This window comes from Pangasianodon hypophthalmus, chromosome 24, assembly GCF_027358585.1.
Source record: "Pangasianodon hypophthalmus isolate fPanHyp1 chromosome 24, fPanHyp1.pri, whole genome shotgun sequence".
Classification (NCBI taxonomy): Eukaryota; Metazoa; Chordata; class Actinopteri; order Siluriformes; family Pangasiidae; genus Pangasianodon; species Pangasianodon hypophthalmus.
Window position 1 is genome coordinate 11,656,710 of NC_069733.1, and position 60,948 is coordinate 11,717,657.

Here is a 60,948-nt window from a genome sequence, read left to right on the forward strand (position 1 = left end):
GAGCGACAGTTCAAAAAGGTGTGCTTAGCGGGCTTCTCATGTCTCAGTGGAAGTATTTGTTAGTCTTTACCCTCTCCAGTTGGTAGCTATTGTGGAGAAAATAGGGGACAAAAAGTGTATCAATTGCAATCACATTCCAGCCAAAACAGTCCATTAAATAGCCTTGTCTGTCAGCTAGACCACTGTCTATAATTCATTCATCCATATTCAGTAACTGCTTTGTCCTGGTCAGTGTCATGAAGCCTAAGCCAGGAACACCAGGCATGAGGCAGGAATACACCCTGGACTGGAGACCAGTCTATTGCAAGGCACCATGCACACACATATGCACACACTCATTTACATACTCATTTCCACATAGAGCAATTTTATAAACCCACATGTTTTAGGAGGTGAAAATAAACTGGAGAAAACCCACACCGACACAGCTTCCCATGTGTTAGCCAATTTTTTTTTTAATATGTTCCAGTTCCAGTGATTTTAAAATCAAAAAAGCCAAACCACAATGTACTCTAATAAATAGTATATTAGTCATTGCATTGGTGCCACTCCTATTTAGACATACTATTTGGTGTTTAAATTGTGATTCAGTCACAGCCTTGAATTTTCATTGAATGTATATTACTTGGCATTTGCAGTCATGGATAGTTGTTGCATTACAGCCCAATGCTTGCTGCAAAATATTACTTCTCAAGTACTACAAGCACTACATGTTTCATTTACTGGTTTCTGAAGCCCTGACAGGTGCCCTAACTTGGACCTAGTTCATCATGCATCAAATTTAAATGTTGACAGTCTTTACAATGACTGAGTAAAAAAAAAAAAAAAAAAACAATAAACAAGCTTGGTGCTAAAACTACAGGGCTTTTCTAACTCACAAGACAGGTTATGAACTGATTTTACATTGACATATGCTTGTGCCTGCCTAATGAACTAAGATAGTGTTCCAGCATTTTCTAGTATTTTTAAAGGTTGCCCTATAAAAACAACACACTGCATTAATCTTTTTAATACATTTTGTTGTGTTTTGGTTCCACAAGCGACACAATTATAGTTATCTTTTAAAATCTGACAAACAAAATGAATAAAGCCTTTTTCTTTTTTTATATATATGGACATTATTTTGTTCCAGCAAGGAAACAGGTCTGGAAGATATAGCAGTCTGTATTAAATTCACTAGCGTTATCATTCCTTATGGTCTCATTTTCATACAAGAAAAAAAGATCCTCACAGATCACTTCCTGTTCAGTGTCTTCTGTCACTCAGTGAACATACTGTGCTGAATGGTGGCTGGTTTCTCATTAGTTGTGGCTATTTCTTGCTCAAGTGGTGAGTGGTGCTGATGCTAACTCGCTGTAAAGACAGTATATGAGCACATTAGAGATTAGCCTCATCTAAAACTGTTTGCTCTCACTCAAATTTGCCATTTCTTTCTGACTGGGTTTAATTATCTGGCCCGACAGTAGTGAATTTCCTTTCTCATTTCCTTGCCAATTACCAATAGCAAAGTCATCACATTCTGACTGTGACCCCACATGGATAGCCTATAAAATGTACCTGCTATGTCACACTCATCTGCTTTCCTGTTCTTGTTTTGTGGTTCTGTGAACATCAGGTGTCACTTGAAAACCAGCGCTGACTGGGTGGGAATGGCCTGTATAATCCCATATTATATCCCATTGTCATTATACAATTTTGTTGAAAGTCTTGACATGCACACAAAGGTATTTTCACCACCACTGTTTTTCATGGTTTTCCAACATTAATAGAACCACAGTTGCATATGTAGCTAGTACTCTCTGACAACCACCCCACCTCCACACTGAGCTGTTTATTAGGTAGGACAAACCCATGTAGCAAAAATGACTAGAAAGGGAGAGAGAGTTTGTGTGTGTGCATTTGGAGGATGGCATTTGTGCTTGATAGTTTGGTAATTCCAGCAGCAGATGCAAGGAGAATGCATGTTGGAAATATTCAGTATTTATAATGGTTTATGGCTGGGGATCTCTGGTGGTCTAGTGGCTAAGGATCCTGTGCTCTCGTCACCGCAGCCTGCTTTTGATTCCTGGGCAGGGAACCAACCCAGGCACTGGAAGTGTACTCTCAGTGCCGGTCCCAAGCCTGGATAAAAATGGGAGGTTTACATCAGGAAGGGCATCCGGTGTAAAACCTGTGCCAAATTAAACATGAAGACCAATGATCCACTGTGGCGACCCCCTAACGGGAGCAGCCAAAAGAACAACAACAACGTAATGGTTTATGGATATTATCGTTGATCATCATAATTATAATCATAGGATGCATCAATACCATTCAATACAATTCATTGTCATGCTAGAACAGGTTTGGACCCCTTAGTTCCAGTGAAGGGAAATCTTAATGCTACAGCATATAAAGGCATCCTATACAATTGTGTGCTTCCAACTCTGTGGCAACAGTTTGGGGAAGAACCACATATGGGTATGATGGTCAGCTGTCCACATACTTGGAAGGCTTAAATTGTTTATTTAGAATTTTCCAAATTTTCACTGAAATATCCTTTTAAAAACATAGGTAGAGGTAAAATTACAAATTATTGCACCGATTGTCTATTGTGTTCTTATGTAATGAACATAAAATAAAAAGGGTTTATTCATATGACCAAGTAATAACAATGGTGATTTTTGTAATATTTCCTAAGTTGACTTTAGGCAGTGAATCACTGACAGTTCACACATTAAGGAAAGAGCTTTAAGGAGAGTGCTTGATGGCTTAATGGAGCAGTTGATGGAGCAGGCTTAGCTTCTCACCATGTACCATTAGTGACTCATTCGGGTCTTGACTGTCCAGTTTGTAAGATTTCAGCACCACTGAAAATCTCCACTGAAAAAAATGTCTTATTGAATTTTATATATTTTTTAATGTCAAGTGGTTGCATGACTTTAATTTGTCCACCCGCAGATGTATATTTGTAGTAACAAGTACTCATTGTTTTTTTAGTTATATTAGCTTAATTAAATCAAGTATAGTGTACTTCAAGTGAGTAATTCCAACATCTGATCATGTTCCATCTACTTGGATAAATGAATAAACTTGAATAAATTACACTGAAAAATAAAATTAACCTTAAAAAATAAAAATAAAAATAAAGGTATATAAGGTACTTATATAATTAATTTAGCAATATTTTTCATTTTATTTTTTTAAGTAAAATTAATGTAATGTCATTTTAAATCTTTTAAAAACTTTTGCTCCCTTAAAATAAAATGAATTTTATTTATTTCATGCAAAAGAGCTTAAGTAAATCACATAAATCTGAGCACTTAAAAAGTACATTATCTAAACTTCACGTCTTGTTCTTATTTGAAAACATGTTTTTGCAAGTCATTTATCATTACTACTGCTAATGCTAATAGCATCTTAAACTGTTCTGATTGAGAACCTAGGCCTTAAAAACCAACACAAAACAAGAAATGTTGAAAACAACCCTTCCATAACACTCAAAATTAAATCAGTTTGAAGTTCCTCAGATCCATATGCAAATCAAGTTTTTAAGCCACAGCCCACCACAGGATCAATATGCCGAGGTGGAGAAAATGGGCCAGTTTAGGGCAAACGACATTGGGCACGCGCAGTCGGAACCTCAAGCACGGTAGGCTTAATTATTTATCATTTGCTTTAATTAATTAATTGATTATTTAGTTAATTAATTGATTGTTTAGTTAATTAATATATTTTTAATTATTGATTAATAATTGTTTAATAATTGATTGATTGCATTTTAAAATTGCTTATTATTTTTTTAGTGGAACCAAAAATATTTAAATTGAATAGACAAGCAACATTTTATCACGTACAATTTACTAAAAGTCAAATTTGTTTTTTACAGTGTGGACTTATGGATGTCCAGCTCACATTGAGGACTTGCAGCTGCCTGATAAATGCTGGAAAGGAGATCTTGAGGGAAATTCAGGAAGAGTAGAATATTGAACAAGACAGCAGGAGCAGTGTTTGGTAATATGGAGAGATGTTACTAACAGATAGGCCCTATGGTGTGAGAGCAGAGACTGAAGATAATTTATCATGGGGCAAAGACAGGGTGATTAGGGCAGGGTTAGAGAGTTTTCTTTTTTAATGTGACTGCAGATAAGTTATTCTCACTCATTACAAAGAATAAAGGTGCATTTTGTGGGGAAATAGGTTTGATAGGCTCCTGTTCAGAGCAATCCACTGTATAGTCTCAAATTTTCATGGTTTCCCATCATGGAGAAACTGGAAAAAATCCCTTCTCAAAATTATCATGATTTTATTAAGTTTCATTTATTCATCATTATTAACTGCTTTATCCTGATCAGGGTTTCAGTGGATCCAGAGCCTATGTAGACATATTCAAACACTCATTTACACATAGGGGAAATTTAGCACAGCAAATCCACTTACTGATATATTTGGGGTTGGAAGAAACTGGGGAACACATGAAAATGCAAAATTCTGCACAGATATTGAACTCCTGATTAAGCTGGGGTCCCTTGAGCCGTGAGGTGGTGATGCTAGCCGCTGCACCGCCACGCTGCTCATAGGATATAATTAATGAAATTGTAAGAAAACCTTGTAAGATTAGTAAGACTAGTAATCTAGTCTTAAACCAAATTATTTAGCTTAATTTGTCACTCAATATTGACAAATTATTCTGTTGTATTCCAATGTCATGTTTGGAGTATTCTGCTCATAAAAAGGTGACATAAAAATATTTCTCACACATTTGTTAAGATCATCATTTAATGTGGGCTTTTAATTATGTATTTCACCAAACATAAAAGTATGATAAATATAACTCAATGCGTAATTAGTGTATCTAATTAATACAAAGTATAACTGTCTAATTAATGGATTTTATGCTTTTCTTTTTTCATTAGAATTTCTTATATTTGGAAACAACCAGGGATCAGTGCAGGCCATTTTTAATGATATGCAAACAGGGGATTTTGTGCTAACACCTTTTTGTGTTGACAGGTTTGTGCTCTCATTTACTTGCCAGCAATCAGCCATCACCAAATGAACTAACCTCTGTCTGCTATTCAGTCAAAATGCTCAGATCTTTAGCTAATGATGAGTCTGAATAGATGTGCATGCATGCACAGTGGAATAACTAGGTCATCGAAAGATCCGTGTGTATTTTTCATTGTTCATTGCTCAGTCTGGGAAACAGGATAGAATTCAACAGCCCTTGAATATGTAGCTATTTTTGGTTCACAGCACTGTATGTTTCATTTAAATTACAAGAACACCTTTTCTGAGGAATGGCAGAATACAATAAAAAAAATTCACTTTAAAAAAAAATATGTGAGGTGATATTAATGTGACAAGTATTTTATTCATGGCAAATTGGATTTGGGCATTGCTAATGGTGTGACAATTTAAACCTGCTTCCTATTTGGCTGGAATGAAAGCCTGCAGCCACACTGGCCCTTTGCAGATAAGTTTGAAGACCCCTGATATACAGTATATAGGTGTATGCTGGGGTTACAACTAATATTCAAAAAACTTGACAAATTCAATAAATAAATTCATTAGAATACTGAAAAATAATTTCACTCATTGACACTACTAATGTTAAACCGCTTCCATTGCATCAGATAGTGTGTTCTGTAGCCAACATTTTGGGAAATGATAATGTTTTGTGATAACACCTGACCATCGTATCCATATGTGGGTCTTCCCCAAACTGCTGTCACAAAGTTGGAGGCACAAAATTGTCTAGAATGTTTTTGTATATGATATTACGATTTCCCCTCCATGAAGGGAAACCATGAAGACATGGTTTTCCAAGGATGGAGTGGAAGAACTCGAGTGGCCGGCACACAGCCCTGACCTCAACCCCGCTGAACACCTTTGAGAAATGTCTTCTATGCCTTCTGTTCCTCCTTATACCTGTCCTGCATCTACTTTCACTTTTTAATTCATGTTCTGGTTCTCTGCTTGCTCAGGCTCCCTGCTCATTCTATGACTGCTCTGTTCATTCGGTCAGAAAAATGTAATTATTTCATTTAGTTATTTCATTTTAATAATCACACGCACATCCATGTGAACAATTAATTTGAGAAAGAAATCCTAGCTAGGGAACACAAGCTTATAAAATGTGTAGTATGACAATGCATCATATTTGAAAATGAAATATAGTATTTGAAAAAGGAGTACAATATTCTTTGTGAATTTAATTCAGTTAAACTACATAATAATAATTGCTTTTACATATGCTTTAGCATTACCTTGTCTGCTCTGTGGTTGGCTTGCTGTTATTTATTTTTTTATTTATTTATATGTATATATGGTGTACAGCCTAAAAGCATTAACTGATCACATTTTTAAAGGAAAGATGCTGGGGCACTATGCAAAAAGTGTGTGAAGTAAATTCATCTGGTGCTAATGTTTGTGTTGTGTAGTTTAGCCCAACCATCAGGGTTAAAATGAACAAATTTTACTGGCACGTGACTCAGTAAACTGGGTCTAGGACACATCTTTTTGTTTAAAGCTATAGTGTATGTTTTTTTTTAAAGACATTATTAAGTCAGCAGGAAAAAAAAAAACCTTATAACATGATGTTCTATCACGTTCTAACTTCAGGCACAAAGAGGTCACGCTACATGGTGATTGCATGTATGATTTTCCAGTGTCTGCTTTGAATTTGATGAGCTCTGATTAAGAGGGAAACTGTGAGATGCTCTGCCTCAACCATTAAATTTAACAAGTGACATGTAGAAACGTAAATTATTCCTTTTCACAATCATTTTGGACTTCACGTGATCATTAGTATGATGTGTAATCACTGAAGTTTAACAGGAAGACCAACAAAATCAAGGCTTAGTCCTTCATATTAAAATATGGAAGCTCTTGTTGTTGTATGCATGTAGATAATATATATGAAAAGCTTACTCTGGTGACGCACCATGCATTTATTTCAGCTAACTCACGATGTTCTTAATCTTTAATGGCTGAGTTGAATTTTAAACATGATTTGTCCAAGGACAAACAAATGTTTGATAACTTCATCATGTCTAACCCTAACTCAATGACTTACATTTGGGAATTTGGGAATGACTCACATTTAGGATTTTTTTGTGGCATTTTTTAAAAAAATACTGTGTTTTCTGTCAAAATAAACAAAATCATCATGGATCTACCTGGGAACAACTATAATGTGTCTGGTTTGACCATATTGTCTTTTACTTTGGAACAATTATTTTGCAGTAAAACTAAAAACATCAGATTCATTTGATTTTCCAGTGCATCTCTCATTTGAAATTGATAATACAAGATCTTATATATATATATATATATATAAACTCCAAGTTTCAGATGTTTTTGTAAGCCTCAGGAACACAGGTTTTGGCACCAGGTCCAGTCTCGTCACACTGGAAACTGTTCAGTTTGTTTTTGTTTTTGATAGCTGAGGGGTCAAAGGTTCAGGGCTAATGCAAGGTGACCTGCAAGGTGAACTGCAAAAGGCAGTTATTCTGTGAAATGGCTTGATGTACACTGGGACAGTCAGTAATGGCAACATTATGGGCTCATGCAGAATACATTTTCCATAAAATAAGCTGCAACACTGGCCACTGGCCAGCATGGCTAACAGACAGCCTCAAAAAGTGATTTGATGGGAGTGATTTGCCAGGTGAAAACATATTATCCTTTCATTGTAAAAAATTCTTTGGTTTGTGGGGGGAATAAATGATTCCATTCAATTCATGAACAAAACATATCTGAAGGCTTCTCTTTTTAAAAGCTAATGCACTAGAAAATGACCAAATGTTGATTATTTTTGGACATTTAGCCTATACCATGTCGAGATCTCAAATCTCTATCATTTTACAGAAATAAACTTCCATGACCAAGCAGCACGGATAAATTTAAGAGTGATTTAGATGAAATTGAAGAGACTGTAGAAAAAGATCATTCCGTTTTGTGGAGAAAAGTGTAGATATTTATCAGACAGGAATCATCTCTTTTATAACAGGGCTTATTACTGATTGACAGCAAATGTTGGATATGATGAAAAAGTATAAAGCAATTCCAGTTACCATAGCCACAAATACCAAAATTACTGCATTATTTAAATCGTAGCTACTAGTATTCACTGGATTGCCTAACTACTTGGACAGTTGGAGGCAGGAGACAAACCAGTCATTATTTTCACTGTTTTCCAAATGCTATTATTATCTGTTATGTCCGAGGCAAAATGACAGAACATACATATGTTCTGATTTTGTTGTCCATCAGAAAATATTTCATATCATTTGGTAACATAGTGAAAATCAGCATTGTAAATAAACATTTGTTTTCAAAAAATATTTTCAGTGACATGCTCAATTTCCTACAGGTAAGATTAGATGTCGAATATCCATGAGCATTTCTGACTTTTACACTGTCTTTATATAATCTGATGATGCTCCTAGTGAAGTGCTCTTCAGTCTTTAAGAGCTCTGATTCCCCAGTCAGTTGTGTAGCCATCATGTTTGATTAGTGCACATTTGACACTAGTTTCTGAAAATGTTCGTTTTTCTCAGTCTTCACAAAACCTAAAACTTGTGCATTAGAAAACAAAGTTATATACTGTACAGTATGTACATATATAGTATATATAGTACAGGTACACTTTCTATAGAGTCTGATGGGTGACAGATAAAATCATACTGAGCCACAGTGTCCTTCATTAGAAAAGAATGGCATATCTCAGAGGAGAAAACTGGAAATGTTTAGTCAAAAATCATGGTCATATAAAAGTATGACCATGTATAAAAACTTCTCAGACAGCTCATATAGCAGCTTTCTTGACAGAATATGCATGTTTTATTTCTGCTGTCTAGGGTACTTCTGGAGAGTGGACACTAATTATTTGTACTCCTATTTTCACAGACTCAAATAAAGGGCACCAAACAAAAACACCTATTTTTAACAAGAAGACCAAGAGACCCAGAGCAAGTACTAAAGGGCACTCATTTCCTCCAAAAAGTTTTTGCTTACTTTGGATTGGAACACAAGTTGTACATGATAGCCTTCCTTTCACGCTTCATATAACTCACCACATAGCTCATTCCCACCTTTATTTTGCACTGCGCAGGCTATTGAATCTGCTGTTCTACAAAGAAGCAGATATAAAATATAGTCTTGGCTGAAAAATAGGTACCATTAGTTTAAAATTACCTCAGCATGTGACAGGCAGCTTGTCCAAATTTGTGTCACATTGACTAGGTCAGTATAATGAACCTAACCTTATATTGCATGTAGATATAAATCTACATGTTTCTGCAAATGACATGTCATGTGTGTGGATATTATTTGCTACTGACTGGTAAGGGCAGGATATTTTCCAAGTAAAATTCTCCACCATGTTTGATAGTTTCAGTTTGTAAGGCATATTCAAAAGTAATTTGGTAAGTTATTCAAGTAAATCAGTATAGCATCCACACCATGAAGATTGTTGTGGAAAATTCTATGACTATGAGTTATAAATGCTGTTATATACTCTTATAGAAGCCATAAGTTAGTGTCATTTTTTTCTATTTGAGGGTAACTGTATAAATCCTTAGTCTGAGATTGGTCTCTTGTACTATATGACATACAATGATTACCTTAGTATAGGCCTATTGTCACATTAACCATTTTGAATACATCAGGGATATTATTATTGCCTCACAGCTTCAGGGTCCTCATTTCATTCCTAAGATCGGATTACTGTCTTGTGAAGCTTCCATGTGGGTTTTCAAAAAAAAAAAAAAGGTTTCATCCCAAGAACATTCAAGTAATTGGATTGGCTATGCTAAATTACCCCAGGTATGAATGTGTGTAAATGTCACATGCCCTGTGATGAACTGGCATCCATGGTGTATCCATGGTGTATTCCTGCCTCATTCCTAGTCCTACCAGGATCCACTCCGTATCCACCATGACCCTGACCAGGATAAATAAATGAACAAATGAGTGACCAGATGACCATACTTGGTTAAACAGTAGACTAAGAGTAAGATACAAATGGCTTTACTGGTATAATAAGACAACATTGTTACATACAGTATAAGAAGTCATTTTCTGTTTCAACAAAAAAATCAATGCCTAAATGAAATAGCTTTATTACATTTATACAAGCACAAACCATCTGGGCATATAAAAACTACTTTCAGCAACAACATTTCAAACTCAGCATAGGTGCATGTTCAATTTCAGATATACCTGTAGCTTAGCTTGGTAGTTTTATCCAAAAATAATTATTCTAGGCACAGTAGTGTACTCTGCAAAATAAAACTGTTGCACAAGGAGTTGATGTGGAATTATTGCACCATTTCTGATGTTTTTGATTAAGAATGCAGGGAAAATTCCATTTGTTTAGTAACGCTAGATCTGCAGATATTTGCCTGTCCCAGAGTTCTGTTTGCATTGAAACATTTGTTGAACTCTAAGCTTTGGCTTGAGTTAATTCTTAACAATGCATGTGTACTTTCTGTGCCTGGTAGTAAACAAGCAGTTCAATGACTGACTTACTCAAAATTTCATTATACTCTGCCTGAGCAAAAATAATAATGAGGACTAAAGCACTAATTTTCAGTTTTATTTCTGCCATAATTGTTCAAAGTGTGACAGCAGACAAAGGTATGGAAACTAACTTTCTCTTTTAGTTAACTTTCACTGACATATATAAAATCAATTTACACCACAGTGCTGGTGAATTCTCAAATCAGAAGGTGCGCTAATTTTCTATAACACCGCGGCTCTGACAGTAGTTTTGGCAATAACATAAATGATAAATGAGGTTTATATTAATGCACTCATATTAATATGTAAGAATTCCTGTACTTACAGCTTATTCTCAGGGACTTGTATGGTAGATGCACCACGTAAATCATGGCTAATAAAAATGGATTAAAGAACATGCAGTTATTTAACAAAGAAAAACCTATAATCATTGACATGGTGAAGTTTTCTCTAAGGAAATGTTTATTTAACATTTATTGAAAGAGTGTTTGGTGTCCGCACTTTATAACATTCAGTAAGGTTCCATGGGAGTGTCTTCAGGACAGGGGAATTTACACATTCTGGTTTCTCAGTAGCATGACAAGCTGTGTTTTTTTGTCTAATTAACTTCAAGAGAACAAAAGGAATTCCAAAAAAAGACACCAGTAAGGGAGCGACTGTTTATAGCTGCTATAACGTGAAATGGCTTCAGAAATTATTCAGACCCCTTCACTTTTGGCACACTTTGTATTAGAGTTGTCATTTAAAATGGATTAAATTTACTTTTTTTGTCTATTAATCTACACACAATAATCCAAAATTACAAAGCAAAAACATTTTTTTAAAGAAATTTTTACAAATATAATAAAAATCCAGCCATCCTCTATACCACTTATCATACACAAGGTTGTGGGGAAGCCAGGAGCCTATCCCAGGGGTCTCAAAGCACAAGGCGAGGGACACCCTGTACAGGGTGCTATCCCATCGCAGGGCACAATCGCACACACCCATTCACACAATATAGACAATCTGGAAATACCAATCAGCCTTCAAGGCATGTCTTTGGACTGTGGGAGGAAACCAGATTACCCAGAGGAAACCCCCGAAGCATGGGAAGAACATGCAAACTCCATGCACACAGGGTGGAGGTGGGATTCAAACCCCCAACCCCAGATATGCGAGGCAACAGCGCTAACCCCTAAGCTACCATGCCCCCCTTAATGAAAAATCAATAGCTGTAATATTTCATTTAGCTAAGTTCTCAGGCCCTTAGCTAAAAGCAATCTAAATTGTGCTCAGATGCATCTGGTTTGCTTTGATTATCTTGAGCTGTCCCTTGAACTTGACAGGAATTCACTTGCGGCAAATTCAACTGATTGGACAAGATATAGAAGGACATACAGCTGTGTCTATAAGGTCCCACAATTCACAGTGCATGTCGAACCAAAACCCATGAAGTCCATTGAATTCTCCGTAGATCTCCATGATTAAATCGTGTCAAGACATAGAGCTGAGCAAAAATAACAATTTTTAAAGCTTTGAATGTTCCCAGGAGCACAGTGGGCTCCATCATTGTGGAATGGAAGAAGTTTGGAAGTACCAGTACTTTTACTACAGTTGTCCATCCAGGCCAAACTCAGTAACTGGGGTGGCCAAGACCCCAATGGCTAATCTTCAGAAGTCCTCTGCATAGATGGGAGAACCTACTAGAAGGACAACCATCTCACAAATATGCCAGCAATCAGGCCTTTATGGTAGGGTGGCTAGACAGAAACCTCACCTAAGTAAAAGCATATGGCAGGCATTTAAAGGACTAAGAGCATGTGGAAAAATATTCTCTGCACATGACAGGCACTTAATGGACTCTGACAGCATGAGGGAAAAGATTCTCTGATAAGACAAAAATTAAACTTTTTGGACTAAACTCCAAGTGCTACATCTGGCAAAATCCAGGTTCTGCTCATAAACTGGCTAATACCATCACTACAGTGAAGCATGGTGGTGGCAGCGTCATGCTGTGGGGGTGTTTCTCAGCAGCAGGGAGTGGGAGACTGGTCAGAATTTTGCAAAAAAAAAAAAAAAAAAATCGAAAATCTTGTCACTTTCTCATTATGGGGTGTGTAGATTGATGTCTAAAAAGGTCAGTTAAATCCATTTGAAATTAAATCTATAACAGTAAATTGGGCATAAAATAAAGGGATCTGAATACTTTCTGAAACCACTGTAAGTGATAACGGGAACTAACTTGTTTCATGGACAATGCATAATATTAAAATATAACTATAAACAATTACAAAGCATATGTCATTCAATAATAAATTCAAAATTGCATTCATTGGCAAATCGCTGGGGTATAAGAGGAGTAGTACACTTCAGGACATGCTGTTATAAGAAAATAATCAACTTTGCTGTTGTATCACACCATACAGGTGTGGATTATTTTCCTATAACAGTAAAGCCCATCATATCTTATTCCTTATGTAATGTATATTAATTATATTGTATACACAATGAAAAGAATGAGTGCTTAAAGAATTTCTAAGTACTATCAATTTTACAGCTGAGATTATACTCCAGGATATAGTATGCTTTAACTTACTTGACAAAGAAATGAATCTTAAATGATAAAAGGACACTTACAAAAGTGACACTCTCCAGAAATTGGGTTCTCAAGCAAAATGTCCCTTCTTTCATATCTTGTCTTCACAGGAAAGCATTATGCAAAAGAAAACGTGTGCGAAGAGCTCCGGGTCATTGGATCAAAAAACTTCAGAATAATGTATGTAAATATATTATGTAAGCAAATCTCATATGCTACCTTGTAATTAATTTTTATCTCTACATATATTTTATAAATTAAGTTCAGTGTCGCTGTTATTAACATTTAAATTGAAGGTTTTCATGTGTAGTATTTCTCTTTGTATAAACTTTACGTAAAACCTTGGATAGATCTTATCATGCATGGTGCATTCTAGCACTTAAGAAATTTAGTCTAAGCTCAGCAGGCTTACATCCTGGAAGGACCCAGTACAGCAGCAGAGGCCAGGAGCTGCTGGAAATAAGTGCAAGTTAGGTTTATTTGATTTACTTACCCACTCTCACACAACATTTAGAGGAATTCTGTAATCTGTTGGGGGTCAAATGAAACCATACAATTGTTAAGCACATTCTATCCCTAACCTTAGACATTCTTAAATTAAAAAAAAGTCTTTTAAAAAATTTTTATACAAATTCTTTAAAATGTGCAATTGTGAATACACATGGTACCTTGGCCACTGAGACACAGTATTAGCCCTCAAAAATAGTAGTGATTATTAAGTGCAACATTTTTACATGGTGAACATCTTGTAAGAAAATAACTATATACCTGTACACCTGAACATTCATGCAGTCCCAATGCAAAAAATCACGCAGATACAGATCAAGAGCTTCAGTTAATGTTCACATCAAACATCAGAATGAGGAAAAAGTGTGATCTCTGTGACTTTAACTGTGGCATCATTTTGGTACCAGAAGGGTTGGTTTGAGTATTTCATAAACTGCTGATCTCCTGGGAATTTCACACACAACAGTCTCTAGAGTTTACACAGAATGGTGTGAAAACAAAAAAAGAAATTGAGTGAGCAACAGTTCTGTGGGTGGAAATGCCTTGTGGATAAGAGAGGTCAGAGGAAAATGGCCAGATTGGTTCGAGCTGCCAGAAAGGATGGGGTAACACAACTAATCACCCTTTACAACTGTGGTGAGCAGAAAAGCATCTCAGCATGCAAAAAACATTGAACCTTGAGGTGGGGGGCTACAACAGCAGAAGACCACATTGGGTTCCACCCCTGTCAGCTAAGAACAAGAATCTGAGGCTATCATGGGCAGAAACGCACCCAAACTAGACAGACTGTTTTTCTAATCTTCAACTGTCCAATTTGCATGAGGCTCAGATTCCTCAGAACTGTGGCTCACTCAGTATTTTTATTTTTCACACCATTCTGTGTAAACTCTAGAAACTGTTTCACAGGAAATCCCAGGAGATCAGTAGTTTCTGAACTCCTCAAACCAGCCCATCTGGCACCAACAACCATGCCACAGTTAAAGTCACAAAGATCACATTTTTTCCCAATTCTGATGTTTGATGTGAACATTAACTGAAGCTCTTGACCTGTGTCTGCATGATTTTATGTATTGCGCTGCTGCCACATGCATATCTTCACTGCAGATAAAGGAGCACTGCAGGAAGCTTCCTAATATGGCTTGGCACAGAGTAACAGAATTGTTTTTGTTGTGCCAGAGTCGTTGCTGATTTTTGACAATTGGTCCATAATAAGACTAAAAGGAAAAGGAACTTCTTAGAAAATGGCATGGAAATAATAGGGCAATTTATATGTTGTTTCCTGTGTTTGCTGAAGGAAAAATCAGAAATGATTGCATGATTTTATGCATTGCATGAGTTTGTGGATACATACATACATACATACTGTATTTATTTTGTTTTATTTTGAATGTGCAATTCAGTAGTTTTGATAAAATGCCAAAATGCCAATCAATTCATCTTTGAATAGAACCTTTCTGTTAGATTAAATTAGATTTGCGTGGAATTTTTCTGTTACAACAATTTGTTCATCCAAACTGTATCAAAAGCAAACTTTCATCAAAACAGTAATTTAATATCCTGGAGGAGAGTAAGATTAGGCCTAATGTCTAAACCACACAGAGGAAAATTGATATTGATTGCTCGCTTCTACCTGATAGAAACAATCTGATCATTTTTTCTTCACTTCAGATAAAGGAGCACTGCAGGAAGCTTCCTAATATGACTTGGCTCAGAGTGACAGAATTGTTTTTGTTGTGCTAACGAGTCGTTGCTGATGTAGGTTTTAAATATGTTTTCGACAATTGGTCAATAATATGACTGAAAGGAAAAGGAACTTCTTAGAAAATGACATGGAAAAATATGACAATTTATATGTTGTTTCCTGTGTTTGCTGAAGGAAAAATCAGAAATCTTAGGTAAAAGCCAGAGAACTACTAAATCTACTGGAAAAAGAGAACGAACAGAAATAAAGTGGAACTAAGAAGCAAGCAAAACATAGAAAAACAATAAAAAATGGAATTGAAAAACACCTATGCTACATTTATTTACATATTTACAGTCTCAGTAATTATTTACATCATGATAGGCAGAATAGGAAACAATGAAGGGTCTTAGCACAAGTGAATTGAGGTGAGCAGGAGGAATGAACACTGAAAGACATATGGCAGGCTACAGAAAAAAGGCCCAGGAACAGTAAGGAGAAAACACAGAAACATGAAGTAGAAATAGAAAAACAACATAAACAGAAGGCCTGCTGTGTAAATACCAGTCAGACTAATTAAGTATAAAGTACATTTCCATTTCGCTTTACTGAAAAAAGTCTGTTTAATAGTTTATAGTTTATGGTTAATAGTTTATAACAGTGGAATTACACAATGATACTGGACCCATGGTTCCATGAGCAATATCGTTACTTAAATAAAATTAATTAATTAACAACAACAACAACAACAACAATAATAATAATAATACTTGTCAAACCAAACTTCCTGGCAACGCGTGTCCCTTTTCTTATTTAAAATGTCCATGGTTCATTTGTAATACTGTTAAACAAATTATTAAATAAAAATGTACAATTAGTTATACATTTTGAGTTATACAATGCAATTTTCAGCTGTACCAAAAGTATTTGTCATGTTTCAGAGTGACAGCTCTATACAGCCAGAAGTTCCCAAATGGAACCTTTGAGGAAGTGAATTGTGTGGCTGATGAAATGGCTAAACTAGCAGAACAGTGCTGCCAAGATGATGCAAGTCTTGACTGTTATGACAAAGGGGTAAGCCGACAGTTACGTTGATGTGTAGTGACTGTCTGGGTCTCTTCTTTAAAACTCAATCATTCCAGTGAAGTCAATGATTTGCATTTGAAAGCTTGGAGGAGAAAAGGCGAGACATAATGACATGAATGCATCCTCAAACTGCTTTCAACAGCTGTATGTTTATGTTTATATTCATTTCATGGCATACAATTCATAAATGACTGGTGCCACAGCGACTTTGAGATAAACAAGATAAACTGTTGATATGGTTTCATTGCAAAATCAGAAATCATGCATAGGCCAAATAAATGGCACCAGTGTAATCCAACCATAATCTAATCTGAAATGTCAGAGTGAATTGTGAAACTCTCATACTCTCTCCTCTCTACATGAGATGTCAGATGTAGAGGCCTAATTTTGAATGTACCCATTTCACACCTAATTACACCAATTAATAAGCTACCGTGGAATGTAATTGTTCATTGTTAGCAGGACAATCACTCCTAGGATGCAGCATTCTTCATTGCTCTGTGTGTGTCTGTGTTTTGAAGTGACCTGTGTATAAACACTATGATAAATACTACCATTGAATGTTTCAACATAGTCATCTCTGACAAATATGGCATATGTCCTTTGGTTTTATATTTCCCAGGGGACATCCTGTTAATTGAAATTGTTTCAGATCAGAGTGACATTAAAATGAGCTAATGCCATCTTAAAGTGATGAAAATATGACATGGTTATGGATGAACCTACCTTATCACCAATTCCTGGAATAGAGAATTTATGTGCGTGAAAACGGGGGTGGTGGGGCAGGTTTGTCATTGGTTTGTTCCCTGTGTGCACCTGTTCTGTGTTTAATCCATACTTGGTTTGTTTACTGTATGTCTAGCCTGCTGATTCTTTGTTCTATTATCAAATCTATTTATTGTGCATGATGTTATGTCTAAGACTTAACTTTCTGTGTTCGTTGTTCCTGTTTTACACCATTGCCTGTTTTCAACTTTGTATAGGGATTACCCTAATAAAACTCACACAGAGTTTATACACTTGTATCCAGCTTCCTCTCACCATGCATTACAGTTCAGTAAAAGTTTACATACAGTTTCATGCTTCATTATTTTTTACCACCCCTCTATCTAACACTGCTCTCATTCAAACTTTTTTTTTTTTGCTGTCACTGGGGGATCCTGCTCTGCCTTGGAAGATGTGAGATGCACAGTTCAACACTTTCATGTTAGCTACAGGGTTAAGCAAAGCCCTGAAGAATGGAAGAACAGTATTTTTTTAAAGTCGCCAGAGGGAAAACAAGTTACAGACACTGCTAGAGCACTAGAGTGGCTTGTCACACATACATTTTACCAAAGACTAATCTTGTTATGGAGCATGCGAAGTTTTGTCAGAGGATGTAGCAACAATGTGAGACTGTAGTTGCATATGTGATAGGACTGATGTCAATCTTCTACTTCAAAGAGGAGAACATACTAAGCAGTTAATTTGTGATCAATTGATTGAGAGAAAGATTGTTAATGGAGGGAGATGTTACACTAAATAGTTACTATCAAAAGTGAAAACTGCAATGGCTGTCGTGAAATTTTGTCGCAATACCTTTAGTAATAACTGTAATAAAATTGTTCATTTCAGTAGAGTTTCCCATTTGGCAAAAATGTGCCACATTGAATTTCTGTTAGCAGTGAGGAGCTATGCAAGTGTATATAGTGTCTAGCCTCTGCCCAAAACAGAGAAATGTTTTCACTTGGAAATGTGGAAACAATGATGACTTTAGATACTGGTGCCAAAGTATATTTGTTTATTGTGCAAAGTTTGTGAATCAATTCCCACTACAGTTGCAGAATGCCCAAATAAGCCTGTATGATAGCTCTAAGGTAAAAACTAATGGATTTTTTTATTATCAGTAATAAGCATTAAATAATGATAACCCTAGGTTTAACTCTGGTGATGAGGGGATCATTTGCCTCGCTGTGGCTTTGGAGGCAGAAAATCAAGAGAACAGGAGCTGTTTTGTGTGCAACCACAATTAAAACTGGTACTATATTAAACAATTTCTGATGTCATAAATCTCCTTATATTTTCTAAATTTAACTTTTTTTTTACTGGCATTCTGTCCTCCATGCTGTCGTCAAGCAACAAGAGTTAAATAGTTTTTGCGACTTTGGGAAGCACTTTGCTGCGCAGCTGCTACTCATAGGATTACATATCAGTTGTGCTCTGGAGGTTGAGAAAAAAAAAATCATCTAGCTGGAAAGCAGCCTTAGAATTTTTAATACATTAAGAACTCACAAAATGAAGTAGCAAATGAGTGTGAGTCATGATGGCTTTTTATTAAGCAATCAAACATATTAAAGTGTGGGCAAATGGACAGATAAGAATAACTTAGCCATAATGCATAATTTATCACCTCAATAGTTACTGCTCGCAGTTGCTCACTTTCCTGTAACATACATGAGATAACATACATTTTTGTCTTCTGTAAACTAGAAATTTAGTCATTTTTGCTTTGCATTTTTGTTTTATATTTTTGTGGTTGACATTTAACAAGCACAGATATTTGCATGTTATAATGCTCATAATCCAAAGTTAGAGGACACTAATGTTAAATATGTCCATCTCTTTAAGGCCACAGAGATCACAGACAAGTCTTGTAGGAAGGACTCACCATTCCCCAAGCACCCAGGCATTGAGCAGTGCTGTACTGCCCAAGGTGATGGAAGGAAACTGTGTTTAGCCATGCTGCGTTATTCAGCAGATGAACTCCCCTCCCTGCTGGAACCCACACCTGAGGAGATCTGCACTCAGTATACTAAGGACCGCAGCAGCTATGCTCTGAGGTAGGATGTGGGAAGCTCATGCATTTTAGCATAAGAGTTTACTTCCAGCATAAATGTCTGAGTTACAAAATTAGTAGGCCATTTATTTTCTCTAAAGATAGACCAAACTTAATAGAAACTCTTCTCCCTTCAGAGAGAATTTCTCACGATCAGATCCTTTCTGATTGCTAACAACAGGCTAACTACAAATTGGCATAATAGTGAGTAAACTTAAATAAGTGACAAGGCTAATATAATTGAGCAAGTTATAATATCTGCTGATGCAGTTTATTTGTGCACTGCTGCTACAAACTCCAGAAGCTTGCATAAATATTCACCCCCTTAAACTTTTCCATGTTTTTTTGTGTTGCAACCTGGGATTGAAATGGATTTTAGGACATTAGTCAGAAAAGCAACCAAGAGGCCAAGGGTAACCTTCAGCATGATGCTACCACCACCATGCAGTCATGGAAAAAAGAAAGTACAGCCTCCTTCAATTCTATGTTTTTATTTACCAGGGCCTCAGTAACAATTGTGTAGTCCTTCTATAAACTTCTATAAACAAACAAATAACTTCAGGTGACAACACACAACACAACAGATTTCAATATGTAGTCATTTTTTTTTCCCAAAAAGCAAACATTCAGAAACCAAGTGGGAAAAAATAAGTACATCCTATAATTCAGTAACATGTAGAACCACATTTAGCCACAATAACTTGCAGTAAATATTTTCTGTAGGAGTTTTGGAGGAATTTTGGCCCACCCATTTTTATAACATTGCTTCAGTTCATTGATGTTTGAGGGCATTTGTTGATGCACAGCTCTCTTAAGATACCACCACAGCAAAGGGGTTGAGGTCTGGACTTGGACTTGGCCATTCCAACACCCTGGGATCATTGTCCTGTTACATGACCCAATTTTAGCCAGCTTAAGCTGCTGGACAGATAGCCACACATTTGTCTCAAGAATATTCTGGTATATTCTGGACTTCATTGTTGTCTCAATGACTACAAGTTTCCCAGGCCCTGTGGCTGAAAACCAAGCCAAAATCATCACCCCTCCACCCCCATGCATGACAGGTGGTATGGGGTGTTTGTGGCAATACTCTTTGTTTGTTTTTTCCCAAACATGGTGCTGTGGATGATGACCAAACATCTCCACCTTGGTTTCATCAGTCCAAAGGATATTCTTCTTGGTTTGTTCAGATGCAGTTTTACAAGTCTTGTTGTCATATTCTTTCTAGAAAGAAGGCTTTTTTCATAGCCACCCATCCATGAAATCCATACTTGTTCATTCTAAATCTGCTTGTTCTATCATGAACATAAACATTTAATGTGCTTACTGAGGCCTGTAGGTCACATCTTATAGCTTTTGGGTTTTTTCTTTATATCTCTGAGCATTAAACAATCTGACCTTGGACTGAATTTGCTGGCAACCAACTGTCTTGAAGGCTCTCCATTTGTAAACAATCTTTCTCACTGTAGGATGGTGAATTTCAAATTGTTTGGAGATGGCCTTATAATTCTTTATTCCTTATAATTCTTCTTTCCTTATAATTCTAAAGTTTTGCTTTTATAGAGGTAATCACACTTCTTGATCATTAATTAATCTTGTGCATTTCATTAGTAAAACCTGGCTGCTAATTACTCTCTTAGTGATTGTGGAAGTAGGAAGGGTGCTTATTTTTTCCCATGTTTGGATTTCCACCAAACATAGTGCTTTATGGCAAAGTCAAAGTGGTCAGTTTTGGTCTCATCAGAAAAGAAAAAATTATTCTGCTTTTATTCCGAGTTTCCAACAAGTCTTTTGGTAAAGACCAAATGGGATTTCATATGCCTCATGACTCTTCCATAAAACCCAGCTTTGTAATGTATAGACTATGAGCTGTGAATCTCTCCAGCTCCTTTCCCAGATTTCTTTGATGGCTCCTTGGTCTTCATGATGCTGTTTGTTTAGGTTTATTCTCTAACAAAATCTGGGGACTTCCAGGAATAGGCGTATTTAAATTGAGAGCATGTAACATATTAAATGCACTCCATTCACTGATCTAATTGCAATTAAGTCCATTTCAGTTCCAGGTTGTAATGCTACAAAATGAGGAAAAGTTAGTTACAGTGTTACAGTGTACAGTGTTACAGTGTTACCAGGTCTACTATTCCTACTAACTGGGTTGTTCCCCTGCTTGCAGTCCAATTTTTTTCATAATCCTTTGTAGCTCAGTATATAGTAATATTATAATATAATATAGGGGTTCAATATTTGGAGGCAGAGACAACTGGGTATTGCACACACTTTGCCTCCACAGAAAAATACCTAGTGTAGAGCTGAAGTTGTTGCCTGAGACTAAAATAAATATACAGTATACAGTATATGGGTCCACTTATCCACTAGTAATATAACACCATCTGTTACTGGACAGAATCTATCACATCATGGTAACACATCATCACATCACGTTAATGTTTGTACCAAGACACAGACATCAAGGCCCAAGTCCTTTAATACCATCAGTGGTGGCTGCATAGCATCTTAGACACAGCAGTAATTTAAACTTAACTGTAAGGCATTAACCAAAGTAGTAACTTCAAAATAGAAAAATACAAACATAAATTAGGTTAAAACAATGTGTAAAAATTGGTTAAAACAGTGGTGTTGGCTTGTGTCAATAAGTTAACATGCAGGACATAAGCGATTGTATTATCCATGAATCAGTTTGTGCGACAAGCACACTGTGTGGCTCATACTTTGGTAGGGATGAGGAGAACGTCCTTGACTAGCCCTTGAAATCACTTCATAGTTGTTGACAAGAGTGCTTTTAGAAAATAGCTATTCACATAGCACGTGGAGAGTGATGCATATGCACTTATTCGTTGTGCTGTTTGCTCCTTAACTGTAACCATAACTGTTCTTTATCAGTTACACATGTGCCTGATGATGCCCTGTTGGAAATGAAATCCTATGTCAGCAGTTTCCAAAAGTCATAGGACACCTTCTTGTTGTCAGTAGCACCAGCATGTGGCTCCAGGGACCCCAGTTTGATCCTTGGCTCAGGTTACTGTCTATGTGGAATTTTGCATTTTTCCTTGTGTCCATGTGGGTTTCTTCCAGAAAGACCTTTGGAAGAACCCCAGTAGTTTACCACAAAGCCAACATGACTGAGAATGTGAAAAATTGTAGGCATCTTTGGACCAGCATTTGGACTGGTCATGTTTTGAATCCTGAAATCTTTCAGGATTTTATTTGTTCATTTATTTTTTATTCATTTGTCATCTCACAGCTGCTATCTAGTGTGCTTTCTCTGTCTGTGTATTATTGAATTTGTAACAGACAGGAAATGGTGACTGAGGCTACATGGGAAAGTGCATTCAAGGCTCATGAGCTTCATGCTGCTGTATGCTTTCTATCTCCAATAACTGAACATCCAAGGTCCCCAAAAACTTATAGATGATAGCTTTCAGAGTGATATAAACAGCTCTGCCTGATACCATTTTAACAGTCTGGAGCAAAACTGCATAGGTAGATTATGGACATCAGAAAAGCACCCCTAATAACTATTATTATTAAGCTTATGTGCCATCACAGGATTATTTTGCAAATTCATTATGACCATAATTGTAACTCCAACATCAGAAATGTATTTCTAGATCAAGGGCCTTGCATATTTCAATCATGAATTAGACTGCAGGAAATATTTGCTGTGACCTGCCCTCCCTTAATGTCTATTAAATCAGCAGCTCTAAAAAGAGAACAGTCAAGACCAAACACTCATATCCACTCATTTAAATACTACTGACAACTAGGTTTCTACTTATGTGTTACATTGTACTTTTTTTAAAATTTAATTTAACCATATGAGGTGTCTGTCCATGGAAGTATATCTAACCTGACCAGTAAAGCTCATTCTGATTTTAAGAGGGTGTCATGTCAATGCCAGAATCAGCAGCAAACTCCAATTTCCACAATGCACCTCCATCAAACATGGACGTCTCTGCACTTGGCAGGAGGAAATGGGCTCCGAGAAGAAGAAATGGCTTATTTCATTGTAGTGTTTTCGAAGTTCAGTGTTTGATTATTTACATTAAAGGATTGTCTATGTAACTCAAAGGAGGGTTATGCTGAAGCACTAGCTAAAATTGCAAGGTAATCAGAAATAGACTGTGATCTATATGGGGAGCATTCATTTTCCATTTCAAATCATAAAATAGAAAGACAAAAAAACAACCCGTTATCATATTTTGCATGTTAGACACATTAGATTAACCAAATCAACTGCTTTTTACCAAAAGTAATAAAATGTGTGCAAATACAAAAATAAAGTAACATGTTTTTACAGTAATACAGATTGCAGTAACAGCTATCACAAAAAGACATCACACCAAATGGAAAAAAATAAAATACAAAATCCTTCAGAATCAATACAATCCCTTTCTGTGTCCTTACTGTAGCTGACTTGGCCTTATTAATCACAGCAGTGGTTCATTCTAATGAAACTATGTCATGATAAAATAAAAGCCATTGCCTAAGCATATTTATACCTGAATTGTACCATTTGTGTAAAATAGTCTTTTTTGCACCCGTTATGCCAGTGAAAACTATCCACCTCTGAGGTCAGGTCTTGTGAAGAGTGCTGCTTACTACTTGACCTGCCATTAAACCCAGGAGTTCAGGAATGTTGGTGACTGAGGATGGTAACTAACTGAAGTTAATGACTATGTTTACAACCGAATTCTAAATAGCCATTTTCGCAGTGGTTATTTGTTAAGTAGCTAGCTATTTGTTTTTTTAATTGACCTGCTGCAGTGGTAATTGCTAGAGAAGCATTGAGCATTATTTATTTATTTATTTAAAACAAAAGCATTATTGTGGCTATACTACATGGCTCTATAATACATTCATTTAGTCATTTGATGCCAGCTGGCTAGCCAGCTCACTTGGCCACCCAACACAGCTTCCAGTCTTGCCAATAGACTTGCCTCTCAACCTAGCTTCCATTCCTGCCAATTGGTCTGCCTCTCCATCTAGCTTCCTGGCACAGCTACCACACAGCACAACTTCTAGTCCTGGCAATTGACCTTCCACCTTACCTGGGCACCTAGCACAGCTTCTACTTCTACCAACTGCCCTGCTACCTCATTCAGTCACCGGCACATCTTCTAATCCTGCCAATTGACCTGCCACTCCATATAGCCACCCGGCACAGCTTCCTTTCCTGCCAGTTGACCTGCCACTTCACTTATTTATATTTCAAGTGCTCACATTAAATAGGTTAAACATGGTAGACCTTTACATTTTAAATCCACCTGGGTCCATAATAAGTATCTCTGACTTTGGGAGTTCTTACAGCTAAAATGGCAGATCATATCAGTCCTGCTGACCAAGGAACTGGCTGTGAAGATTAGATGGAGTTGTTAGAAAGAAAAAAAGATGGAGAAGGTTATTAAAACATTGACAAAGCTTTGAACTTTCTTAAGAGCAATGTGAAATTCATTATAACAAAGTGGAAAAAAATGGAACAACCCAAATACTACCAAGATCAGGCCAAACTGTGTGCTTGGGCAAGAAGGGCAATTGTTAGAGAAGTGTCCATGAGTCCAGCTACAACACTGAAAGGATTACAGAGCTCACTCGACTAAAATAGGAGAACTTGTGCTGACCTCAACAATATCATCAGCTCTTTACAGATCCTACCTCTATCTGAGAGTGACCAGAAGGAAGCTACTTCAGAGAATGGCCATGTTAGTAAATCTTAAAAAGATTAGAAAATCTTTTGGAAAAAGGTTTTGTGGTCATATGAGACTAAAGTTGAGCCATTTGGGCTAAAGCCAAAGCATAATGTTTGGCAATCAAATACAGCCCAACACCCAGATAAACACACTGGTGGTAGTATCATCCTCTAGGGTTGTTTTTCATCAGGAGGAACTGTAAAGCTTGTTGCCATTGGCAACATGGATGGAGCCAGTTTGTTGAGGAGAACCGGTTCCAGTCAGCCAGACATTTGCATTTAGGGGAAAATATATGTTCTAACAGCACAATGAGCCAAAGCACATTGCACAAACTACAAAGGAATTTCTTGGAATTACATGGGAAAAAAAGAAGGTTTGTGTTTTGCAATGGCGTAGTCAAAGCCCAGACTTAAATCTAACTGAAAATCTGTGTCATAACCTGAAAATTGCTGTCCACCAACATTCTCCAGCTAATTTTCATTGAAGAATGGAAGCCGAAAATCAAAATGTGCAAAGCTCATAGAGATACATCTGAGACATCTCAATTTTGTAATTGCTGCAAAAGGACAATTCAAACTGAGTTTTTTTCAATTATTCTGAGTTTCATCAAATATTTATCTAAATACTTTATTTAATTTTATTTCTCTAGAGAGTTACTTCATATAAAAATCTTGGGACCACACACGGGACTTCCAAGCAGTTAATTTGTACCTGAAATTTTATTTGTGCCTGAAAGTTCCTTGTGCCTCCAAGACTTGCACAAGACCGAAGTTAACATGTGTACTCCAAGACCAGCATAAAAAACCCAGCTGAAGTTTGTAGGTGATCATCAGGATGAAGACCTAGCCTTTTTGGCAACAAAAAATGAACTGTTGAGACGTAATGATCACACACTATGTATGGAGCGAAATGGGTGAGGATTTAATTCAAAGAACACCATCTGAACTACGAAGCATGGAGGTGGCAGCATCGTGTTGTGGGGGTGTTTTGCTGGAAAAGGGACTTGTGCACTTCAAAAAATAGATGACATTATGAAGAAGGAGGATTATCTAGAAATACAGAAGCTAGATGTCTAGAGCCATCTTAAGACATCAACCGGAAAGTTAACACTTGGTTCGCAACTGGGTCTTCCAGGAGAATAATGATCCTTGACATACTTCCAAAGGAATAAAATGACTTAAACACAACAAAGTGAAAGTATTGGAGTCGCCATCACATAGCCCTGACCTGAATCTCCTAGAAAATTTGTGGAACTAAAAAAGCATGTCCTAGCCCACAAACCTGAGATACACCAGTTCTGTCAGGAGGAGTCAGGAAAAGTTCCACCAAAGTATTGTGAGAAACTTGTTCAAGGCTTGTTCAAGTTAAGCAATGCCACAAAAAATATGAAAATATGATATAATAATAAAGCTGAAATAAATCTGTCTCTTAGCTATTACTTTTTATGGAAATAAAGTAGATACTCTAATTGACCTAACACAGAAAATGTATAGTAACATGAAATGTATGTTAGCTGCAGGACTGGTTATGCCTGGTGATTCGACAGGTCAGCCGGGGCTATTTGGTAAGGGATGTTGAGCCGACTGCTTCAGGAAAGAAAGTCTGGCAGTAGTGGTCCAGATGCACCAGACAGAGAGCTAGGACTGGGAGATGACATGGTGGGTTTGCTGATGCGGTGTTCATGGCAAGTGTTCTTAGTAGATGGGATAGAAAGCCCTCCACTAAGATGATTATGCTCATGGCTATTTTCACAATACAGTATGCTGCAATTTTGTTTTAGTGATAGGGTTTATATTTAATTAAATAAAACCTTAGGGTTAAGGCACACTCCCTTTATATCTGAATACAGATACAGATAGTGGCAATGTGTCACACCTCTAGTGCACACCTGTGTGCCATTAATGCTTATTGGGGATCTTTTATTTTGTCCATTTTAAGAGGCAGATTGTTGCTTCTACACCAGTCCCCATGATGCTTCACCTCTTCTCAGTATGCTGACTCATCATAATCATGATGAGTGGTGATAATGCCAACCACTCTTGTGTCATTTGTAAACTTGTTTAATATGATTCATCAGAAGTGTGAAAACTTTATTTTATAGGAGACAAAGACACAGCACACTCAGCCCTCTTGTCTCTCTCTGTTGGACTGAAGACAAACTTTCTTACACAATTGCCCCTTTTGTCCTCCTAACAGATTCAGATAACTTGGACCTAGCTTAATGAAAGAGAATGATGGCTTGCTAAGATTGAACATGTAAATAAGTGTCTGTGCAGAAAAAAACACTTCATGGCTCGGTTGTTGAATCATACAAAGGGGCTAAACCCACAAGCACAGGTAACCAAGACCCTATGTGCAGTGTGCAAGCAAAGTAGAAAGAACCACTAAATAGGGCTATAGTCAATACCACCACTGTCAAGTCCAAGACCAGGACCAGTTAAGATCACGTCCAAATGAAAGTCAAGATCTTTTTCAAGGCCTAGTTTTTATTTCAAAAGGCTTTTTTCATGCAGTGTACCAGTGATGTTTCCTAGAAGACAGAAACTTTGTTTATGCAAAAAAAGACAGCACAAACTTTTTTTTTTGTTTGAAATCAAGATCATATTTAGTGAGACCAGCACACAAGACCAAGACAAATCCAAGAACAAATGCCAATAACTCCAAGACAAGTCCGAGTCAATACAGAAAACTTGAGACTGGACTTGGGTCCAAGACCAGACTTGAGTCCTAAAGCCCTCGTACCAGATATTATTTACTGCATTTACAATAGTTATAAATCACACTCATGCTTCTGCAACAGAACACAAAAGAAAATGCTAAAGAAAGGCACATATCAAAATTAAAAATTTGCCCTAACGCACTCATTTAGTTTCTCATTCTTAACCAAAATAAAAACAAAAAGCTTAAAGTCACAGTGGATCCGGAGTCTCTTCTGGAAGCAATGTGCGTGAGGTGGGAATACACCCTGAATGGGATGCTAGTGTATGACAGTATTCATCTCTATTTAAAACCAAAAATGCATGAGTTGACACCCAACCCTTACCTGATGAAACAAAAGACAGCTTTACCTGCATGGTGTGATGCATGTGCACACCTCTGATTCCCTGTTCAGAAGCTGGTAGATCATAGTGGGAACTGGAAGGTAAATACTTTTATATTTATAATTATGGAGTGCTAGAGCAGTGACGAAATTCTTAAATTCATCATATTAGAATCACAACAGACATTAAGCTTTTCACCAATTTAATAGCTTTTATTTTTTTTGTTGACTCTATCATTGCAGTTCAAGTTTGACTGGCCATTCTCTATGTAAAAAGGAAAATGGAATGACAAGGACGAAAGTGATTAATTATTATTATTATTATTATTATTATTATTATTATCCATTGAGATTTTTTTCCACTGCCTTCATATGTCGTGTCTCTGTCTTGCCACCTGTTTTATCATGCAATGCTACATGCAATACATGTAAATTTTTTTCAACATCCACATGAAGCTGAATTGTAATACTAGCATTCGATTCTGAAAAGTTAAGCTTGTTACTAGTTAAAGTAGTAGACTCCAAAAATAAAAATAGAAACACATTTATTTATAGTCTCATATACTTTGGAGACTGCACGACTTGAGTGGTTTCTTTCCTATTGTATTCTATTGTATATTAGAGGTTAAATGTATTCGGTAATTTAATCTAAAAAATTGCTCATTCTAATATTTAGCTTTTCCATTAATTATTCGTATTAAATAAAATGTTCAGTGCAGAACCACAGATGAGTTGCTTTCTATTTCCATTTTCCACTTTCCACCTGCTTCCTGCATTGCTTTGGAGATCAAATTTACACCTCAACCAAATATTACCCTATAGTATTCAATCTTATTGAAGGTGTCTCAAAGGAGACACACTTAAGTCAGAGCTTAATTTTTTTAAATAAACAAAGCACTTATGAACAAAGAACTTCCATCCAGTCTATATTTAGTGTTATTTTCCGCAGGAGTAAACAGTATCACTTGAGAATAGATGATATAGAAATAATTGTGGAAAAAACATATCAGTTTGAGATGGATGTGCAGTGTGACTCAGAGGAGACCCAGACATTTCATCTTATATTTCCTAGCATTACATTTCGCAGAATATTACTTCTAAAAGCAAAAAAAAAAACCACTGATTTTCTGTGTTTTTCACTGATTCTGAGTGTTGGCTGTGAGCGAGTTTCTGAAAAATAACTCAAATGAGTTGCTGAAATGTTGCAGGAAGCATCCTAAGGAGAGTCCAACTAAGACTTTTTTTGATTATTTGGATCTTACATGGACACTTGAGGGCAGAGAAGAAAATTGTTTGCCTTAAATTAAAAACAAGAAGACTTTTTGAAAAGCAATGCTGGTAAATCAAGAGTTAAAACTCCAAGGTTTCTTGAGAAAGGAATGCTGGGATGTATTTGCTACCCTATTTCAAAGCCACCAGTTCACTTGGCCGTTAATTTCGGCCGAATAACATTTATTTCATTCTAAATGAATGTCCCTTTTAGAACAATTTCCAGACACCCACACACCCACCACAGAAATGTTCAAAGTGTACCATCACCTCCTGAGCTCCAGGATACGGTGTATCTATCATTTTATGCAATTTTAAGCAATATTTGGATGTAAAACCTCTCATATATATATTCAATTCAATTCAATTCATTTTTATTTGTATAGCGCTTTTTACAAAGGTCATTGTCTCAAAGCAGCTTTACACAAACAAAAGTAAAGTGAAGTGTGTGTGTGTGCCGTCTCTGATGAGCAAGCAGGGCGACGGTGGCAAGGAAAAACTCCCTGAGATGGTGATAGGAAGAAACCTTGAGAGGAACCAGGCTCAACAGAGAACCCATCCTCATATGGGTTTACACTGTAACCAATATTCTGTGTCATGTGCAGTAACTATCATATTTATTGAATTTTTACTTTAAAATAGATCAGTATAATTCTAACATATTGTAAAATATCACAGATGCTTTACATTTGACAGTAATATATGCAAGGATGTTTCCTGAGTCAGTAAGTGCCAGCATTTAGCAATGAATCGCCATGCAATTACACAGAGACACCACTCACTGCATTATGGGTCCTCTTGTTAATTTAATTGTATTCATGTCAGAGAAAACAAACAAAAAAAAGAAACATTTAAAGCCTTTTAATGGAAATGGAATTAATGAATGCTGCATGGTCTCTACTTGTTATGGTTTAATTACTTAATTTAAAAAAAAAAAAAACAATATATGTACCAATGCCTCTATCCCACCTCCCCCACGCACACACATTTTGCACACAACATTATTTACAATTATTCTTTGTAAATCGCCCACAACACACCTGCTAAACATGTATGCAGTTTCACACATGTAATGTAGCTCCCTGTATTGTAGTAAATCATACCCTATGAATTCAGTTCCAGACACTGTACTGGAATACTGCTGTTACTAACTCCATATTTATTATGATCTCTGTCTTATACACTATATTACCAAAAGTATTCGGTCACCTGCCTTGACTCACATATGAACTTAAGTGCCATCCCATTCCTAACCCATAGGGTTCAATATGATGTCGGTCCACCTTTTGCAGCTATTACAGCTTCAACTCTTCTGGGAAGGCTGTCCACAAGGTTGAGGAATGTGTTTATAGGAATTTTTGACCATTCTTCCAAAAGCGCATTGGTGAGGTCACACACTGATGTTGGTTGAGAAGGCCTGGCTCTCAGTCTCCGCTCTAATTCATCCCAAAGGTGTTCTATCGGGTTCAGGTCAGGACTCTGTGCAGGCCAGTCAAGTTCATCCACACCAGACTCTGTCATCCATGTCTTTATGGACCTTCCTTTGTGCACTGGTGCACAGTCATGTTGGAAGAGGAAGGGGCCCGCTCCAAACTGTTCCCACAAGGTTGGGAGCATGGAATTGTCCAAAATGTTTTGGTATCCTGAAGCATTCAAAGTTCCTTTCACTGGAACTAAGGGGCCAAGCCCAACTCCTGAAAAACAACCCCACACCATAATTCCTCCTCCACCAAATTTCACACTCGGCACAATGCAGTCCGAAATGTACCGTTCTCCTGGCAACCTCCAAACCCAGACTCGTCCACCAGATTGCCAGATGGAAAAGCGTGATTCATCACTCCAGAGAACACGTCTCCACTGCTCTAGAGTCCAGTGGCGGCGTGCTTTACACCACTGCATCTGACGCTTTGCATTGCACTTGGTGATGTGTGGCTTGGATGCAGCTGCTCGGCCATGGAAACCCATTCCATGAAGCTCTCTGCGTACTGTACTTGGGCTAATCTGAAGGTCACATGAAGTTTGGAGCTCTGTAGCAATTGACTGTGAAGAAAGTCGACGACCTCTTTGCACTATGCGCTTCAGCATCCGCTGAACCCTCTCCGTCAGTTTACGTGGCCTACCACTTCGTGGCTGAGTTGCTGTTGTTCCCAAACTCTTCCATTTTGTTATGATAAAGCTGACAGTTGACTGTGGAATATTTAGGAGCGAGGAAATTTCACGACTGGATTTGTTGCACGGGTGGCATCCTATGACAGTTCCACGCTGGAATTCACTGAGCTCCTGAGAGCGGCCCATTCTTTCACAAATGTTTGTAAAAACAGTCTGCATGCCTAAGTGCTTGATTTTATACACCTGTGGCCAGGCCAAGTGATTAGGACACCTGATTCTGATCATTTGGATGGGTGACCGAATACTTTTGGTAATATAGTGTATGTAATGTGATGTGATTCTGTTCTGGTTATATGACTGCACTGTCTATATACTCTAATTCAAATGTCTATCTGCACCTGAGCAAACGAAAAAGAATTTTCTTGGTTACTGAAGATGAGTGAATGTACATGGATTAGTAATCCAGAATTGAAATGAATTGAAGTATTTGAATTAGTTTGATTCTATTTATTCAAACACTGTTTTCAGATCTTGTGACTTTACTTTTAATCACAGACAGACTGTAGCTAAAACAGAACTTGTTGGCTTTATGCTTTATTATAACTGAAGAGCTGAAACATTTTGGTCTTTCGCATTCTCCCACACAATATATTTTTATGCACTTCATCTCTCTCTATCTTATTATAACAATGTTTATAGCAGTCAACTAGTTGTTTTTTACATTGTTAAAGCAAAAGAAGTTTCATCGCTAATTTTAGAGTGTTTTATTTGGGCAGTAAAGAACATGTCAAACTGCACTTCAGTTAACAGGTAAACATAGGATACAATAACTGCAATAACATTACAACTCATCGAACTGTAAATTCAAACTACATTCTTTGGTATCTGTAGTATAAACGATTTTATGCTTCAAGGGTGTTTTACTGGCTAAATAAAGGTTTAGTGAAAATGATAGATTGAGGTTAACTTTTAAAATACAGCTTTCATGTTTTGTTGTTGTTGTTGTTGTTGCTATTCTGCTATTTAATTTTGATTTGATGAAAAAAAAAAAAATCTCTCCATTCTTAAATACAAAACCAGACATGTTATTTTTCTCCAAAAGTGATGGTTATTCAAAAAGCAGATACAGGTGAAAATTGCATCTGGGGCTCTCTTATGGCATGTAAGATTTCAATCAGATGTGTTATTCAGAGTAGCAGGGCATCTTTTCAGTGAATTGTAATGCTACATTGCAGGGTGCATGGAAAATAACAAGCTACTGCATCGTTCAGAGAGTGTTTAATTGCTTTTTTGGTTCACAAATGGACCCACAAATGGACTTACTTTCTTACGCACTTACTTACTTATTTATGCCTGGTAATGATGCTGAGAATCTCAGCTTGCCATGCTGACTATCAATCAATAATTAAGCAAGAGCTCCTTTCAAGAAAACTTTCCCCACACCATTATACCACCACCAGCAGCCTGAACTGTTGATACAGGGCAGGTTGGGTCTATGGATTCATGTTGTTGATGCCAAATTCTGACCCTACCATCTGCATATTGTAGCAGAATTTGAGAGTCATCAGACCAGGTAATGTTTTTCCCATCTTCATTTGTCCAGTTTCAATTGTCCAACCTGTGCCCACTGCAGCTTCAGTTTCTGTTCTTGACATGAGTGAAATGCAATGTGGTCTTGTGCTGTTGTAGCCCTTGATATGCTTTCTGAGACGCTTTTCTGCTCATCATGTAAAGAGTTACCATAGCCTTCCTGTCAACTCCTACTCAGTCAGGCCTTTCTTATCTGACCTCTCTCAGAGGTCAGAGCAGCAAGGCATTTCCAACTGCAGAAATGATGCTTGCTGGATGTTTTTTTTTCTTTTTCACACATTTCTGTGTAAACTCTGGAGACCGTTATGTGTGAAAATCCCCAGTGATCAGCAGTTTCTCAAATACTCAAAACACCCTGTCTGGCACTAACAACAAGGCGAAGGACAAAGTCGCTGCAGTTGCATTTTTCCCCCATTATGATGTTTGATGTGAACATTACCTGAAGTTCTTGCCTTGTACCTGCATAACTTTCTGCATTGCACTGTGCAGTGTGTTTCTGCCTTGCACCCTGTGTTCTGGGTATTAGCTGCAGGTCCACTTTACACTGGATAAAGTGGGAAGTGAAACTGAATGAACTATGGAGGAGGCAGCAGGGTTTTCTCAGTTATCTATAATACAGTTAAATCCCACAAAGTAGTTCTTGCTTTTCATGTACACTGGTACTGTAATATGTTTGAAAGAGGAAAAGCTGCACACTCCCTCATTGTGTTTATGTAGGCTTTAGTTAAGTGGGTGTGAGTCATGTTTGCTTTTGTGCTGTACAGTGCTTTGGTTTTGCTAAGACTGCCAAAAGTGTAGGTTCCCTTATATTCTTTAACTTGATCTTATCTGACCTGTAACTCATTTTCATGCTAAATTAATTCATTTGTGTGTGTGCCAGAGATCTACAGCACACTACAGCTTACGCCCAAAAAATTAACATTATACACAGGCATTATACAATTAAGTTATGCTTGCATCTGCCCACAAAACCCAATGTGCTTACTAAATAAACATTGAACAATTGTGTTTATAAACCAACAAAGTGGATAAGGTAACACAGAAAGACAAGTACATTTCTACAGAACTATTTATACTGAACAATGCACACTTTATATTGGTTGTGACATAAGCCAGTTGGAACAGTTCCACCAAATACCAGGTTCTCTTTTTTAAACTAAAGCTACAATGTTTAGAGAAGAAAGAAAGAAAGAAATTGTAACATATTAATTCACAGTAATTCAAAGTCAGAGATGTTGGACTTGAATTGACAGGGGATTTAAAAAGCACATGTCATACTGCATCCTGAAAGAAGTACAGTCAGAGATCCAGCAGATTTCTGATATGGCTTAAGATAGATCCTGTAGTAGTAAGCAAGCATTAATCAGTTAGTTAAACAACAGGTTGGAACCCAGATCAGATAACAGAACACACTGGCAAAAGAGATTACATAATAAAAATACACATATCAAAAGCAAACAGATGTGTGAAGTATGAAGTTTGTTATCTTTTAGAATGGTATGTAGCTAAAGTTAGCCAGCTAGCTCAATATCAGTACCAGAGCCAGACAAAGAACTGCAGAGAGTAAGTTCAAACCGCAGGCCTGTTCTAGCAGGATTATGCTGCAGGATTAATGCGGAACATCCCCTGTTTCCCCTGGTACTACGGCTTGTCTTTTAGTTAATTAATATTAATTAATTAATATTAATTAATATTATAAGCCAACTAGTTAATATTAGCCAGCTGTCTCAGAAACACAGAGAGTATGGAAACCCACTCCACATGCCTAATGTTAGTGTGTGAGTTAAAAGACAAGCTCTTTATTAATCAAGAGATTTTCCTCATTAATCTATTGATTTAAAACCTCCAATCAAATCCAGATGTTTTGTATGGATGATACATTTATTAATGTTTTGCTCATTGACTTTCAGTAAATGTGAAAGTCACATTGGGGTGCATAAAAGGTTTTCTTTCTCCTAGACACTTCTGTAATACTGAGGACATGACAATTATTCATCAAAGTATTCATTGCTGTTTAGACATCCTATTTATTGTGTAGTGTGTACTTTGGGACATAGCTCTGTATTCTCGTTGAATGTGTATTACTTGTCTCTCACATCCAACAGATTAATTCACACAATAGTAAAAGGATATGTAACCCATGTTACGAAATGCTCTTTCGTGAATAGCTCACAATAGCATTTTTATACTACAGAGAGTGAAATTGACAAATTGAACCTTCATCATCTCCATCAGACCAGACTTGTCCTTTAGACCAGACAGCTGTAGCACAGACAGCAAAGCTTTTCTTTTCTATCTGCTTCCTGGAACTAATACTGGTTTCCTGTTCCAAATGACTTAAACACACATTGATCAGATGTTCGTTGTTTACATATACACTTAAAAATAAAGCATTGGGTCAACAAAATAATTAAGGCAGCATTTTGCATTAAGCTTTTTGAGTTATGCTAACTGCTGCTAGAGTTGCCAACATTAAAAATAATGTTGTACATTTTAAACTCAGGATAAACAAAGAGAGCCTTCCGAATGTATTTGTATAGCTCAGTGAGGATAGAATATACATATAAAAGACAACATCAATTCTAAGACAAGTTTTACCTGCAACACATCCAGGTCTGTCTGACACATTTTATACAAGCTTGCCATGAACTGATTTAAACACAAAATAGGCCGTCAAGTTTTAAGGTCACAGTGAAACAGGAGTAGTGTGATTTTAAGTATCATGTCAAAACACGTTTGGTTTAGAATAACGTTAACGAAACTGTAAATATGTATGATTGCGATGGTTATATTTAAGACTATGTGAATGCAGAGTATAAAATGGCTTGAAGCTACATGATACACTGATCCTTGCTATGCCACTTAACTGAAAGACATAGCCTATGCCCCAACCAGTATATCTGACAAATTATATACTTTGCAATGTTAATATAATGTTAATTTTTATAAAACAGAACACAGTGCAAGTCTATTGTATTATTAGATATAACATTAAATTAATGGTTGTTTCATCCCCTCCAGCATGCTCCATAGAACGTTAATATTAATTAAGTTAGCGGTTGTCTTGCTCTTCTTCTGCTACAGCAACACTGCAGGATTGACTTACCAGAATTCAATGTTTTATTAGCTCACCAACAGAATTCTGAAAAAAAAAAAAGTGAATAATTTTAAGCATATAATTACCCATTTCCACTCAGCATTCGATGTAGAGCAGCTGCTGGTCTGTCAGTCTGTGGCAGATTTTTTGAAAAGCTAGCTGATTAGCATGTGTCTACACCGACAGGCGTAATCATATCACAATCGTAAGCAAAATAACCCACAGCATTTAGGTCATAAAGATAATAATTTTTTTAATGGTAATAACAAAAATTGTGGTTTGTCCTCAGGTGAATTTAAATTAAAAAATAAATTTTGTTCTTTATTATTTAATCAAAGATTTTAGGCTTGGGCTACTCACGATAATGTGTTAAAGCAACACTTATCATCTGTGTCATTGTGTGTCACTGAAAAAAAAAAAACAGCACTACTGCACCAAATACACGATTTATATTGAATTGTGAGATTTCTCGTTTTAAAGCTTCTACAGTACACATTTGCTGTAGTTTTTCAGTAAATATTCACCTTCTGTCTTTGCTTGGTAGGTATGTATACGAGTTTTCTCGGAGACACAGGAGTATCCCAGCAGGTTTTGTTCTCAATGTGACCCAAAATCACGTGAGGATGGCAGAGAACTGCTGTAAGCCCACTGCATCAATACCCTGCTTTTTCAAAGAGGTACTGTAAAAGTAAACCATTTCACTCTTTCTCTTATTTGCCTGATAAGTTTCTAGGAAATGCTCAAAAAGAAATAGGCAGTAATTCTTTTTTTACAACACTATTTTAGTCATTATAATACACCTTATTATATTTTAATTAGTTTGATATTTTATAATAATAATTCTTATTTTTGTTGTGGATTTTTTTTTTTGAGCAAAAAAACCCTGCAGGTTTACTGTGTGCATTTTTGTGGAGTAATCTGAAGTACAATGTTGATGAACTTTTTTTTAAAGATAGATATATTAGCTTTTCACATAATTCTGATTAAATTCATTGTATGATCTCAGTTAACCAACCACCAGACTTCTTTTCTCTTCCTGAAGTTGGACTTAGATGGTACTGTATTAAAACACACCTAAAGCTGTACAGCAGTTACTGTTATTGTACAGCTGTGTAACTGTACAACAGTTGCAGTTACTGTACAGCTGTGCAACTGTACGATAGTTACTGTTACTGTACAGCTGTACCGTAGTTACTGTTACTGTACAGCTGTGTAACTGTACAGCAGTTGTAGTTACTGTACAGCTGTGTAACTGTACCGTAGTTACTGTTACTGTACAGCTGTGCAACTGTACAACAGTTGCAGTTACTGTACAGCTGTGCAACTGTACAACAGTTGCAGTTACTGTACAGCTGTGTAACTGTACTGTAGTTACTGTTACTGTACAGCTGTGTAACTGTACAACAGTTGCAGTTACTGTACAGCTGTGCAACTGTACAGCAGTTGTAGTTACTGTACAGCTGTGCAACTGTACAACAGTTGCAGTTACTGTACAGCTGTGCAACTGTACAGCAGTTGTAGTTACTGTACAGCTGTGCAACTGTACAACAGTTGCAGTTACTGTACAGCTGTGCAACTGTACAGCAGTTGTAGTTACTGTACAGCTGTGTAACTGTACTGTAGTTACTGTTACTGTACAGCTGTGTAACTGTACAACAGTTGTAGTTACTGTACAGCTGTGCAACTGTACGATAGTTACTGTTACTGTACAGCTGTGTAACTGTACAACAGTTGTAGTTACTGTACAGCTGTGTAACTGTACCATAGTTACTGTTACTGTACAGCTGTACCGTAGTTACTGTTACTGTACAGCTGTGTAACTGTACAGCAGTTGTAGTTACTGTACAGCTGTGCAACTGTACCGTAGTTACTGTTACTGTACAGCTGTACTGTAGTTACTGTTACTGTACAGCTGTGTAACTGTACAACAGTTGCAGTTACTGTACATCTGTGCAACTGTACTGTAGTTACTGTTACTGTACAGCTGTGTAACTGTACAGCAGTTGTAGTTACTGTACAGCTGTGCACCTGTACAGCAGTTGTAGTTACTGTACAGCTGTGCAACTGTACAACAGTTGCAGTTACTGTACAGCTGTGTAACTGTACTGTAGTTACTGTTACTGTACAGCTGTGTAACTGTACAACAGTTGTAGTTACTGTACAGCTGTGTAACTGTACCGTAGTTACTGTTACTGTACAGCTGTACCGTAGTTACTGTTACTGTACAGCTGTACCGTAGTTACTGCTACTGTACAGCTGTGTAACTGTACAACAGTTGTAGTTACTGTACAGCTGTGTAACTGTACCATAGTTACTGTTACTGTACAGCTGTATAACCGTACAACAGTTGCAGTTACTGTACAGCTGTGCAACTGTACCGTAGTTACTGTTACTGTACAGCTGTGTAACTGTACAGCAGTTGTAGTTACTGTACAGCTGTGCAACTGTACAGCAGTTGTAGTTACTGTACAGCTGTGCACCTGTACAGCAGTTGTAGTTACTATACAGCTGTGTAACTGTACAGTCTGAAATGAAAGTGAAAAAATGAAACAAAAAATGAAACTGTACAGTATGAAATGAAAGTGTCAAATGAAACACTTCCAGGTCCTTATCGGGTGTCGGACACAGTGGTATGATGACATAAATCATCCATGAAACACACTGATAAAGCAATAGGCATACAATTTTGAACGATCTTGCATATAAATTTCACATTTACTAATTGGCAAGAATTAAGGAAATGCCAAAGGCCATGCAACTGCTCAGGTGGGATGTGCAGCTGATTAATTGCTGGAGGATATTAATATCTACTTAAACTTATATATATGTATAAACATTTTTCACCTCAATTAAATCTGTAAATAATTAGGCTGGAAATGTTTGAGTAATTGATTTAAAAGCCAAACCGAATATTTATGTTCTCTGGTCTGAAGTTTCTGTGCACTCTCACAGGAGATTCTGTTTTTTTCTTGTAGAATGAAGCTATATTATTCAATCAAGCATTGCTTATGTTAATTTTGTTTACTCTGATATCACATAGCATGGGTAACAGGCATCAAAAACAACATCTGGGGAAATTAGTATGGTTTCCTGCTATTTACAGAGAGTTTGAAGTTCAACACCTTGAGTTTAATAATTTTATGTCTTATGATCACTAGGCACACATTAGGAAAAGTATTCCCATAAACATAAACATAAAAAGAGTTATGGTGGATTCAGGCTATGAATTAAGGATGACATTAATTATGACACAGCCTCAAATACATTTATGCTACAGGTGTAAATGACCTATGCTATAGACTAGCATCTAGTGAATTTTTTTTTTGAGTAACTCTGTAATAGGCAGTTGAGAGTCAGCAACACACAGTCATCCAGCATACAGTCTAGCAGCTTGTTCTGAGCAGTTTTAGACATAGTTTTGTTTAAATACATCTCAGAAACTACACAAAAGCCCTGAATTGGGATTTTTTTTTTCCTTTTTCAACCTTTGCATGGGAAAGAAGTGTGAACATTTAGGCAACTAGGCTACTGTATTTTATTTTTCTTATTTTTCTCTAAAATGTTTCTGATCGTTTTCCATTAAATTTTTATACATTGTAATTTCACACTGAGGGTGGAAACTTTCTGACATGATTTATCTTCATGTCAGATAAATTTTTTACATCACAAAAACCTGCCATTTTAACAGGGACGTGTAGACTTTTTATATCCATTGTAGCCTCTTTTCTTTTTTTCTGGCCAATTTCCTCCTAATTTTGTCAATTTTGCCAGTTCTAGTTCTCAACTAACTGCTGCTCACACTGTCACAGAAAATGGAAAATGGAAATCCGATTGTTTGACAGGAATATATTTGCTCTTGAAAGCAGTATAACAATGGAAACGTTTTGCATTTCCTCAGCCTAATCTACATTTTTGTATCGTTATCTGACAAAAAAAAATTCTACATTAACACTTGCTTTTCCTCAAAGTGACTTAGAAGTGAGCTAACTCAATTACATATTCATTAAAAAGTGCAGACTTTTCTTTTGTTACATTTTCATTTAGACCTTCAAAATGTAAAAGTTTCAGTTCAAAAGAATTACTTTTTAAACGCTGCACTAAATGAGGTTTTTTACTCATTTAATTTATGTCTTACTGTCCCAAAGTTTAAGCACTGGACACCAACGACTACTCACTTAAATGAAAGAACAGACATGTTCCAAAATACGTAGATCTTGGTTTAAATAAGCTAAATAAACTATGATATACTTTACTGTTGTTTCTACCTGTCAGCTGTATTTTATTGTTACCTTGTTGGAACATCTTTTTAATAAAATCAAATATTTCAAGGATAAACCACAACTTCTCAATTTAAAAAAGAGCTATAAACAGAGCTTCTTGTTATCATGGCAAGTGGATCAATTCACCACACCATCATCAGCATCATCCCGCTACTTTTATCAAGGTCAGCCAGCATCAAGTAACAGTAACAATCAATAATCAGAAGTCTTCATTACCCACATTGTCCAATAATAAAGGATTGCTTCATATAACATCTGGAAGATGAGAGGGCACGAACAAAACCCTTCATGCAGGCACTTCAATTCACTGCCAAATGGCAAGAACACTGTGTTAAAATCAGGCTTTTTCTCATGTGGCCTTGATTATCTTTATACTAGCAACTCTACATTATGACATTTTTATCATGTCTCATACAAGGGTTGTGAAATTAAAAAAACAACCCTTTGACAGAGCAGTAGCCAGCAGCAACAGCAAAAGAAACTGCATAATGAAACTAAAAGGTTGATTGATTCGGCAGTTGTTCCGCCTTCTAAATAGAGATAAAGAAGACATATTTATTTATCTAAATAGAGATAAAGAAGACTGTATTTATTTCTTTCCCATTCCGTTTTTAAAATATCAGTGTGGTCTCTGATCACTATGTGCTTGAACACTTTTCCTAATCCTTTTCCAGCTCCAGTCACATCCAGTTGTGCATCTTATTTCATTTATTATATTATATTATATTTCATCTATACTTACAACATGTATCAGATGCCTTTATCCAGAACAGAAATTGTCATATCAGAATATGGTCTTATTCTTCACATCCTCCACTTAAATGTTTACTTGTAAAACAGTATAATATTTGTGTGGCAGCCTGGAACATGGTCAAATTTAGGCATTTCTACTACAAAAAAGGTCTGGGAGCTACGTACTTCTTTTCCTGAACTGAAACACAGTATTTTTCTCTTTTGTGAGTATCTTAACCACAATTCTGGCAAGTTCAAGCATTTTAAAATCTGTACAATCTGTTATCTTGCTCATGCATAATTGGCTGCACATAAAGGAATGTGTATTCCTAAAAGGAATGTGTAGCAGGAGGAGGGGGCAAAACATCTGAGCGGTGAGAGGCGCGTTGTACCAGCTGAATTACTTGCCCCACTGCCTCCGGTGAGATAGTCCCGCCAAGCGGGTCAGGTTGAGAGGCTCCAGAAGTCGGAGTGCATTTCCCAGTCAGCTTTCTCAAGTTAGCTTCCATCAGAGATTCGTTTCTGCCCTAATGACAATCGACAATTTTACGCCAACACTCTGTTCACAAAATCACAAATGATTTCGAGAAGACCATCAGTACATTTCTGTTCCGCTATATCTGAAGTGAGGGACCGCTTATCTTCACAGTTATTATAATAAGCTTTCAACTTCTCCACTTTGGTAGGTAGAACTATCTGAGAGCATATGGCAGTGACATCCAAAGGATGCAAGTTGTACAACTGAATTTTACTGAATTTTTTATCTGAGTCAGGAATGGCCCCATGCCCATTTCTCTAGGATGTTTAATTTTTTTTTATTTATTTTTTTTTTTTGCCATGAGATCTATTGCTCAAGACTCATTGGCTGATATTTTATTATTACTTTTGCCTCTTCATCCTTTTTTTATTTGCCTCTTTAGTTACCATCAGGCGACAGTGGTTGCTGGATCTAAACCAGCGTTGTCTGGATTATCATCAGAGGATGACAAATCCGGAGACTGTGTTTTCGATTGGCTGTTAAGGCTTTTAAGAGATGGATATAGCTTCTTTGCTTTAGTCAAAGGCAGTGTCTGTTTTTCCCAAACCTCAATTTTGGCTTAGAAAGAGTTTTTGGAGTGTCGGAGCTGCTCACAGGTTTTTTGAGCGGAGATAGCTGCGCGTTTGTGATTAGCACATTCCTGCGCCAGCATAGCAACTTTCTCATCTCTATCTTGCATTAGGAAAGCACGCTACTGTCTAAAAACCTGCACCGCTGCCTCAAGGTCTTTACACTTGGCACATTTATTCAAAGCAGAAAAACACTGCTCTCTACTCCACTCTGTCTGTGTTGGAATACTAAGCTCGTTACATAATTTAATCTTGTTCTTTACACACAACTTCTATAACATTTGCCCTAGCTCCCTCTCAAAATTGAGATTATCAGCAAAAGGCAAGGATAACTCACAAGCTGGGGAGGAAGACTCTCCAACACCCTTAGGATCCTGAATACTCGTTGGCAATGCAAGTCATCCAGTACTAAGAATCTTTGACTGAACTCCTCTCAAGTCGAGCTCCCTTATTTTAGCTAGTATGCATCAACTGTACCGGTTTCATCATCAAGCATCAAGCAAGTTCTTTGATAGGATGACTCATTCATGCATAATGACAGATGTTTGTCAGGACCGCAGGAACAGAATCACTGGATCAGATCAGATGTGTGATGATGTCGGCTGTCATCTGGGTTGTAACAGCACACGGACGGAGAACATCACTATCCTCCCGACAACACCAAGAATTGTTGTAAATCTTTCTGGATGGTCAAAAATACAGCAGTTTAACCAGAAGTAAGAAGATTGAAGAATCAGGAGACTAAGAGCCAGCTTATAATAAAAAAAGATGGTTTATTGCATGCACAAAGACAACCTGGGCAATGTATAGTCTAAATATAAGGTGGACACGGCCGGTTTTATACTAACATGTATGTGCAAAGGACACACTCAAGACCATATAGATAATACCCAAGGCTAATAAGAGGAAAACATAAGGGAAAAACATAAGAGAAAAACATTATCAAGGATAAAAACATTGTAACCCAAAAAAAACCAGATAAATGTGCATTATGAGTGAACAAAGGACAGACGCGTATGCATCAGGAGTAAGCAAAATCACAATTGCTCTTAAATTATTAAATCATGTATCATCATCACAATCAGGGAAAACAGGAAATAATCCCACAGCTTTGTATCACTATAGCACATCTAAAACCTTGATCAAATCATGACATTGACTGTGTTAGAAAAGTACACTTAGCTAGCAATTTAACAATTCAAAATTCTTCTTTACGCAGGCTGTTTTTATAGCTATGTATGTTATATTGGTTCTTTATTTATCTAACATGGTCTCTGCAGGCAGAAAGCATAGGGAGGGTTAGAGAGTAAATAAAACATTCTATGTTGTTTTGGTGCCATTTTTTATGTGTTCTTAAAGTAGAGTTGTCAAAGTAGGTTAAAGACAGAAACACCCAATCTTTGGTTAAAAGCTTATATTTTATTTATTTTTTGTCCTTTTTGGATGTTTGTAAGAATTCATATGAAAGGTTTTCCCAGGGTGCCACACAACTAGGCTAAAAGTTATTGTAAAAAAAATCTTATCGCTAAAATAGAACTTACTTGAACTTATCAGTAAAACAGATTTTAATTCTAAGGAATGAATATGGGTAGATACAGGTCTACAGGACAAACATACCCACACTTTTACCACAAAGAGAAGCCCTTGTTATCTGAAATATGAGAATCAGTGTCTTGGTGGTCGTTTACATGATTTTAAAATATATTTAGGGTGAGCCGTACAGTCCCATAATCTGTCTGCATCTAGGCTTTACATTAATTAAATCTACCTGTATAATCCAAGTTACCATATGTTAATGCAAGGCAAGGCAAGCATTATGCAACAACAGACATGGTAATATACACAGAGCGCACACAGTGATTCATATCTGTAGTTCAAAATAGAAATAATTAACCCTGCGTGAGACAGAACATGGTAATAGCAGTGTGTCAGGTGGCAGAGACAGCAACAGTTGCAGTGAATGCTTTTTATTAAAAGGCTGGCAAAAACAAAAAACCGGTCCAAAACACTAGGTGTATTCAAGGTCGAGAGACAGACACAAGGTCAGGTGATGAGCAATCAGCTTATCAAGACAAAAACCACAATTGAGGTAAACAATCCAGAATCAAAACCATAAATCAGAGTCCAGATTTGTTATACCAGCTGTGAAACAGAGCTGAGCAGATACTTTGCAGTGTAAAATTTGGAGTGTGCTTATATAGAGGTGAGTGGTGATAGCTTTCAAGTGTGTGCAATCAGTAATCTGGTGAACATGAACGTCGCGTAGTGCGAGATATGCGGGTGTTGTAGTCCAAGGAGTCCATGTATGTAGTTCATGGTGAATTCTGGTATATGAAGTTTGATGCCAATTCCAGTGCAGACATGACATAGTGATGATGTTGATAATGACGATCAGAGACGTGTTCTGAAATGGAAATGCTAGTGATGATAAATGAGAAACAAAAATAACTGGAAAAAAAATGTTTCATTCTTTGCAGAGGTATCAAGAGAGGAGCTCAGCCATTTTCCTGAAGTTTCTCTCCAACATGTGTAACAATGAAGTGAATCTGAAATCTCACAAAACTGGGTAAATGCAACTTTCAGTTTAATACTGGATAAGTCACTGAGCCACTGGTGCATTTGTAGCTCTTAATTGTCTTAGAGTCTGCTCATCCCTTAATTGTAGCAAATAATTGTCTAATCAGAATGTTAAAGCTAATCAACTGAGCTAATGTTCACCTAAAGAGAAATTCATCACAGAATGCCACTGAATTTGCTGTTTGCCTCCATTTTAGCAATATGCCTATTAATTCCCAATCAATAGTTTGGACACATCTGTTTTACTAATACTGTTTCTGTGAAATGTTCTACTATTTAAGAATAATAATGAAGACATAAACAGGTAAGGAATACAACACAAATATTACAGGAAAATAATTAATGACAGGGTGACCTGGTGCATCCCAGCTTGAAGATGACGTACTATTGCCAGAAAATATCCCTTCCCATAGATCATAGCAATTTACCAACACTAACATTTTATTTATTGAAGAATGGCGTCATGTTTTTTTTTACCCTTTGCTAGTTATGTTTATTGTTGTGGAACGTCAGTAAAACAAATTAGTTCCTATTATCACTTACATTACAACATCTATGAACATTCATTCTTTGACTAGCTTCTTTTGTTTCTTTTTCCTGAAGTTAATAAAAAAAAAACAGCTTGTCTTGTTGCCGAGAAACTGTAAAGCTTTCTGTCTTTTCCTGTGTCATAAAACTTAAAGTTACGTCTTTACCTCTTACTGTTACAAAGCACTGACATTGGAGACTCCTTCCAAATATCCTAAATGAATGTTTCCTTACAGAAAATGCCAATAATAAATTTGTTTTTAAATTGTTTATGAGGAGGTTTATATAACATTCATACAACAAATGTTTTATAAATGCCTCATTTTTGGGGAATACCATTTAATTTTTAAGTAAAAAGTACTTATTAAAAATACAATTCAACTCAGAAATAAATGTATACATAACGCAATAAAGTTCATTATTTACATAAGCCATAAGCCTTTATCAAAAGGTCTTTAAGATTATATCAAGTGTGTCCAAACATGGTAGTGTATAATAACTTAAACGTCATAAATATCACTTGTCTAAGTATTCAACCTTTAGCCAGAATATGACGAGTCTGAATGCCAGCAATACCGTCTGTAACCAGAAGTACACAAAAGCACATCTGGCCCACTCTGTGGGTGTCAGGGATGGCCTTTCTTTTCAATCAAAGTGCTGCTAGCCAATTTGGGGGTGTCTCTGAGCTCACGCGTACAGAAGTATGCAGTTAGTGCATTCAGCTGTTCTATGACGTTGCAAGAGCATCAATCCCTGAATCACCAGTTCTGATGGTTTCACATGTCTTGGAGGAAGCACGTGTTAGCTCTCACCCTCACAGATGGAGGGATAAACTTCACCAGTGGGTAGGAATTAGCTATTAGTTCAGAACTGTGAGAAAAAATGTCACTTGTCCTATCACTTTAGATTGACTGCATATTTTGGAAGTCTCCTGAGAGTACCATTTGAAGAAGCATTACCTATTTCGAAGCAGTTTCAGTCTGGGCTTGCAAAATGCTGTTTACAACCACAGCCTCAATGTGTCATTGAAGAGGTAAGGCGAGAAAGAGTACAATCACACTCCCAGACACATTAACCCTGCTCTTTTCTTTTTTGCCTTTAAAGCAGCAGTGCTTTTGTGTAATTCTGTAATATTTCCTAAAGATGTTGTTGGGCCTTTGCAGAAGATGTTCTTCACCTCAGTTCTTAGCCAGTGGTAACACATAATGTTATTTTCATAATGTGGCTTATATACAAATTCCTTTAAGGGTTTGAATTTTGAAAGCTGCAGCACATTATATTTAACACTTTTATCACAATGTATGATCTTTTTCTATTTTAAAACACAGAAATAGTGCATTTTTAGTTTTGGAGATTTTGAGCATCGAACTCTTAAGTACAGAATTATGAACTATTTTCTCAAACTGAAAAGTGTTCATTTAAATATGTCATGTGACCTGGAACAGTATGACCAGACTGATATTCTGTCATAATCTATGGTAGTTTATCAGCGTTCAAAAGGTCCTCTGCAAGGACCGTGCCAACGTATCTGAGGAACTGCAAAGATGCTGCAGCAAAGGCCCTCTCGATGCCATCACCTGCATGGATAGCGTAAAAAGACATCCTATCATATCTTCAGATCTTCAGGTCCCCTCTACACAGCTCTGCGAGGAAGCCCAACCAGATAACACTGACAGGTGCTCACTTTAACATTTATTATACAATTCATGTTTTATCTGCCAGAGAGAAAACTCTAATCTTCTCACATATGCATATAAAATATTCTCTTCATATGGACATACTAGGAATGTAACCAAATATGAATATTTTATTCAGAATGAATATCCATCTGGTTACAATAGAGGTGTGCATCGAGACTGGAAACAACAAAAAAAAAAGTTGCACAAATGTGAGGTTTTACTTTCATGTGGGCAAGAGCAGGCAGTCAGATAAGAAGCTTGTGGGACAAACAACAACCACAGAGCAGCACTGTGTCATGCATTTACAGCATTTATTCATAAATCCTTAGTAACTACCAGGTCAAGGCCATTGTGGTTCACATTATTATTTTATGTTTATATTTTGGAATATAGAACCAGCTAAATTTATTAGAAAACATAATGAGCATGTGAAAACAAAAATTATAATCTATAATGAGTAATCAAACAGTTACAGGCATATCTCTAGTTATGAATTTGAGTGATGTTGCTGAGCTTTAGGAACTGTCAGAGCCAGAATTCACAGAGCATGCTGACAGTGCTGTGATTTCTACCTCTGAGTTTTTTCCACAGTGCTTTCTAGGGTTAAGTAAGTAAGTAAGAAAGAAAGAAAGAAAGAAAGAAAGACCAATTCTGGTTTAGGCCACACCCACTTCTGGTTTAAGTACAGATATTTGGAGAAATGAACAGATGCAGATTGCGTTACAATGCATTGCATTACATCCCTAATATTTATTTCTGAAACAGATAGTTTCTTTCTAAAGTGGGTTACAGGTATCCCCTAGGTAATCAGAGATTTGTAGAAAGAATAGAAAGTACCACATTTACGCACAGCTGGCTAGAGCAAATCAAACTATGAAAGATATACTATAAACTTATTAGGAGAAATTAGGAGAAGTCTAGCTTGCAGGGCTGATCTGCTAATGTGCCATGTCAAAATGGTTCAGCGTTAATTCATGGTATTTGCCATATCATGGAAAAATGCTCGTAAGGCTAGATGACATTTACATTTTTCATTTATGGCATTTGGCAGACATCCTTATTCAGAGCCACTTGCATTTATCTCATTTTATACAGCTGAGCAGTCGAGGGTTAAGTGCCTTGCTCAAGGGTCCACTTTCTGGAACACTGAGCTACCAATACCTACCACTATCAACTGCCATTTTCATGTCTGCTGATATCTCTTCAGCATGTTTCAGCTATTTTTGTTTCTTATTTATTATCATTTTCTCCAGCATTTACATTTTATAATTGTCACATCACTGAGTGTTACTATTTATTAATGTATTAATCATGACCACTTTACTTTTTTACTATTATCCGCCTTTTGTGCCTTTAAAAAAGCAGGATTAATTATTTCTATTTTGAATTGCGCACGTGATTGTTTTCTGACAAGTTTTTTTTTTTTTTAGTTCGTACTATATACCAGGAGTCAAAGTGATCAGTAAGTCAGTCACGGATAACAATGCTTAAGTTTCACAGACAGTTTAGCTGAGAAGACTTTTCAAAAGTCATGAGACTTCAATGTGTTTATATATAAAGAGGAAGTGAAAAGGAAGTGTAATAACTTACTTATGTCAACAAAAACCTGTCATTTGACTCAAGTGCTATGCCAACTTGGCATCAAAATTGACAGCAGCAGTCTTTATGACAGCCGACTGTTGTTGGAATAAGCATTTATAAATGTTCATGTAGATTTATTTCAGTTGACATGAAAGCTTCTAAACACTGCTATTCAGTAAATGTTAACCATCTATGCTCATGGTATTAGCAGCATATGGCTTTTTCTGGACATTAAACACTGAATGCTTAAGTACCTTACTTCTGCTTAAGATAGAATATGTTTCTCTTTTGTATGTGCAGTATTTCATGCTATTACTGCATTTTCACCATTCTTGCCCAATATTCTTTCAGGCTCATCTTTGATCACATTCATATTTCCAGCAGATTTCATAATGCACTCTAAGAGTAACCTTGTATAATGCAAATTCCCCACCAGAATTTTATAATGGGAAAAAAAAAACTTCTTTAACCTTTCATCAGTGCAAAATGAAGAAATTTCAGAAAGACTTTCAAATTATTATTGGCAAAGGTTATCCTTGTTGAGCCCAGTTCAGTGTTCTCTGCATCTCTGCTTCTCTGTTTGAACTTCTCTGCTCAGCTTTGCTCCTTAGCCTGGCACACAATGTTTAGTGCAAATATGCACAGTAGGCTATGACGTGCTGCACACAGCTGATAAAAGGACTTGCGCGCATGGGTGGACAAGAAAGGAAGAGTCCATGCCGAGAGGCTGTCAGCTTTCCAGAGAGGCCATGATTATTTTATCCCAGGCTGTAATTAAATGGTCCTCTCTACATGGCTTACCTTCTATAGTGGAAAAAGAGAAATAGCCTGAGCCCTTAATTTTGTGTGGGAATATTTAGATTCCTGTATGTTTTTATATACTGTAAGTGTTCGGAAGTACCGCTAACTGACTGAAGAGCAATCATGATCGTAACTGTTTTTGTCTAACCTACTGTTTTTAGGATTGTCGTAATCTCACAAACTAGACAAGAAGATGGAGTCAGATTATTTGGGAGAGCCTTATTTCTTTGGTGCCAACAATAAACATTTTCTTTCTTTCTTCAGTAAGCACTTTATCCTGGTCAGGGTCATGGTGGATCCAGAGTGATCTTGGGAACACTGGGTGTGAAGCAGGAATACACCAGTCCATCTCAAGACACCGTGCACACACACTCACATACTCATTCACTATACATATTTATGGCATTTAAATACACACCTTATCACCATCTTTTCACTCAACTGATCACTTTCAGCTCTTACATTCGTGATAAAATTATCACTAAATTATTCAGTGCACTCTGTTCTGTTGGCTAAATTTCCCATTCTTTCATTAAGTCATTCAAACATTTTACAACTTCGCTGCCATCTGTACAGAGTGTGTAAGCACACACTAAGTTCTCTTTTTTGATGATGATGTGATTATGATGTGCATCACTGACATTTTAACAGACCATATCTAATTACTAACTGAACTGATCATGTATGTCTATTTTGCTACAGCATACAGCTGTAAAAACATCTCGATCGAAGTGTCACGATGACTGTGTGAGGAAATCACACTTAGCTAAAGTGGCAAATTTTTAAGACATCTTTAGAAACTGAATGTTTTTACCACCACATTAAACTGCTAAACTGACTCCTTATCCGACATGCAGGTAGACATCTTTGCAGATACATACATTATAAAGTAAAAAATACACATTTCTGTGTCATTTTGGAAAAAATATATTTATGGATTCTTACAGTTGAGGTGGCAAGGTATATTATAAGCAGGAAAACTTGGCAGCAAAATTTTGGCAACAAAAAAAGGAGTTGTTTTTTTTTTGGACAGAACTCAATCACAGTGACATCTGACAGGTGTTTACAGACCACCACACATACTGTAACTTTCAAAGACCTTTCAGTTGTGTCACCTGAAGTGGTTAAAAAAAAAAAAAAAAAGCTTTGTGTGATTATGGACTCATCTCTTATTAGATAACGTTACTATGAAAACACAAGCTATGAAATATAATGTCATTACAGGATGCAGAAAAAGTAGTTCATTCCTTAATTGCCTCTAGGTTTGACTTCTTTTCTGGCAAAGACACACGACATAATAATGCTGTAAACCTAGCAAAATGGTCTGAATGCATAATAAGGGCTATAGCTGATGTGAGTATGAACTTTTGCATTCTAATTGATTACATCTAAACTGCAAGAAGCAAAAGGGCTTCAGCAATGTAGTGCTAATTTTATTGGTTCATATTAAGAAAGATTCTATTACTACATGAGTTTTAATGAATGTAAAGCCTGGAATCAAAGTAAATAACAAAAATGATCAGCAGTTGTAGAAAATATTGTCAAATGTTGTTAAATGTAGAGAAGTATAATATACAGTATATACTTAATACAAACAGGAGATATTTTGTATGTCTGCCTATCTGTTTCCAGATATTTGTTCCAGATCGGGGTGAAACATGTGTCAGTTTCAGTGCCAGTGCTAACAACCATTCAGGATCAGATGAGAAGCACAGTGGCAGCCTGCTGTTCAGGCACTAATGACACCACAGCATGTTTAAAGGTAGGACTCAACAATCAACAGGGTGATGCGTGTTTAACTATAGGTCTAAACAATCAACAGCAGTGACTGTATATGGTTATCACAGGCACTTCTGTACTCAAATACGAGAACACAGGCTGAACTAGATTGTGGAAGCATGAAAACAAAGAAATAGCCAGTGAATTACTAAATATTAAAGGGGCTCCCAAGTGGCAAAACAAAACAGTGTTCACCCCCATTTAGCAGAGATTGTGATGACGTGGTAGCCGTCTGTGGCCTGGAGTCCAAGAGAGCAAAACTGGTCAATCATAGTGAGCCTATTTCTCACTATCAATCTGCACTGGTATCCATCTTAGAACAAATTATCTGTTCATTCTGAATAATGTATATGTATTTGGCTACATCCCTAATGCACAGATGATGAGAAGACAAAATGAGATGCAACATATATGTGTGATCAGTGGTTAGTGGATCAGGGTGGAGCTGGAGAAGACATGAATTCAGTAGCATAAGCTTTCGGTGCATTAATCTATGAAATCAATTATGACCTCTTGATGGAACAGTCCACATGCTATTTTTGACAAATGGGCTTCAGGCACAGAAATGGCACTTAGTGCAACTAGGGGGATGGGGGAGTGCAGTTATGAATATCGGCATCTATGTGAGACTAGAGGTGTGCATCAGGATTTGGCAGGATTTTACCTGGGAGCATGAATGGGAGGTTTTTACTTTCAGGCGGGCTTGAGCGAGCAGTCAGATATGAAACCTGGGAGACGAAATTCCTCCCAGATTTCGCTTTTGTTTTCATGTATTAATTGTATTCATTTCAATTAAATTGTATTTGTATTGTTATTTGAATAAGATTGTCACAAAGCAGCTTTACAGAAATACGTATGCAGAATTAGATATCTAATGAGCAAGCTAATGGCAAGGAAAAACTCCCTGAGATGACACGAGGAAGACGCCTTGAGAAGAACCAGTCTCAAAGGGATCCCATTCTCTTCTGGGTGACACTAGATAGTGTGAATATAAATGATTACTCTTCCACTCTACACTATGAAGTCAATATAAAAGTGTTTTGAAAGGACGTTCAGTATGAGCAGACTGTGAAAGAGTCACGGGATGAGCACAGGACAGTCTTTATGATTACAGTTTCAGGTCTTAGGTACAAATCTACAGCATCCAGGAGAGATTATCCAGCGAAGCAAGGGTGAGAGAACTTTAAATAATTTTGATATACTGTTCAGTAGGATAGTGTACAGTTTCAGATAGTATACAGCTTCGAGTGTCCCTGATTCGATCCTAAACTCAGGTTGCTGTATGTGCAGAATTTCTATGAAAATGTGTGTGCATGGTGGTGTGTGATGGATTGGCACCCATCCAGGGTGTATTCCTGCTTCACACCCAGTATTCCTGGAACAGACTCCAGATCCACCTTAGCCCTGATAAAGCAGTTACTGAAGATGAATGAATGATAAATGGTCCTATATTTCACCAGGATTGCGCTGAGAAATAGTGATTTATAGACATTTGTAAATGCCTCCTGTTCTGTCATTTCAATAATAATGGCTAATATTCTGGTAACAATACTAAAGAGGGAATAAACATATTGATTGGTGCAGTTGCCTTTTAGGACCTTCACAATGACTCCAATTTTATTTTTACCAACGTCACTGATTAGCTCTTAATCAGTGGTCACGGAAAATTAAGAGCCAATGTACAGGCAGGCTAGTTTACCATGCTTAAGGTTAGGTTACACAACACCTTAGCCTCTGAACTTCCACCTCTCTCTGAAATGTCACCACATTGATTGTGATTACATATTCATTTTTCCTCCTGAAATTTCTCCAATTACGTCCATGAGCACTTTTACGCCAGATGGAGCGACAGCACAGCTCTGGGAGTCATTAGCATGCACATTTAATTAAATCTGAGTCTTAGTGCCAGAGGGTAAAAATGCATGATTAGCATGCATATGAGGAGCTCTGGCGCCCCATCAATATGCCGTTTTTTTTCTTTTTTTTTTTCCCAAATCAATTTTTTTTTAAAGAGAAAATACACTTCCACTTATGAATTCATGACTAGAACTGTCATATCTAACTGTACAGTCGGCATAATCTCATTGTCAGCATTTAATTCAAGTCTGATTAAAAGAATGCATTTCCTTTTTCCCATCAATCTAGAAGCCTGGCTGTCACACTGATCGGTTCTCTCAACTTTCTTGTTTTGCAGCAAAGCAAATTGGAGAAAGCAGCATCACTAGTGTCTGTGATTGACAACTTCTGCTTGCAGTACTTTAAACTGGAGTTGCCTGCATTCAAAACAAAGTGAGGCTTTAATAATTTATCCTTTGTGCTGTGCAGTATGGACAAGTCTGCTTCCACCTACATACTTCATCTAGTATAGTTTTATAACCTCTAAAGGCATTTTTTAAGGAGGCTTTAACTCCTGTGGTAGAAAATAAGCAATTTCCACTGAATAAAAATGTTCCTAAAAATTAATAAGTATTTAGATAGCAGTGCACAAATTTTATCACATGATCTAACTAACCAGAGTTAGCTGGCTGCTTTAAAGCAACTATAGAAATGCTAATGCGGCTGATAATAACACAGTGGCCTCATATGGAAATTATTCTAATTACCACTTTCCAGCTGGGAGAAACCATTCACGTCAACCTGAGAGTGGTAATGTTGCCTGAAACTCACATAATGGCTAAATGATATGTCAAAAACTGTTCAAAATATAATGTGAAGAAAAAATAAATGTGTGTAGATGTGTGTGTTTTCTGTTCCGAAGGTATATGTGAATCAAAACCTTTTTACAGGCTCTGTTTAAATGCTGTTGGCATTAGAGGTATAAGTGTACATCAGACAGCTCACATGGAACCTTCACCATGATTACTTTCACCACCTCTACCACAAACCTTTACGCGAAAAAAAAGTCATAATTTTGAGACTTTGTTCATCTTATTTTATGAAGGAGTAAAAGTATATAAACCTTCTTAATGTTAAGAGTTAGTAAATATTTTTACTTTATCTTCAACTAGCAGAAATGAGCTTTTGCAATTTTAATACATGTATAGGACATGTATGTCCTTTGATCAGATTTGCTTGTGCAATCACCATTCCCAAAGTAACTTCCAGGCTTAGTACTCTAAATCACATTGCAGGTGCAAAATTAATCCATTTACACAATTAAAGCAATTACACAAAACAGCAAAGATGTGCTAGTAAATCAGAATATTTTACAGTCATTATCGAGTTTGCACATGTTTTCACACAAAGCCTCAGTTCTGTAAATATTAAGAAAAGTGCTAAGGTTTAAAGTTATCGCAGCTACATGTGAATGCTGGCTAATGATAAATTAAACCCCAATCACCATTTTTAAAATCCTTTTAGATTGGAAAAAAGGGTCGCTTTCCCATGCTCCTAAATACTTTCATATAGCTTGAATGCGACATAAATGAAAGCTAATTTAGGCCAACTAGATAGCTATTGATTAGCCTTGTAAACCCACATCTTTTATATGATCTTTCTGTGTTTCCAGGATTCAGCATGAGTTCCAGGGAGATGAGCCCAAGAGCCAGGCGTGGATAGATCTGACCACCAGTTGCTGCTTCCAGCATTCGCCTGCACAGCTGTGCCAAAAACTGGTGGGCACTCTTCTGCTCTCTCATTGGAATGGATAATGGAACTGAAATATAGTCCTATTTGGATGGGATTACTTTCACTGGGTGACATTTGAAAAAACTATTTTTAAACGTTTCCTCCGTTTGTCGTTTCACAGATGGTTGTGTGCTCATATTTATTTATTTGGCAACATTTAAAGTTAGATATCCTGTAACTGTTCATTCATTTATTAGTAAAAAAAAAAAAATTTTACATTAAAATGAAGCATGTTGTTGTGGCATATGTGTAGCCCATTTTTAACAGCCCCTTTTAATTGGCCTTCAGGATTGTGATCTTTGGCTGATTTTATTTTCCTTCTCTTTGTTAATGAGCTCCCAGTGTAGACACAGTTATAAGACCCCTTCTTGTTCAGAGACTCCACTACAGCGTTTGTCTTTTCACCAATTCAGGACGTAGATATAAGCGATTAAATACAGAAACAGCAGTCAAAAATCTGCCTGCAAAATCAGAAACATGTCTATCCAGATGGGACTAAAATTATCAGTCAGCTATAGAGTTGGTCAAAAAACAGTAGATAGTCCTCGCAGAGGTGGAAGGAGAAAAACAGACATAGCTGATCTGGACAGAAAGAAATTCCCAGCAAAGCACCTGGATATGATGGAATTGAATCCCGTCCAAATAGGGGTTAAATAAGGGTTAGTCACTGATTAAGGAAGGATTAAGCAATGAGTTTAATATATTTCTCAGGTATTTAATAGAAATTAGTGAAGACCTACTGGCTGTTGAATACTGAATAATTTTGCAATGCACTGCAATGCATTTGGCATGAATAACTTATGTGTGGATGTTACACCACAGAGTGATACTTTGATTAATCTGTGAACTAGGAACCAGATTAGAGAGTGACCAAGCATATCTTTTAAAGGATTTTCGCAAGCATGGCTATTAAAGGATTTTCGCAAGCATGGCTATTAAAGGATTTTCGCAAGCATGGCTATTAAATGCACTGCATGTGAGATCAGCTCACCTCCCGTTTCTCATCATTTCAGCAGCAATTACAGAAATGTCAAGATCACCAGAATCATCAGAAGTAATAGCTAAGGCCACATTTTGCTGTTCATTAATTTACATTTCTTGTTGCCTTTCACAGACTGAGGCAGTCATGAAGTATGAGGACACTGCTGCAGCTTGAACACTTTCAGCAGGGTTTCCATGACAGATCCTGAGCTTAATCAAATGCATATCATGAATATAAAACATTTAATTATACTCCATTTTATTCTGTCCCCACAAGGTATATGATGTGAGCTTAAAGGTTGTTCTAACTATAAAAGGGTTATTATTAGTTATTATTATTATTATAATTTTTTTTTCCACCACAAACAGACTAATACAGTAGATTTCTGTTGCCACAGAGACTGACAGCCTATAGATTGCTTTGCCTGTGCTATAAAAAAAAAAAAAAGTTGAAAGATATCTACACATCAGATTTTTAGGTTAATATGGAGAAAGACTTATTATGATGAACATCTTTACGATAACCAAATAAAACTTAATAGTGCAAAATGCATTTGAGCAATATTTTTAAAAATATTTTTTAAAATATATGTATTGCTATTGCCATCTTTAAAGCTATACCACTTAGATGTAGGTAATTTAATGGTGATTCATCTTTAAAGTGTTTTAGACTCACATTAAAAGGATTATGTGCAAAAGCACTTTATTATGTTGTAGTAATAAAAAAAAATGGTGTATGTAGATTTTTTCCATCCCATGTATGTCAGTAGAAGTTTACAATTAGTCAAAATTATATTTTCAAGCAAGACTTACATTTTCTGTAATATTGTCATGATATTACAGTATATCAGACAGAAAAAGTTGAAGGAATTTCAGTCTGGAGTATTGCACTTATCTTTTCTACAAAAGCAATACAGTAATAATACAGGGTGTCCCAAAAGTCTCCATATATTAACACTTTTTTCCATTAACAGTTTTTAGCAAAATGCATCTTTATTTAAAGAACATCCTCTATATGATTGCCATTTCTTTGTAAACACACACAGGGTCGTCTCTCCCACTCATGATGAACTCGTGTTAACACATCTCAAGTCAAGTCAAGTCAAGTCAAGTCAAGTGGCTTGTCATTTCAACCATATACCACTAGTTAGTACACAGTGAAACCAAACAACGTTCCTCCAGGATCAAGGTGCTACATAAAGCTAACACAGAACTACAGAAGACTACATATATTTACATAAAGTGTACAGTGCAAACATGTGTAGACGGCACAAGACACTACAAAACTGCCAAAACAGGACAAAGGGCACAGTAAGTTACAGTGCAGCGCTGACTAGTACACAGTTCTAGTAGAAAGTGAATCAGACAACAGTAGTGCAAAAGAGCAACAATATAAGTTGCTGTAAATGTAAACATAAGGAGTAGCAGCAGGGTAGAGAGGATAAAGATTATATATAATATAATAAATATTTGTAGCAGCAGAAATTGAATACGGAGATGTGCAAAATTTGCAAAGAGGATGATGGGGTGATGTTCAGTTGAGTGTGTGTGAGTGTGTGTGTGTTTTCAGTCCAGTCTCTGAGTGTTGAGGAGTCTGATGGATTGGGGGAAGAAACTCTTACACAGTCTGTCCGTGAGGGCCCGAATGCTTCGGTACCGTTTGCCAGATGGCAGGAGGGTGAAGAGTGTGTGAGGGGTGTGTGGGGTCATCCACAATGCTGGTGGCTATGCGGATGCAGCGTGTGGTGTAAGTGTCTGTGATGGAGGGAAGCGAGACCCCAGTGATCTTCTCAGCTGTCTTCACTATCCGCTGCAGGGACGGTGCGATTCCCAAACCAGTTAGTGATGCAGCTGCTCAGGATGCTCTCGATAGTCCCTCTGTAGAACATGGTGAGGATGAGGGGTGAGAGATGGGCTTTCCTCAGCCTTCGCAGAAACAAAATCTGGTGTTATGCATGTAATTGCATGTCCATCATAACCTCGTGACAGCTTCCTGATCCAGCCATAAGAATGATTTCAAAACGTTCTTCTTCTGTCAATGGCATTCTTAAAGGCTATCAGAATATATATATATATATATATATATATATATATATATATATATATATATATATATATAAGTATGAAAATTTTTTGAAGACATTTTGCTGACATTTTGCTGAAAGGTGTTTATTTCCCCTATGTATGGAGACTTTTGGGATACCCTGTACTGTGAATGTGTTGAATACAATGCTTTTTTTTTTTTTTTGTATGTTTATTGGCACATATGTAATAGAGTGAATGAATAGAGTGTGACTCCCCACCACAGCTTCCACTTTTAGTGTCATCAGTATATACAGTAATGGTTGAAATGATGAGTGACTTTTACGGTTGTGTGAGAAAGATTAGGGCAAATTACAAAATGTGAAAATAATTATAGGCCATTGCTTAATAACTTTATGTAGTATTCATTTATGTTCCAGGCTTTAATAATTTGAACATTTCATCAATCAGAGAATAGCTTATATCAATTATTTAAAAAATAAAATAACAGAAAATATGTAAGAAATATTTTGAGGACATTACTATATGAAAAAAAGCTTTTATTTGAGCAATATGAGGGAGCTTAAAGGGTTATATAAATTTCAGTAAACAGTTCTTTCAATGTTTCTTCAGTTCCTCTATAATAAAATTAATTCACAGCATCATATTTGTGTCTGAGCTGATCTCTCGTGGATCATTAAGAACTGGGTAATAAGACAAGATAAGATAAGTTAATGTTATTGTGAAATATGAATTTGTGTAAGATTAATAGTTAAAAACTAGATGGCGCCATTGTACCATTGTAAAATTAGAAATTACAAGTCTTACATTTATATAAATATAATTATTGCAACATTTATTATCATTATTATTATTATTATTATTATTATTATTATTGTTGTTGTTGTTGTTGTTGTCAAAGTTAATTGAAACCCACAGAACTATACCTCACTCAGTTTTGAGCTACAGAATGAAAAGCTTGAGTTCAGTGAGAAGCTAAAACATTACAAACGTTGTAGATTGTACTTTTTTGTTGCTGCCTTCCATTTGTTTCTCAAAAAAAATCAAACCCTGGAATTCAGCTTGTCTTTTTCTGCAACTGTAAAGTGCTACAAGAAATCCAGTTCAAATCCAGTCTGATCCTAATCTGATCCCACAGTTCCACTACTACTATTTTACAAATTAACTAAAATATATAAACTATACTATGCTTACATCTAAAATCATCACTAGCTTTTTAAAATCTTGCCCAAGTTCATTTCAGAGACAGAAGGTCACATGCTTTAAGTCTGGTGACACCTGATGTTGCTTGCAGATTCAAATAAATACAGTATATTGGTAATTATTTGTAATATATTAATTTTGTTTTGCCATTCAGTACTTTTGCTATTCAGTAGTTATGTTGGCTTTAAGTCCTGATTATCTGCACAATCAACAGTAAATCAAAACGAATCATGATTTCGTCATGAATCATGATTTATGCTGAACTGAATTCACATGGTCATTTTAATCCTGTTACTGTCTTGTCTTTTACTGAAGAAAGTATAGAGAGACTATTCAAGGATGAAAAATAATCTGTAAGGCTTTCTGTTATGCCTAGATTAATGCGTCTTTTTACTTCTAGTTATTTGTAATTTGGTAACAGAGATTTGTGACAACACAATAAACGCTGATAAAGCCTTAAAATAAAATATTATCCTTAATTTATGATGACTGTAAAACTGATGACTGTCATTATTTACCATAAGATCATATATTATAGTAAGGTAATATGACAATAACGCATACGTAGCTCCAACTTATCTCCTACGTAGCATCTTGTGATGAATAGTAACACCGATGCTTGTAACGAATCATTATTAGGACTAAAATGATCACGGTAACACTTCCTTGGAACCAGGTATTCATAATGCATGATGCATAATAGAGTGAATGGAATGAATAACACATAAAGCATATCACTTTTTCTAAGAACGATCTGTAAATCCGATATCTTTATAAAGGCTCCTGGCTTATAATACTTTTATTATAATACTCCTGGCTTATAATACTATTTATAATAATTTTATAACACACCTTGGTAACACTTTGTGTGAATCCTGTATACTTAATGCATTGTAAGACATCTGTAATATCTTGTAATGACCAGTTAAAACTGTCACTAGTTATATGTACATGCGTAACACTTTCTAACTTTATAATACTTTTTAATAATTTATAACAATATGTCTATGATGTTTGGATACATACAGCATTATACGCTGTGCTTATAAAGCTTTATGGATCCTGACTCTTTAAAGTCACGTTCATGCTTTATGTGTTATGCATGTAACTATAACTGCTACATTTATATATACTTATGTTAAGCATTATAATGTATGATGTATGTATATAACATGTTATACATGCAGTTATAATACATTATGAATACAGGTTTCATAGGAATTGTTACCAAGTTGCTTACCAAACACTTTTAGCAAACAACATATATTTTCTATATTTATTATATTTGCAATGTGATTATTGTGTAAAAGTGTTTAACTGAATAAAAAAGCTGCAGCTTTGTGTAAGTCATATATTTTAGCTTTGTATTCCTATAAATTTTTAAAGCTTCAGTTAAAAAAAATCATTTTAAAGCTTAGTAGTTTTAAAGAAACATATCAGATGGGAGTCAATATCAGCTGATACTCAAGCTTTCAGCGTGCTTTTGGAAAAGATAGCTATAAAGTGTAACACATTCTTATAAATGTTTATAACATTGTGTATAATGTGAACATACAGAACATGTCAAATACAGAGACGGAAAAAATGCCAGCACCATTTATTAAATTCAGTTTATTTTTAATATTCATTTCTTTTAAAAAATATAAATTCTAAAATAATCACTTCAGCTGTGTGCTCTAAAACGTTATCAAAATTAAAATGTTATTGTAGTTGTAAAACATGCCACTATTCGTATAAGATTTGTTTAAAAGATCTGGAATTTACCCATAACTCTTCCATTACATGATCCCCCAAAAATATAAGTTAAAAATGCATTGATATACAGTACATTGTTAAAATATGGTGATTCAGTATGACATAATTTACACAAAATTATAGATTTTTTTGCTTTTTGTTTTGTGAAAAAGATTTAAAAAAAAAAAAAAAAAAAAAAACTACACGGAATGTAGAGGATACACAGGAACAAGGCTGAAGGATCAAACACATACACACACACACACACACACACATCATACAAACACTGAAATTTTTCTCTCGCCACAGA

General features: G+C 36.4%; 1 protein-coding gene across 1 annotated transcript; it reads left to right on the plus strand.

Moving 5' to 3' along the window:
- Positions 1-10,464: 10,464 nt before the first annotated feature.
- Positions 10,465-60,688, plus strand: gc (GC vitamin D binding protein). The gene is made up of 12 exons (XM_026931140.3): positions 10,465-10,623; positions 13,195-13,264; positions 16,214-16,346; positions 18,966-19,177; positions 36,531-36,663; positions 44,583-44,671; positions 46,117-46,243; positions 46,693-46,886; positions 50,904-51,033; positions 53,245-53,339; positions 54,559-54,664; positions 55,792-60,688. Exons 1-12 carry the CDS (start codon positions 10,554-10,556, stop codon positions 55,831-55,833), a joined length of 1,401 nt encoding a protein of 466 aa, XP_026786941.3. The 5' UTR covers positions 10,465-10,553; the 3' UTR covers positions 55,834-60,688.
- The last annotated feature ends 260 nt before the right edge of the window (positions 60,689-60,948 follow it).

What these genes read in the sequence shown, in the direction of transcription:
- gc (XM_026931140.3), top strand. Translation starts at nt 10,554, where the DNA reads ATGAGGACTAAAGCACTAATTTTCAGTTTTATTTCTGCCATAATTGTT. An exon ending in ACACCACAGCATGTTTAAAG is followed by an intron (nt 51,034 to 53,244) that starts GTAGGACTCAAC and finishes CTTGTTTTGCAG; the next exon opens with CAAAGCAAATTGGAGAAAGC. An exon ending in CACAGCTGTGCCAAAAACTG is followed by an intron (nt 54,665 to 55,791) that starts GTGGGCACTCTT and finishes TGCCTTTCACAG; the next exon opens with ACTGAGGCAGTCATGAAGTA.